The following is a 70,767-nucleotide window of genomic DNA, read 5'->3' as shown; positions in this document are numbered from 1 at the left end:
AGTGAAAGCTGGGGAGGAGGAAGAGAGACACAGAGAGTCCCCTTTAACATCCATCCCTGGTTATTTTATTGACTGATTTAAAAAGGCCTTGGACTTGCAAATCCCTTCCCAGTGCTTAGCAATCTAGTGCAGTGAGAGTACAGGCAGCATTACACGCGGGAGGGAAGGGGGGATGCTGTGTGCTAAACCATAGTGAAAGCAAAAGTTTTAAATGTCTTGACTAGCTGTTGTCCCCTTCTTCCCCATGTTTCTTCTTTACCTTTCATGTGTATTTCGGATTTTACTATAATCTGCCGTGTACTGTAATCATCCACTATTCTAGAGTTGCTGAGTTCTGCTCGAGAGCTGGCTACACTTCAGAGCTGGATGAAGTGCTCCGTATCTATCCCTCACAACGATCTTACAAGGCAGAGCAGCTTTGTTTATTTCTTTTATAAAGCACTTTAAAATTCTTGGAAGGTGACCATGCAAGTACAAAGTATTCCCTTGCAGGACAGCCTGATATTCATTCCTTAGAAACTCAAGGGTTGTTTACCCAATCATTCATACATTAATATCTAAAACACTGATGTTTTGTTAAAATGAATGAGTTTAATTTTAAACAAAGTACTAGGTCTCTAGGTTTATTTACTTTTTAAGAATAGTTTTTAAAGGCTGACTTCCAATTCTTTTGCATCTTTCTTTTAATCTTGCCCTCAGTGGGTGAATAGCAAGCAAAATGATATGGAATATTTCAAGTGCATTGATTTCTGGTTTTTGAAATGCATCTCTCCAAACCTCAAGGCTGGTGTAATGATCCATTTAAAATCAACATATGAAAGTCATTATCAGCCCAACAGCCCTGTTAACCAATCTCTCTATTTCAGGAAAATAGCTGGGTCCAGGCAGTCAGCACACTTGGACCCTGATCCAGCAAGGAGCTAAAGGTATGCAAGGCGCTCGTTACAGGACTGGAGCATGTTGTATTAATTTAAATGGAATATATGGGCCAAAGGTGTTAGCATAACCCAGTTTCTGTCCAACATTAAACAGTGTTAGATAACATTCAGATATGGTGTACAGAGACCTCACCACCATGGCACACACACCATTAAACACCTTTAACCTTTTACTAAAGATAAATAAAAGAAGGAAAAACACTGAAGGCATTTGAAATGTAAACTGCTAAGGCAGACTTTCATTTTAATAACATCCCTTGTTCCTTTTCCCTGGAGCTGGAGAGAGTTTTTAGAAGGAAAAGCCCCCTTGTTTGACAGTCTCAAGCATGGTGATAACTGTCCTTTTGGGGACAAGAGAAGAAGATAGTTGAGATGAGCTGCAGCCAGTGACGCTGGAACAGTTTTCATAGTGGGGGGGCTGAGAGTCCGCGAACAAAACTGTATATGATGGAAACCACTTCAAGCCAGGGGGTGCTGCTGCACCCTCAGGACCCCAAGTTCCCACACCTCCGGCTGGAGCTATTGTTGGTTCACTGATTTCTGGTTCCACACTCCTCTTGTTTACCAGGAATGATTTTAACACGGTCCTTGACTTCTCTGAGCAGACCTTTTTGTTTGGACTAATTTAGTCTTCCGTGCCTTTTCCTATCAACATTTGTCATTATAAGTTATTGTTACATCTTATAAACTTTTACTAACTTCTTACAGTTAAACTCACAACTAGGGTAAGTGTGTAGGCCCACTTACCACAACGTAATTCCTCTCTTTTATGAACTAGTTCATAATTACAAAGAAATTATTTTAGTTTAAGCATTTAGAAAAAGGCAAAGAAAAAGAGTCCTTGGTTATATTTTAATGTTTAGCAAATTTCTTATCCCAAGCTTGGGATTTGCAAATCTTACTTGATCAAATATTGCAAAGATTACAGGTAAGCTTTGTTAACATTTGAAAGGTTTAAGAACTTATAACTCATTTCATTTGTAGCAAAAACAAAACTTAGAACTGTTGCTGTTCGATGTTTGTAAGACGTTTAAGAACAAACCAGCTCTTCTCACTTCTTTGGCTGTACGCCCAGGGTGGGTAACAATGGAAAGAGCTCCTTCCCCGCACCCCTTTTGCTGCTTACACAGTACAGGCTGTACATTTACATAACCCAGGAAGATTTTATGCACTGGAGGTTAAGCTTGCTCACTTGGAGAAAAACTTTAGCCCTGAGGGCATTTTTAACCACGTGTGTTGCCTCTTTTAAAAAGAAGCAACAAAACAATGTTCTCTTGGAACCACTTTTGCATCCATGAGCAATGTTGGTAAAAATTCACAGGCATTTTTAATCTATGATAGATCTTACGCATACATTTTACCACCACCATTTGTGAGGACAACATGGCCATCTTGGCAACTTGCACTGTGCTGCTGTCTCATGTGCAGAGAACGGTAACAGAAATCATTGACATAAAAAACAAAAGTGGGGGGTGGGTGGGAGGGAACCCTTTGCTAAAGCACAAAAGCATCAAGGAAAAAAACATTGCAAAACCAAAACAATCACCAAAACACTCACAACAAGTTTGGTGCTGCAAGAACCCTTGGTTCCGGTGGTTTGAGATTTAATTCACAGTTAATGCAATAGTAGCCTGGAATAAAGCTGGCATTTTATTAAGAAGAGAATTACCCAAGATGTTATTTCAGGAAGTCTGCTTTAGCCACTTAACCTTCAACAATTTTAAACAACTCATTATTACTTTTACTTTTTCTTAAAAATTGCCAATCACAGAAACTACAAACCTCAAAACACAAGGGAAAAAAAATGAACCAAAGCATTTTACAAGATTTTTTTTAAAAATCACTATAAAACAATCGTTAACCCTCTTTTTTTCAAGCAAAAATGGTAACAGTTTGTTTTGCATGTTCATCTCAAACAAACTCAACACATTTAAGAATTTTAAAACAAACTTTTGTTTTAAACTAACTTTGGAAACAATTGCTTGTTTGCCAAGGTGCCAGGGTCTGAGTATGTATTTAACACTTTGGGCCCCACATTGGGAACACAAACATTTTATATTAATTTACATGGAGTACTTGGGCCAAAGGTGTTAACATAGAACAGTCACTGTCCAACATTAAACAGTGTTAAATAACTTTGGGGTTTGGTCCATAGAGACCTCATATTGCTTAGCACGGTCCGTGGCAAACACACTTTTACAAAGTATTTTAACCTCTTATTAAAGGTAAAGAAAAGACGGGAAAACAGTTAAAGCATTTAACAGGTAAAGTATTAAGTGAGGCTTTCATTTTAACAACAACCCTTGTTCCCTTTCCCTTGAGCTGGAGAGAGTTTTTAGAAGGCAAAGCCCCCGTGTCTCACAGTCTCTTAGATGATAACAAAGACAGCAATAACTATCCTATGGGGAAAAGAAAAGTTAGCTAAGAAAAGCTGGAGCTGTTATTGCTGCTGCTGCTGTGGTTAAAGTCCAGTCCCGTTTCATCCGAGGTGGTGTTTGGGATTCAGCTGGAGCTGGTAGAGGTGGTGTCATCTGGGTGCCTCTCTCTGACCTGGGCTGCTCAGGACATCTCTCACGATTAGGATGAAGAAGGTCTGTGGTCCTATGAGACAGTTGGGGTGGCAGCCATGATTGTGAAGCTCACTCCAGTTGTTAATTTTTCTTCCCAAGTCTTCATTTAAGGACCCCAAAAGGGGAGTGGTGGGCAGAATAGCCCATCCCCTCATTATTTTGTCCACCAATTAGGCCTAGTTTCCGACACACCAATTTTGGTTCACTGATTTCTAGTTCCACATTTAACACAGTCCTTGAGCTCTATCAGGAGGCCTTTTTGTTTGGACTAACTCAGTCTCTGTCTCCCTCTCATACCTTTTCCCATTAACATTTGTTGCTAAAAGTTATTGTTACATCTTATAAACTTTCACTCACTGCTTACAGTTAAACTCACAATGAAGGTAAAGCTGTAGGCTCAATTATCACAACAGACCCTGGGTGCTGTTGGACCACTGCAGGGGTGTAAATTTCAGAGTTAAGGACCTTTGACTGAAAACACCTCCAATGCCATCCAGTTTAACCTCACAATCCAATGGCATTGCACAAGGAAAGGATTTATGAAACTGGCTTCATTGAAGCCAAGGGGAGAGTTTTTACTGAGGGAACTATACAGCTTACATGGCAGGAAGTTGATGTGGTGTTTGTTATTCTGGTAGGGTTTGTGTTGATACCTGCTTCCCCATATTTATCCCCTCTGTGAGTCCGTTTGAAAGTCATTGAAACTGTGGATCAGGACAACCAAGCGTTTTTCAGCATGTTCTATATTGGCTGTGATGATATCACTTAAGAACATCATAAACTTGCAGTCCAGTAAACTAATTGGTGGCAATATTCACTAATACCAGGCAACAGGCCCAGTTCAAAGGGAGAGACTCCAGATTTACACCAGTGTGAACAAGAGTAGGCTTTGACCCAATATATTTGCTGGTTAAGAACCATATTAGCTTAGTTCTTTTCTGGGGTATGTCTACACTGCAATCAGGGTGTGTGATGGAAGCACATACAGATGTACTAGATCTAGTTTTAATCCAGCTAGCTTGGGTCCTGGATTAGGGAGGTGGCAGTAACACAGGTTTCAGCATGAACTGCATATGCCTACGTGGGACCGTGGGTAGTTATTTGGGCAACTAGCCCACACTGAAGTCTGTGCGGCCACAGCTTCACTGCTCTATAGCTAGATTGAGGCTATCTCAGGTACATTTACACATTCTGCTATCACACCTCTGAACATTCCACAATCTCCCCTTTCCCAACACACCCAGCACCTTTGCACTTACATTCTCTTTTCACCTGCATTGCCTTTTTTAAACATCATTCTGGCAATGATGCTTTTCTTCTTCTGTCCCTTCCCTCTTCTTCTCTGGTACCTCCCCTCTCTGCCAGGGGAGATTCCTGCTGCTGGGCTAGAACTTCTTTGGTATCTATCTGGGCTATATGGTGTGCTCCACTCATCCCAGGATCTTTACATTATCTTACCTGATACAGCACACTTGGGGGTGTGGTCACAATTCACTTTAGATCTTCTCTTCTGTCCCAGATGCTGGTCCTGTGGATGGAGTCTGCCACCCATCTCCCTTGGAGAGAAACTAATTTCTCTGTCCATATCCTTTGTTATTAGTTTCTTCCATTGGTCAATGGATTCGCTCAGCTAGCGTTTCCCCTTTATTTTTCCAGGTTTGCACATCCACAGCCTGGTCTTCTCTCATGGCCTTGCACTTCTTTTCTCTTCCTAACTGGCTCTGCTTCAGAAACCTTTCCCACTCTGGGCCAGATTCTCACCTGGAGTCAATTGGCACGCCTCCATTGAGTTCTTTGGGAGGGTCTGGCCCCCTGTGTTTTACTACATACACACACAGACACCACACTGCTGTACCAGAAGCACTGACAAGCCCTTATCACTTGCACTAAAGGAGTAAGTGATAGCTGTCAGAAAGCAGCATGCCCTTAGCCTCGCTATATCCAATGGCTAGGAGACATGATCACACGCACCCATCCAGTGCATTACACTGGCACAATGATGGAATGTACATATGCAATCAGGCATCTCTTCCTGACATCAGCATGACCAGCACTGTCCAATATGGCTCTCAAACACCCAGAGAGTTTTTCTCTCTCTTGACTCCCTTTTTGGGGTGAGTGAAAGATGTGGGACCAACAGCCTTGGGGTGTTCATTCACAGCACTGACAGAGTGTGGACATCGACTGTGCAAGCTTCTCCCACACTGCCCCATCAGTGTACTTCAACCCTGCGCTGGAGACACCTTGTTTAGAGGCTGAAGGGGAGTTCAACTTCCATACAGGCCTGGCCCTCTCTGCTGAAACTGTCAACCCAGCAGAGGCAGTACTACCCCATTGGGAGCCCTAAGCAGGAATTTTCCTCCTCCCCCCCCCAACACATAATGAAAAGCGAATAGGGGGCCCCCCTTGAGCTGCTCGGGGCCCTAAGCAATTGCTTAGTCTGCTTATGCCTAGTGCTGGCTCTGCAACCCGGGTGCCAGTTAGCTGGTGGCTTCCATGAAACCCCGAATTCATTTCATGGAGGCCACCAAACCACCAGGAGCTGGTAGTTTCAGCCACTGCTAACCTGGGCTTACTTTGGTTGTTCGCTCTCCAGCTGTTCTGGTGGAGTTTGATATGGGGCTGGGAGTTAAGCTGTAGCATGGAGAGTTAGTGTATGAAATGAAGCACAGAGGTTGCTTAGGATAAGGGCTGTTGGAGGAGAGGCGTGCGAGTGTGTGTAGGACGGCTGTTTATACCTGCTCAATGCCTTGTTGCAAGGATAAGCACACAGTACAAAGCACCTTTCAAGAGGATGATAACAGAAGGAGGGGGAGCCTAACTGAGTGCAGGGTTCTTGTATCTTATCTTTGCTGTTATCATTGGCAAACCTGCAAACCCTGGCCTGCTGAGAAGTCCCAGGCAGGTTATTACCTGAACAGTGTTTGCACAATGGCTGTGCCACACCCACATCACATCTTCAGCTGGGTCAATCAGCCCAGCTCCATTGAAGTCCATGGAGCTACAGTGATTTATGCCGGTTGAGAATCTGGTGCAAAAATGTTTAAGGATCCTTACAGTGATGAGCTCTTACAGCCACCAGCAACTCCACTGACTTCAGGGGGACATGTCACGTGGGGAAGTGCTCACTAACGTGTGCAAGGGTTAAACAACCGGGCAGGAAACATTTACACACTCATATTCTTCTGTGGGGGAGGCGGGAGGGGAGTCCCTGGCCGGCCTGCCTGCCTGAGCACAACCCACGGCCCCTGTCTCGCTGGGAAGGGAATGTTCTCTATAGATACCAGTCAGGAATTCAGCAGCCTGGAAACGTGCACAACAGTCCCTGATATGGTAACATCCAGGGCGTCCTGTGTCCCAGTCTCCACGTGTGCAGGACAGGAGGGTGGGCAAGAGAGCGGTGTGAAAAGCTGCCACACGCTTCAGCTATTGCCTTAGCTGCGAAGTGGATGAAGAAATGCTGAGAGCTGCGGTAATTTGCAGTCAGGATGCTTTGCTTAGGGGGGTTCCCCCGATACACTAATTACCTGGGCAGTAACAAAAATCAAGGCATGTACTCAGTTTGCACCTCAGAGTGCCTCCCCGGCCTCCCCCAGCTCTAACACCAGCTTGCCGGCCCATTTTAAGAGTGTGGGTCCCCCTCCTCCTCACTAATGTAGCCATTTGTATAGTGCTGCACTTTGGAGAGGGTGGGGTGGGGTGTTCTTTCCTGCCCTCCCCCCCTTCCTGCCAGTGATCAGTGTATGTTTGAATCAGGAGCCTGAATTGCCTTTACTATCTTAGCCCACATAACTACTCTGTTATTACAGGTCAGAACCAGCCACCCAGGCCTTACTACAATGCAGCCTCAGTGCTGGTCCTGGATGACCTGCTCCCAACTGTGCTTTCCATCAGGGTGGCTGCACATGCTGTGTGAGGAAGGATTTCCTTTTATTTGATCTAAATTTACCAGCCATTCATTTCACAAAGTGCCTCCTTATTCTCTTATTACGGGACCTGGGGCAGAGAGAGGGGCGGGGCAGTTTTCAAAAATAGCCTTCCCATAAAGGTGCAACCCTGAAAACCCGAGTGGGGGGTGGAGGTTGGCAAGAGCTCAGGGGAGGCCAGTTAATTCAGTCACACAAACAAGCTCCAGAGGGCACCTTCTATTACTCAGCTTGTCCCTCTTCAGTACTTTGCTACCTCTAATGCAGTCAGTTGGAGAGTTCCAAGATGTGTGAGCAGACAGCGCTCCCTGCTGCTCCCTCTAGAGAGTAAGATCTGGAAAGAAACACACTATTACAGTACGAGGCAGGGCTGGCTGCCTTGCAGTCCATCAAAACTTGGCCAGAAATGCAGATCTAGCCCACGATTCCCAGACAATTCTTTGCGATACAGCCAGGAATGCACCTTTCTCTTGGTTAATAACAAATGGCTGCTAATTGCAGTTCTTATAGCAACCGCTGTTCGCGAAGGGGTAGTGGGTAGTAACATGACTGCCTCAATGGCCCCTGAGGCCCCCTCACCAGGCCTGTGAGGTTATTGTTAACTTAGGACAATAGGAGTCTGCTATAGTCTCTTCTCCCTCCTCTGTCACTGTGCTGTTAACACCATCACCCTGCACCAAACACTGTACTTATTAACACTATCTTTAGGCCAAGTCCCTGTGAGAGGGAGCAGCAGCACAGTGGGGCAGACAGTCAGAAGCAAGAGGGGACAAGTAAGTGCTAGACGGAGGAAAAGCCTGAATAAGGGGGCACTTTACAACTTCACCCCAAAAATATCCCTTCACCCTACAGCCTTTCCCCCTGCCCATTCTCAGCAAAGGTGCCACCCTTGCAAGAATGGGAACAAGAAGCAGGAGAGAGCAACATAGGGATGCTCCACGAAGTGGTGTGTTTGACTTGGAGAGCATCAGAGCTCTAGACACGAAAGTGATAGTTAAGAAAATGAGCCCAGAGAAAAGGGGATTGGGTGTGGAATGGAGACACTGCCCTGGTCATGATGATTAGATGGTTATTACACACGTCAAAATTGCACAAATCCTTACCACAAATACTGAGAAGGGAGCTAAATAACCACAGGACAGAAGCATTTCGCAGACACATTCAATTCTAGAAAGTCCCAGTTCTAGTCACTGGGCCAAATCTTTAATTCTGTACTCACGCACTATTCCCTTTGACTTCAGAAGGTGTCTGCTTAAGTGAGGACAGAGTGAAAACTAAGGAAGTTTCAGGACTGATGGAAAGAAGGAAAGATGGCAAGAAAATAATAGAACCAAGGGGAACTATGACCTGTGCTGCCAAACCCAAGGCTATCACAGAAGAAGAAAGGCCTGAGAGAATAATTAGCAAAATCCTAACAGTAATGTGACTTCCAGTGGAAGGACGGTCTTGTGGCTTAGGCACTGGACTGCGGCTCAGCAGACCTGGATTCATTTCCTGGCTCTGCCGCAGATTTCCTCTGTAACCCTGGGCAAGTCATTAATCTCTCTGCACCTCAGCCTCTCCATCTATATAATGAGGATCACAATATTTCTCTCTTCCCATGTCTGTTTAGAATGTAAGCTCTTCGAGGCAGGCGCTCACTCTTACTATGTAGTCGGCCCAGATCTTGGTGTTACTGTAATACAAATAACAAGGAAAAACAGTGACAATTATATGGGTATAATGAGCTCTGACACTGAACAAGAAAGCAGAGACCAGCCATTAAGGGCTCAGTCCTGCAGGCCTGCCATGTGCAGAACTCCTCCATTGACTTCACTGGGAATTCCGCACCCAAAGGACATGCAGGATTGGACTCGTAAGAAAGCAGAATTTCAGGAGCATGTAATGTTTTGTGAGATCTTCAAGGATCACCCTCGCCCTGCCTGTATCTTTAGCCCTCAGCTGTGGAGCCATACTAGCATGGAATGCAACAAACTTTCTGGTGCCATCAAGATGAGAGAAAATACATCTTTTGTCCTGCCAACTATCTACAACTCGTTTCAGCTTTAAGTAGCTAAAAGTAGATTTTACTGAACTGGTTACAGACAGCAAAATCCATTCCCAATTCAATAAAATCCACCTTAACAGATAAGCATTACTGGGCTATCAACTTCAATGGAGTTACACCACATTACATCAGCTGGGGGTCTCTTTGTAGGGCTACATGTCATGGGCCACATCCGAAAGATATTCGTCTGATCCTGAAATGAAAGTGATTCCTTCAGTCCGACTGTAATGATTACACATTCCTTATCTGGAATAGATATAATGGCCACCATAAGCAAGCAATACTTTAGCTTTTTTTTCTCTTTGCTATTCAACCTGCCAGGAATTTGAGGTGGATGGTCTACAAGACTATGCCAAGAAGGATCAAGCTGAATCTCAAGGATGATTCAAAGACAGGAGATTTTTTGATAGAGTATTTTCTTCCTCCACTCCTCCCAACTCTCTCCTGCTAGGGCTTGTGGATATGGTTTTTGCCTCTCTCTGTCTCCTGCATTAACTTTTCTTAAAGCCTTCAAAGGGTTTTCACACTATTACTCTGCTTTTGATTTCATTGCATTGTGTCAGATAATTACCTGCCATCTGCTTCTCTAGCTCTTCAGGGCAGGGACTGCCTTTTGTCCTTGGTTTGTACAGCACCTAGGACAGCGGGGTCCTGGTCCATGCCAGGGGATTCCTAGGCACAACAGCAGTGCAAATAAAAACAACAGGGATTTGAAATCCACCTTCCTTCCTCCAGCCACACCCAACCCTCAGCCCCTCCCTAGGGGGAGATTCTTAAGACTACTGCTCCCCCTGGGAACCAGCAGTGGCAGCTGGAGCAACTGGGAGAAGTGAGGGCAGGGGGGGAGCAGGCCAGCTACCAACCCTACTTCCAAGACCAAGACAATGCGACACTAGGCTCATAGCAGCCTCCCCTGCTCACCCAGAGGCCCACGGGCAGGAGCTCCCACAGCACCTCTCCAGGGCACAGTCACTTAATTCCCAGGTCCCCAGGGAAGGCAGAATGGGCCTCTCCTTTCTCAGACAACACAGCACCAGACCTGTAGGGGGTTAGAAGTAACCAAATTGCATCAGAGGCCACCCTATTTTAATCTCACATTGATTTAGCACCTTTCCCCATGAAGGATGCAAATCTCTGCAAACATAGCAATCACGTCACTCAGCACTGAAATGCAGCCTCCTCTGGGATAGAACAAGGCAGCTGTTTAACACCACACGGTAACACTACATACAGCAGTGGGCAAATAATAAAAGGAAACTGCAGCATCCAGTTGAGCCTGCAGGGGGAATTGCCTAGCTGTAGAACGTAATTACCCGACTCACAGTCCGGCCGAGCACTGGGATCAATGCCTCTGATGAAAAGTACCGTGGGCTCTCCAATGGCTCCAATGCTCAAAGCAGCAGCATACAAAAGCTGGCATCTTCAACAGCACAGCGCCTCCTAGCCCCATGCCAGAGACTTGCTCCAGCACTGACCATGGGAACGCAAACATGTCGAGCAAATTCCAGAGGTATTTTCTCCTCATTGCTTACATCAGACTTCTCCCCCTTGCCCTTTCCCCAGCTGCCACCTCCAGGCCTGCTGCTGCTGCAAGCACATGGGCCGTCTCTCTCTATTGTCCCCAATGAGGAGATACACTGCAGAGATCAGACCTACCGTGGCCTCTGTTCCCCAGGGACCTTGTGCTATCTCATGATTACTGCACACTGCTGGTGGCAGGAGTGCTGCATCCGGACTGGTTGTAAGAAAAGCCCATACAAGTGAAAGCGATGAACCCCACCTGTTGTCAGAGCTTCCTGTCTGCTGACCTCAGCTGTCCCCTGTGTTTTGCTGGTGAGCTAGGACCCCCCATTAATCAATGCACTATGCCGCCTTCTGCCAGCTAGGCCAGTGCCTGTTATAACTAGAAAGGGAAGGGTAACAACCTTCCTGTGTACAATACTATAAAATCCCTCCTGGCCAGAGGCATCAAAATCCTTTTACCTGTAAAGGGTTAAGAAGCTCAGGTAACCTGGTTGACACCTGACCCAAATAAGGGGACAAGATACTTTCAAATCTTGGGGGGGGGGGGGAGGCTTTTGTTTGTGCTCTTTGTTTTGGGTATGTTCGCTCTTAGGACTAAGAGGGACCGGACATCAATCCATGTTCTCCAAATCTTTCTGCACAAGTCTCTCATATTTCAAATTTGTAAGTACAGCCAGGCAAGGTGTATTAGTTTTATCTTTGTTTTCTCAACTTGTAAATGTTCCTTTTGCTAGAGGGTTTACCTCTGTTTGCTGTAATTTTGAACCTAAGACTAGAGGGGGTTCCTCTGGGCTCTTTGAATCTGATTACCCTGTAAAGCTATTTTCCAACCTAATTTTACAGAGATGATTTTTACCTTTTCTTTTAATAAAATTCTTCTTTTAAGAACCTAATTGATTTTTCATTGTTTTAAGAACCAAGGGTTTGGATCTGTGTTCACTAGGACTAATTGGTGAGGGGATATCCTCAAGCCTTCCCAGGGAAAGGGGTGTAGGGGCTTGGGGGAGGATTATTCTTAAGTCTACCCAGGAAAGGGGAGTTAGGGACTTGGGAGATATTTGGAGAAAGGCAAAGTTCCAAGTGGCTCTCCCTAAATATTTGGAACATGCTTGGTGGTGGCAGCGTATTGTTAACCTAAGCTGGTAAAAATAAGTGTAGGGGGTCTTTCATGCGGGTCCCCACATCTGTACCCTAAAGTTCAGAGTGGGGAGGGAACCTTGACAGTGCCAAAGGCTGTAAGGCAGACATAGACTCCACCAGGTGCAGAGCACAAAGCTGCACTATCTCTGGGGCAGGAGGTGTTTTGGGTCAAGGCAGGGATAAAGCAGGGGTACCTGGGGTGTAGCCAATGAAGACCTGCACCCTGGCAGTCCTACACTCCTGCAAAGCCCCACAGGAGCCATTGCAGCAGGGGTGCAACTTAGGGCTGCCCTCGAACCTGTCCTACCCTCCAGCAGGCTGAACCAGCCCCTGATCAGGTGCATCCCTGGTGTCTGGGCAGGGATGAATTTGCCACCTGGAGTGGAGCACATCTAGTGATTTTACAGAGGAAGACTTACCACTGCTGGGAAGGGGCAACACCAGGGTCTGCTGCCAGGGTCAGATGTGTGTGGGGCAAGGAGTCGGCAGAAATTCTCAGCCACGCCCCCTGCTGTCCAGCCAATCCCAGGAAGCCAACTGAGAACAGGCAGAAGAGCTTGCTGGGGTAGTGTTCTTTCTTCTCTGTTATCCTGAGCTCAGCAGCCCCACCTCATGAAGGACACAATGGAACTGAGGGGGAGGGGACCAATTTTGGCCTATGTTCTATCAGACAGTGAGTGAACAGGTAGGTGAGGCACAGTTCTTCTGGGCAATGCAGAGAGCCAAGTGGCAGTGAGCACACGTGCAGTCACCAATCCAGAGCTCTGATTGCCCTACATACCAGACTCAGACTCACCTAAACCACAGTCCTGGGAGAAGAGAGGCGTGACCTAGAGGTCTGAGAACTGGGAGCTAGAAGCCCCAAGCTTGCTTTACATACCCATTCTCTTGGTGGCTTTAGGCAAGTCACTCACCCTCCTTCTGACTCAGTTTCTCCACCTGTAATAATGGGCTGATACACTGGAATCCCTATCCTTCCACCCAGATGTGCACATTAAATAAGGAGATGCATGGCGTGGCTATCAACTGGCGCTCTCCTCTGGATGTCACTGCACAGCCGGGGACACATGGGGAAGAGGGAAAAGAGCCTGCTCTCTCCCCACCCACAAAGGGCCTGGGACAACTGTGTCCCAGTGCTGGGCGGAATGCAGAGGGCAGTCCCTCTCTGCACCCTGGAGGGACACATCACCCCAAAGGGGCATGGCCAGGGTCGGAGTCCTCTGCTGATGCAGGCCATGGAGCTTGGGAGAAGCACAATCACTGGATACTGCAGGCTGTTCCTGCTCTGGCAGCAACGACACAGCTTAGCCTTTCATGACTTTCACCCCTCCACCCTGCCATCACTTACACCGTGCTGGGAAAGGAGTCAGAAAAACCTTAGGTGGCCACATGTTCAGAGCCAATTACATCACTAATAACAAAGGTGGCTAAAAGTCAACGTGTAAAAGGGCCTTAGAAACTCAGGGCCAACTCCTCAACTGGTGTAAATCAGCCTAGCTCCTCTGATGTCCACAGAGCTGAGCCAATATCCACCAGCTGAGGATCTGTATTCAGAACCGTGTGCTGCCCCTTCAGTGACAGGGCAGGTCCTATCAAATCCCTGCTCAGCTGGGCCAATTGCTGAATGTCTGTCGCGAAGGCCATGCTATCCAGGGGCTGTTCTGCAGATGTCATGGGGAGGTTTAGGGGATCTGGAGGCAGGGGACATCTCTTATCCTTAGCTGGGTATTTCCAAGGGTATGCTTGCAATTACCTGGAGTGGGGGCTTTGCAGTGAATCCCAGAATGATGGGAATAAAGGAGGAAAATTACCACCCCCACCATTGCCAGAGACACTTTGGTTTGTCTGCTTTTTTTGAGTGCATTGATTGCAGGTGAGTGCTTAATCCAGTGTGGAAGACAGACAGACAGAGACACAGACAGGTCTCCTCACTGCCTGGGATGATTCTCCCTTCAGGGCCTCCTTTCTGTGCCACTGCCTGGTATCATTTCTGCTTATTGGAAGGGTGATGATGCCACCTGCTGTTCAGTTCTAGACAGGACAACCCAAAACATCTCAAATTAGTGTGGTGTTCTCCTGCATTTCCATTCAACTTCAAAATGACACAATAGCGAGTAACCTGTTCCTGGCACCCCTGTCTTCCTAGCCTACTTCTGCCCTTTAGAGCACAGTGCAGGAATCCTCTCCCTTTTCAGGGCTTTCTTGGGGTCTCACTGTACCTTCCTGCCTTTGGAAACTCATCTGTCTTCTCAAACACAGGTGACCTTTCTCTCTACCCCCCGTTTCCTTCCATCCCAACAGCATGACTCATAAACTGTCTCTGCAGAACCCTTCATGTGATGCCTATATGCACGCTGTAGTTAAGGACTCTGTTAGATACCTTTTTATATGAGAATGTGAAAGCAGCACCCCTTTTCCCGTTCAAACTGAGGCCCCAATTAAGGAAAGCACTTAAGCAGGTGCTTAAGTTTTCTTGAGTAGGGATGAATTCCTGAATTGGGATTTAAGGGTTTGCTAAAAGGAGAAAACATACATTGTGTAATAGAACAAAGAGGCTGCTGAATAAAATAAAAACAGTAATTTGCCACACCACCTGTGTTTGACCTCAGTGCATTGTTAAAGGATCTACTGGCACCATGGTTAATTCAGATTCAGACTGGCCAGAAGTGAACTAAATCAATAGCCACTGCCAATTACACAACTATATTGGTAATTTGCTAGAAGATCATTCCTCCTTAATACGCAGTCTAAAATGATCTGGTAGGATCACCGAGTAGATGACTTTCCCGACGCTGGTCTGCCAATGGACCCGTGTACAGACTTAAGGTGAAATTCTGGCCTCAGGGAAGTCAATGGCAAAACTTCCACTGATTTCATTGGAACTAGGATTTCACACATTGTGTTTACTGAACTCTCTACTCCTCAGTCCACTAAACACTAGGGAACTTCATCCCCTTACACACTGATCATATCAAATCCTTCCTAGAACATTAGTTTGTTCCTCACATTGCTGCAAGAGCTCACACCAACACATTTGCTTCAGAGATGGGCTATGTTCAAATATCAAGTCATTAAAATTTTCACCAGTGACTTCTGTATTAACTCCATAATCCCTGAACTGCAGCACGAACTGAGATGTCAATAGGGTGGGGACAGAATGAGCCAGATTCTAAACAAAGGAAGATCAAAATATGGGAGTGAAATCCACCCAAAAGTGTAAAAGCAATAGGCCCCCCTTTCCGACACAGGGGAGGTGGGATTGCAGCCTCATCTACACTAGGGATATGTCCATACCGCAATGGGAGGTCTGACTGCAGCCGGTGTGGACATACCTGAGCTAGTGTGGGCAGGGTGAAAGTAACTCTGAAGACTTACCGGTACGGAGCTGGCTCTGGCTCCCGGACGGGGCGGGGCCTCGGGAGTGAGCATCCCCCAGCCAGCCCTTCCACGCTGCCTGGCATGCACCGCTTGGTGCTCCAGCGGTGATTTAAAGGGCCTGCGGCCCCAACTGCTGCCTTTTAAATCACTGGCCCCGGGGCAGCAGCTCCCTTTGGCCCCGCACCGGCGTCCGGGGGGGGGAGGGGCAATGACGTTAAAGCGCTGCTGTGGCAGCGCTTTAAGCAGGGTCCTTTGCCGTGGCAGCGCTTTAACGTTGCTGCCCCTTCCCCGCCCCGTTGGTGGCCCTGCCCGTACGGCCCCCGACGGGGCAAGCAAAAGGGGCAGGGACGTTAAAGCGCTGCCGTGGGCTGCGTACGGGCTGGTACCGGCTTCTGTCGGTACCGGCTCACTTTCGCCCAAGCGGGGTTACCAATAGCAGTGATGCTCCAGCAGCAGGGCGGCTGTACCAGCCTACCCCAGCACCTGGGGTACTCGCCGGGCAGCCAGCCTGCGCTGCAGCGTCCCTGCTATGTGTACCCTGCCTAGCGCATCACCGCTAGCTGGGTGGTGCAGTCACCCCTCTGCTTACAGGGTAGCCAATAGCCTTATCCTATGAGCTGGAAGGTTGGCTAACACGTGTTACCAGCCTAGTGTGTCCAGGGCAGGTGCCTTTAGCACGTGTTAAGCTGATGGAGTTCAAAGATAAGGTTGGCCGTTCAGCCCTCCCCGATCCGGGCCGGTTGCTGCCTGCCTGGGGATCAATAAGCACTAGGCGGCTCTGGGTGGGAGGGAGGCTTTAAAAAAATAAACCAAGCCGGGCTCGCCCTGCCAGCCCCCCACCCGCCTCGCCCTGTCTCCCCGCCGCTGCACAGGCAGCCTGGGCGGACAGCTGCCTATGCAGAGTGTGTGTGTGCACGGGCTGTGCGCTGGGGTCCTCGGCAAGGGGAGGCCCCTGTGCGCACCGGCCGGGAGAGCAGCGGCGGCTGCGGCGCGCAAGTCTCCGGGCCCGCGGGGAACCAGCGGCGCGCGGCAGCACCGAGGGAGGTGAGCCTGGGTCGGCCACGCCCGGCACCCTGCGGGGCTGGAGCGGGCAGGGTCCTGCCGTAGGAAGGCGAGAAGAGGGAGGTCCCCCTTCCGAGCTGCCATGGGGGGCGCAGTGCCCCCTACACATGCCAGCTGAGAGACTGGCAACCCCCTCTGGGCAGCCCCCTGCCCTGCTGCTCAGCGGTGCCTGCGGCAGCAGCCCTGCCATGCCCCTGAAGCCGGAGAGCAGGCAGGCAGCATGCCTCTGCTCCGTCAGTCTTTCCCTGGGTGCCAGTGCGCTCCTTCCCTGCAGGCCTGACCCCAGGCTGTCCCCACTCATGGGAAACACGACAGGCAGCCTGCTCCGGAGCCCAGCTGCTCCTGGCCAGACAAACCAGAGCCAGCCCGTTAAGCGGGTGGCTGTTAGCTCATCAACACAAGGGAAGTCTCCCCCAGGCTTGCTTTCTCTGCACTGAGCTTCCAGCCTGTGTTAGACTCTTCCTAGGGAACTGTGCTAAATGGGATTTTCCCTAGAAAGCTGCTGAAGCTTTTGGAAAAGTTACGGTTGGTAGGTGGAACCTACCAGGCTATAGCAAGCACTGACCAAACAACAGAGGGGTAGGGGTAGGAGTAGGAGTAGGGGTAGGGGTAGGAGGCTGCTGTGGGTTAGGGGAACTTGATTTCTTGCAGGATTCGGCACTACCATGTTGCGCGACAGTCACTTGACAAAATTATCGTAGTTAGTGATGGACATTGGGGGGGTTATGTCATTCAGTAATGCAACATTTTTTGAAAAATTACCTCAGACCTCAACATTTATGGAGGATGGGGCCATGTCTACACTGGGCACAATGGCCGGCAAACAGTGCAGCAGCAGAGATGAAAAGCCCTAGCGTAGACAAGGAAAGCTGTGATTTGCATGGACAAGTTCAGTTTCTGCAAATCATGGGTTTCGTTCTCTACGCTAGGGGTTTGCACTGGTGCAGCTACTCTGATTACTGGCCACTGATGGCTGAAATCAGGGCTGGCTAATCCCTGCATAGACAAGGAGTAGGGCTCAGAGGCCGCTAATGGATGCTGGAGTAGGGTGACCAGATAGCAACTGTGAAAAAACTGGACGGGTGGGGGGGGGAGTAATAGGCGCCTATATAAGAAAAAGTCCCAAAAAAATGGACTGTCCCTTTAAAAATGGGACATCTGGTCACCCGATGCTGGAGGGGAGACCTATGAAAGGAATGCCGAGCTCTAAGTTTGTTGTAAAGGGGACTTGCATCTCCTGTTTGCGTCTCTTTGGTTTCAGACCTTGGAGGTGCTGGGAGGCATGGACTGTGAACACACAGCAGTTCCACAAGTCACCATTCATGGCAGGAGTGCAGCTGTGCCTTAACCTGGCAAAGGAAAAGGGTAGGATCGGACAGATCAGGGATTGCCCATGAGTGGAGGGCTTTGGAGACCAGAGCCCAGTCATCAGCAAGCAGGGTGAGGACAGCATGATGATGGACAGTCCTGCAGAATGTGGCCAGGGCAGGGCAGAGTTTGGCAGAGTCTTTGCTGGTTTTGTGCCCACAGAGCTGGCAGCAGTGGCAGAAATCAGCAAGCTTGCGCCTGTACTGAGAGACCGCAAGCCCATGGCAGCTGCTGGTGCCACTACTCTGATCTGTGGGGACTGTGGCAAGAGCTTTGCCAGGAAGTCAGACTTCAAAGTGCACCAGCGGATCCATACGGGCGAGAGGCCCTACAAGTGCTCCTACTGCAGCAAGGGCTTCTACCAGGCCTCCATGGTGCGGCGGCACGAGCGCACACACACTGGCGAGAAGCCCTACCGCTGCTCTGTGTGCGATAAGTCCTTCGCCCGCTCTACCTCATTGCTGATCCACCAGAACACGCATACCGGCGACCGGCCATATGAGTGTCCCTTCTGCGAGAAGACCTTCTCTGACCCTTCCACCCTGCTCCAGCATCGCAAGATGCACATGGGCCTCAAGCCCTTCCATTGCAGCATCTGCAACAAGTCCTTCAGCCAGTCATCCAGCTTCACCTTCCACCAGGCTACTCACACCAACGACCGCCCCTTTGTCTGCTCCGAGTGCGGCAAGGCCTTCATCCGCTCCACTGCCCTGCTCAAGCACCGGCAGACCCACGTCCAGAAGGCCTTTCGCTGTGGGGAGTGCGGCAAGGTTTTCCCCAAGCTCTCAGGCCTCCGCTCCCACCAGCGGATGCATGCCCAAGGTCACCGGATAGAGATGGAGTTGAGGGAGGAGGAGCGGAGCCGCTGGGACGTTCCCACGCTGAGGTTCCAAGGCCATGACCCTCTGCCCCAGGACTGTCCCCTCCCTAACTTGGCTGTGCAGCCAGAATCCAGTTGACCCTAGGACTGTATGTTCAACCCTGCCCAGTTTCACATAGCTGCAGTTGGGTATTGGAGATATTGCCAATGAAAATGTTATGTATGCAGGTCCAAATTCCTCTCCATCCCATACAGACCTGCTGGTATTCCACTTTCTAGTACCTGTCCTTCACAACAGACCAGAATTCTCCTCCAAGTGGGGTACCGCAGGGGTTTGTTTTGGGACCGGCGCTGTTCAATATCTTCATCAACGACTTAGATATTGGCATAGAAAGTACGCTTATTAAGTTTGCGGATGATACCAAACTGGGAGGGATTGCAACTGCTTTGGAGGACAGGGTCATAATTCAAAATTGGAGAAATGGGCTGAGGTAAACAGGATGAAGTTTAACAAAGACAAATGCAAAGTGCTCCACTTAGGAAGGAAAAATCAGTTTCACACATACAGAATGGGAAGAGACTGTTTAGGAAGGAGTACGGCAGAAAGGGATCTAGGGGTTATAGTGGACCACAAGCTAAATATGAGTCAACAGTGTGATGCTGTTGCAAAAAAAGCAAACATGATTCTGGGATGTATTAACAGGTGTGTTGTGAGCAAGACATGAGAAGTCATTCTTCCGCTCTATTCTGCTCTGGTTAGGCCTCAGCTGGAGTATTGTGTCCAGTTCTGGGCACCGCATTTTAAAAAAGATGTGGAGAAATTGGAAAGGGTCCAGAGAAGAGCAACAAGAATGATTAAAGGTCTTGAGAACATGACCTATGAAGGAAGGCTGAAAGAATTGGGTTTGTTTAGTTTGGAAAAGAGAAGACTGAGAGGGGACATGATAGCAGTTTTCAGGTATTTAAAAGGGTGTCATAAGGAGGAGGGAGAAAACTTGTTCACCTTAGCCTCTAAGGATAGAACCAGAAGCAATGGGTTTAAACTGCAGCAAGGGAGGTCTAGGTTGGACATTAGGAAAAAGTTCCTAACTGTCAGGGTGGTTAAACACTGGAATAAATTGCCTAGGGAGGTTGTGGAATCTCCATCTCTGGAGATATTTAAGAGTAGGTTAGATAAATGTCTATCAGGGATGGTCTAGACAGTATTTGGTCCTGCCATGCGGGCAGGGGACTGGACTCGATGACCTCTCGAGGTCCCTTCCAGTCCTAGAATCTATGAATCACATAGACTGGCCACCTCGCTTCCTATCATACCTCTCACCTGTCCCACCTTTCAGAGCTGAATCCCTCTCTATCCTGCTGCAGTTACCTCACTTTCTCAGCCTATGACCTCATCCAGTCTAATAAGCTGGTGAGTCATGCTGGGCCAGAACTTCAGTGGAAGACCTCCAGGGAAAGCACAGATAAGGGAGAAAGAGGATTTTGGTGATTTCATCTGGCATTTTTCCCTCTAAGTCAGTACTGAACTAACTAACCTTGGTATTAGGGGCACTGAGCCTCCAACCTAGTGTGGTCGTTAAAGGCTGCAAGGCACTTTTCGCAACAGTAGAAATGTTATCAACAATATCCTGGCCAAATTCCAGGTTAATTACCGTTCTCATTGAAAACTCCCCCTTAGTTTCACTAGATCTAGTATTCTTCACTTCACCTCCTAAACTGCTGTGCTGTACCCCAGAAGTGGCTGCATTTCACTGCTGGGCAAAGGTATTCCTATGTGTCATTTGTAAAGCATTTGGAATCGGGCTGCGGAGTTCCATTTAGAGTGATGAGGGATAGATTTCCCCCCATTCCACCTCACCCTCCTCGTTCCCTCTCAGGCTCCCTCCTACTCCCCCCAACCATGAGTCCCTACACCCACCCCTCTCTAAATCTGAGTGAAGAACTCTAACTTGGTGCATGTTGTCGCAGCACCGAAACCTGAGTGGCACTGTGACTCCATGGTGCCAGATCACAATGCCGCTCACTCAGATTTGACCCAGACACAGTGGTTTTCAACCTTTTTTTCTGGGGACCCAGTTGAAAATTGTTGATACCCATGAACCAACAAAGCTGGGGATGATGGGTTTGGGGTGTGGGAAGGGCTCAGAGCTGGGGCAGAGGATTGGGGTGCAGGGTGGGGCTGGGAATGAGGGGTTCAGGGTGTGGGAGCTCTGGGCTGGGAATGGGATGCAGGAGGGGGTCTGGGCTCTGGACTGGGGGTACAAGCTCTGGGGTGGAGCCGGGAATGAGGAGCTTGGGGTGCAGGAAGAGGTTCCAGGTTTGGGGGGGGGGGGCTCAGGGCTGGGGCAGGGGATTGGGGCATGGACTTACCTCCTGCGGCTCCCGGTCAGCGGTGCAGCCGGGGTGCAGAGGCAGGCTTCCCACCTGTCCTGGCACTACGGACTGTGCAGCGCTCCGAAAGTGGCCAGCAGCAGGTCCGGCTCCTAGGCGGAGGCGCGCAAGTGGCTTCATGTGACTCTCACCTGCAGGCACAGCCCCACCCGCCCTCCAGTGTGGAGCCAGTGCTTGGGGCGGGGGCAGCGCATGGAGCCCTGTGGCCCCCCTGCCTAGAAGTTGGACCCACTGCTGGCTGCTTCTGGGGCACAGCGCGCTGTCGAAACAGGTAGGCACTAGCCTGCCTTAGCTGGGCAGCACCACCAATGGGCCTTTTAACAGCCCGCTTGGCGGTGCTGACCAGAGTGACTCAGTGCAGGGTCGTGACGCGAAGTTTGAAAAATGCTGCCCTATCATGATGGAAGGATGGCTGGGCCAACTGTGAATGAGTGGCATTATGGCCTGGTACATGGGGTCACAGCACCACTCACCACAGCACTATTATGGCCTGGCCAAAAAGTGGTTGGGCGATGGCCCAGGTGGTTCCCCAGCACAGTAGCCAATGTTTGGAATCTTTCTGGGAGAACGGCCCAACAATAAAAAGTAAGATTATTACTGTCTCTCTCATCCATTCCCCTTTTGAGGTGGCAAAATTTGCAGATGATACAAAATTACTAAAGATAGTTAAGAACCAGGCAGACTGTGAAGAGCTACAAAAGGATATCTCAAAATTGGGTGACTGGGCAACAAAATGTCAGATGAAATTTAATGTTGATAAATGCAAAGTAATGCACTTTGGAAAGCGTAATCCCAACTATACATATAAAATGATGGGGTCTAAATTAGCTGTTGCCACTCAAGAAAGATCTTGGAGTCATTGTGGATAGTTCTCTGAAATCATCCACTCAACGTGCAGCAGCAGTCAAAAAAAACCAAACAGAATGCTGGGAATAATTAAGAAAGGGATAGAAAATAGGACAGATAATATCATATTGCCTCTATATAAATCCATGGTATGCCCACATCTTGAATACTGTGTGCGGATGTGGTCGCCCCATCTCAAAAAAGATATATTGGAATTGGAAAAGGTTCAGAAAAGGGAAACAAAAATGATTAGGGGTATGGAACGGCTTCCATATGAGGAGAGATGAATAAGACTGGGACTTTTCAGCTTGGAAAAGAGACGACTAAGGGGAGATATGATTGAGGTCTATAAAATCATGACTGGTGTAGAGAAAGTAGATAAGGAAGTGTTGTTTACTACTTCTCATAACACAAGAACTAGGGGTCACCAAATGAAATTAATAGGCAGCAGGTTTAAAACAAATAAAAGGAAGTTTCACACAACGCACAGTCAACCTGTGGAACTCCTTGCCAGAGGATGTTGTGAAGGCCAAGACCATAACAGGGTTCAAAAAAGAACTAGATAAATTCATGGAGGATAGGTCCATCAATAGATGTTAGCCAGGATGGGCAGGAATGGTGTCCCTAGCCTCTGTTTGCCAGAAGCTGGGAATGAGTGACAGGGGATGGATCACTTGATGATAACCTGTTTTGTTCATTCCCTCTGGGGCACCTGGCAGTGGCCACTGTCGGAAAACAGGATACTGCACTAGATGGACCTTTGGTCTGACCTAGTAGGACCATTCTTATGTTCCATCCCAGACAGATCAGTTGTTACCTCACTGGAAGCCTGATTCTAAAGTGTTACATTCATTCAGGCAGGGAACAGAAACATGCCATGAGCCCTATTTCAGAAAAAGCTGTCAAGATTTTTTTCCCCTCCATCAACATTTTGACCAAAAAAATTCAGAACATTTCAACCAACCTTTAAAATGATTGATCAGGAATTGCCTGCCCAGCTCTGCCATCTGTCTCTCAGTATGGACTCTGCTCTCTGTCCATCTCTCACAGATCATTGAGAGGAGGAAGGTAAATAGAGGAGAGGGGATGTGCAGAAAGGGCTGGTCAGGTATAAAAGAAAGGAGTGATGTTTTATTGAACCAAGAGTGGTGATAGTGTCGGAACTCCAACTTCCCCTTCCCCCTACTGGGATGGAAGGAGCTACATACAATGCAGCTTCAATGCCTAGAGAGGGAAGTTGGATGTGAGGAGGTGAAAAGAGACTTGAATCAGAGGGTGGGTTGGGAAGCTTGAGCCCCGATTTTTGATCGCTGCCTATGCTACAGAACTTGAAAACATTTGCTACAGGGGAGTCCTCCGATAACTAGGTCATTTGTTTCCCCACAAAGCAATTTTCCTGTAACTTCTCCATAAGCGGAGGGTCACTGTCACCAGAATTCCAGTTTGCACACTGGAATGCATGGGAACAAACCAGGACTTTCATTCTACTTACAACACAAGGGGTGGCTTGCAATATGCCAATTTCTTGTGAGCAACTGTCGCTATATTACTGAAATCTGCTTCTCCCTGGTGTAATGGGATAAGCAAGGGGGCAACACTTGCCTGTGGGGAGGTGGAGCAGTTCCAGACTTTTCACTTTAACATAGTACCAGTCCTTTTCTTTTCAGCTTAGCTCTAAAGAAATCAAGCACCAACTTCTAGCCCTGCTCTTATCAGCCCCTTGGGCTCTGGGCTCCCCTTATGCCTGCTGAGGACCAGCTCCCCACTCTCCCGAGTGTTTGAAGCATTGGATGTAGACAATGGCAGGAGCATTTCAATCCAGCGGAGACCTTCCTCTTGTTACTACTCAGAGCCCATTCAACCTGCAGCCCTGCCAATCTCATTCGGACCACACAGCACCCTCTCACCCAATGCTAGGAGTCTTCTGGGCAGTGATAACCAGTCTCTGGTGCCACCTGGACCCCTCCAGTTTGTTGTAAAGGGTCCTTCTAGATCAGCATAATGATGAATTCCTGCCATTTCTCTGGAAACCGTTTGTCCAAGTGCTCCCAATTCAAGTTTCATTCTTCTTTGAAACCAGAAGAAATCTCCCATCCTGAAAAATGTTCAGCCTGGGAGTCCAGGATGATGCCCATATTATCATGTGCTCTTTGTATTTTGCACCTGGTTTTTCCTTTTCTTCTTCTGGGGGGAAAGAGGGGCAGAGAGAAAAGAGTTGAACACAGACTGTAATTTACTGAAGCCCAATGGAAGAGAGGGGTGTCTCCTCATCAAATCCTCCTCCTCTCTTTCAGCAAGAAGAGGTGGCTCAGATAAAGCAGCTTGATTGATATGGGGGAGAGAGAAATATTACCTGGTAATTGTTTTTCTGCATCTCATCAGTACCCCCCGGTTGGAACTGAGCAAGTGATAGGGAGGAACAGTAATATATTAGTTCAAAGATGATCTATTGAGGCTGCAGAATTTAGAGGGTGTGAAATATCCAAACAGAGATGTGGTAGATCAAAGGCTAGGCAGCAGCAAAACGGGATCCATTATAGACCCCCTTGTGAGATTTCTCAGACTCCAAACTGCTAGAGGGGTGCTGGGAGTGACAAGGAAGGGAAATCAGCCTACACATATCATCCTCTTCTAGTCCTGCTGGCAGGGTCTCTGGCCTGGCAGTGATTGCCTCCCACTATAGTCTTACTGGCAGGAAGGTGAGGGCATGGAATAGGCTGTGGGCTGACAAGTAGCCACAGCTGACCTATATGACTCTGCATGATCACTACCATTGCTTGGGCCTGATCATGTTATCAGCAACTTTGGAAGAGTCCATATTTATTTTAATAAACAATTACACGGGAACGGAAAACTTCTTGAGGATGCTGCTATCGAGAACCTAAGCACTGCGGAGCAGGCAAGTAGCTCAGACACTGCCACCTCATTGTGATGAAATGAAATCTCTGTTACTAATCCTGTCTCTTCTCTAGCCAGAATAAAACATTCAATTTGTGATTAAAAAACCCTTCTGTGTCTGTCTAACCTTCAACTGTCCTGCTGGCTGAACTGAGCAACGTGAAGGTGTGGTGCTAGACCTGGGGTGGGGTGCAGCTACTGAGACCCTTCTGCTTCCCTGGGTGCTGAAATTCAAACCCCAGCGCAGAGGGGACTTGAATTCCAGATTTTGATTGGCAGGGCAATGGAACCTTGTGGGTCCTGATGCCTGTGGTTCTCAATGAACATGCAGTTACAGGGACATGTATATACGGTAGTGTGCTTTCTGACAGACATGGCCTAGAGGTAGGTGTATAGTGTGCGATATGTGCATAAGGGCATGCTGGAGGTATATGCACAAGTGTATATAGTGAAGTTTAATGGCCTGTAATATACAGGAGGTCTGACTAGAGCAGGGGTGGGCAAACTTTTTGGCCCTAGAGCCACATCCGGGTGGGGAAATTGCATGCAGGGCCATGAATGTAGGGCTGGGGTGTGGGTAGGGTGACCAGATGGGTCCCACCGGCAGAACAAGGGGGGAAAAAAAGCGGAGTCCCGCCAGTGGAACAAAACAAAAACAGGAGTGCAAAATATTGGGACAATTGCATCCCGACCAAACATTGGTCGGGACATGGGACGAACACCTAAAAATCGGGACAGTCCCGATTTTATCAGGATGTCTGGTCACCCTAGGTGCGGGAGGGAGAGCAGAGTGTGGGAGGGGGTGCGGTGTGCAGGAAGGGGCTCAGGCAGGGGGTTGGAGTGCAGGAGGGTGCAGAGTGTGGGAGGGGTCTTAGGGCAGGGGGTTGGGATTCAGGAGGGGTGCAGCAGGGGGTTCAGGGCAGGGGGTTGGGTGTGGGGTGAAGGAGGGGTTCGGGGGGCAGGCTCTGGCCCAGCACCGCTTACCTGGAGCGGCTCTGGGGTGGCAGCAGGGCTAAGGTAGGCTCCCTACCTGCCCTGGCCCTGCGCCGCTCCTGGAAGCAGCCGGCACCACGTTCCCTGCAGCCCCCGGGGGGGTGGGGCAGAGGGCTCCATGTGCTGCCCTCACCTGTGGGTACCTCCCCCGAAGCTCCCATTGGCCGCGGTTCCCCCTTCCTGGCCAAGGAGAGCTGCGGGGAGGCAGTGCCTGCAGGTGAGGGCAGCATGCGGAGCCCTCTGCCCCCTCGCCCTCCCAGGGGCCACAGGGACATGTTGCCAGCCGCTTCCGGGAGCAGTGCGGGATCCGCGGCGCCACTGGGGTGGCAATCCCATGGGCCGGATCCAAAGCCCTGATGAGCCGAATCTGGCCCACGGGCTGTCGTTTGCCCACCCCTGGACTAGAGGATGTAATGGTCCCTTCTGGCCTTAAATGTCTGTGAATTTATGAATTCATTTATTGAGTGTAGGTAGGTGCTATGTACAATAGGAAGGGGCTAGTGCAGATGTGTGCGCATGTATATAGAGAGCAGGGTTTGACTGAATTCTTGCCCTATTTTTTTGACTATCAATGGGACAAAATTAAAAATATGCAGAACTTCAGCATTGCTATTGCAGACACACAAAAGCAAGTGGTTAAAATAAAAACACCTCTCCTAACTATGTCAGGTTGTCCCTCTCTGACCAACACCCAGGTCTCATACCCCCTCAAAGTCATGTCTCCTGATCCCCCTTCCTATCCAAACCCAGGCTCCCCCAAATTCCCCATACAAGGTGCAAGGACTATTTCCCTGTACTCCCATATCCAGATCCAAAAATGGACTTCATAACATATTCCTCCATAACTAGACCTCCATCTCTGAATAATCCTCTCTCTCATATCCTCTGTAGCCCTCTCTGGCAGCATAAACCCCTCTCCATCTGATTCCCCTTCCCCAAGGTACATTTCCCTAAAAGATTATTTTAGCATGAGTCGTGCAACAATTGTGTGATTTATGAATCAGAAATAGCATTTTGTTGTGGAACTGTCAAAGCAGGCATTGCAAATGCTGAAGCTAATCTCAGAGAATAATAAAATATTACACAAGTCTTTCAAGTACTGTGGCTGAATTTTAAAAGAAAACTAGTTAATTTCATGCCAACACAATTAGTTTTGCAAGCTAAGGTAATGATAAAGACTATCACATCTCATGCTCCAGGACAGAAATTAATTGCCTGTGGGGGTCAGGAAGGAACTTTTCCCTATACCTGGTTAAAAAAAAGTTTTTTTTTTAAGGAGAAATGGATTTTTGAGGAAAAGGAACATTTTCATGAAAATTCTTTGTAATTTTTTAACAGACTGAACCGAAACAAAAATTTTCTTTTGGTTTTGAATTGAAATCGCTAAAAACCAAACCTGAAATGCTGATTTTGAGTTCAAACTAAATTTTTATTTTGATTTATTGAAAACTTAAAAACAGTAAAAAAAAATTGCGTCACAACTGAAAAACTGTTGGTTTTGTTAGAAAAGTGTCATTGAAACACTGTTCTTTGATGAGCCTGAGTTCACCCCCTTTCTCTGTCCCAGGTGGAGAACTGCACAGTTGGCTAGCTGCATTGTAACAGGCAGGGTGACCAGATAGCAAGTGTGAAATATCGGGACAGGGGACGGGCGGTAATAGGCACCTATATAAGACAAAGCCCCGAATATCAGAACTGTCCCTATAAAATTGGGACATCTGGTCACACTATAAGAGGGGTTTCTCATCCCTCTGGAGCTTCAGTTAATTGTCCCTGCTGGATGCAGAATGCAGACTAGCCTCCATGGACCAAGTTGTGATTGAGCATGGCAAACCCTGTCTTTCTGCAGTTCTAAATCTGGCAGTCCTTTTCTATATTTTAATATAGGATAGGTGGCAGGCTGTCCAGTTTGGAGACTGAAGCCTCTGTTAATCAAGAGAACAGATACAGCACAGGCTACTGCAGTGTACATTTCCCTTACAATATCCAAGCCACTGTCTCAAACTCTCCCCTGAAGGGACTGCCTCTAGGAGTCACAGGAGAGTTCTGTCTCCCTGGCCCATTCAGTTTGCCCAAAAGCATGCAAATTAGCATTGATTGTGATGGTGGGCTTCAGAGTGGACACCTGTTCTGGCCATTAGAAACTGGCCTGAAACCATTAACTCCTTTCTCAAAGGCCATCAGATGAGAAATACTTTCCAATCAACAGCAAAATGGGCCATTGAACCTGTGGTTTGGGGACAAAAGCAAGCAGATCAAATTCAGTCCCATGAGCAGCTATCCAGTACTCCTGACAGCCCTCTTTACAGAGTTCAAATACACCAGAAATAAAAATTTCAAGGTAAGCATTTTTAGGTGAGGGAGTGGAGGGGAACTTCGACTGTTCTACAGGTCAGCTTCAAGAGAGCAAGATGTATCTGCTTCTGCTAACCCCAAGGGAAGAAGTTGCAGTTGAAGAATCTCTCCTCCCTAGTATGAATGGGGATGGGGTGGTCTGTTTAAAAAAAAAGAGGACAGGTGTTTTGGAAGCACAAGATTCCAGAGCATTTAAACAAAGAAATAAAGGTTAAAACTATTTAATTCCTAGTGAGAGGAGGAAAATCACTGCTGCAGAAGTCGGAGAACTGAGCAGTGTGCGTGATCTGAGTCAGTAAGAGGCAGGAGAAGGAGAACAGAAGATGACTGCAGGAAGCTTCAGACACTGAAAGACAGACACACACCAGGATTTTGGGGCTGGAGTGATTGGTTTACACTGTGACTAAGCAACAATCAACTGGGGAACATACAAATATCTGAAAGGTGTAAATATTAGGGAGGAATTGAAATTAATTAGCATAATAAACTAGGGTGTAATGAAGAGCAATAGGATGGAGTCAATATAGGAACACATAGGATGAATATCAGGAAAAACTTTCAGACAGGGAGCTCTATCAGCCTATGGGTTAATTTCCTAGTGGAAGTGGAAGCCACCTTTCAATTCACCGTGGACAAAACCAGCATAGTAACTATACTGTAGGGCAAGGGAGGCGATTTACCTGGCTCAGAGTCCATTTCCATTACTAGAATGTGAGGAGTGAACTGGAAGAATGGCTCAGTCAGGCAGTCAGACAGGGCAGCCCTGCTGTATTTCCCAGGCTGCTCTCTGTGATGCAGGCAGGAAGGTTGTATGTATTCACAGGCCCCACCTCCTGAGGCTCTGCAGCTGCTAGACTGGACACAAAAGGGTGAGACAGACACTGGCACATTTGCCACTGCTGCTCTGCACCAAACTCCCTGCCTTTCCTCGTTCCTAACCTGGAGCAGATGATCCCACGAGGGCAGCTGCCTGGGACACACCTGTACTCAAATACCAGGGTGAGTCATTGCAGCTAGATCTGGGCTTAATGGGAAAGGGGGAGAGGCAGGCCAGAAATCAATAGGGAAAGAGAAATGGGAGGGGGAGCTTTATGAAGAATATCTCAGAGGGCACAGACTGGAGGTAGCTGGGCTCTCAAGGCCTGACGTCTGGTACTTGCTGCAGTCAGACCTAGTTTCCTCCAGACAGTCCATGCATTGAGTTTGAGACCAAATCTGTTTTTTCAAGCTGCTGAGGATCAGGAGCGAGAGGTCACCCTCACCCTGTGGGCAGCTTTAGATTTCTACAGAAGTGTCTATGCTTGTGTCTCCCTCTGACATACACCTGGGGAGATTCAGTGACTTGGACAGACTGTGCTACCCCTCAGGCCAGTTTTTCCCCAGGTACCAACAGGAACTTGTTCAAAACAAGAGATCCCTGTGTTCCACAAATGCCTGCAAGTCCTGGAGATTGAAGCAGCTCAAGGTAAGATTGCTGGAGTTGCAGCCAATCTCCTGTAAATTATCCAAGGAAGCTCTGGGAATACTGCAAAATTAGATTCAGGAGAAAGAAGTGAGGGGGAGCAATTTTTTGTCTGCAATTGCTGTCTGTGACCAGGACTCCCTAGTGTCAGCATCCCTGGGTTGTTTATATGCTTGAGAACGAATTTTCTGCATTGGCCACTGTCAGTGGAGAGTAGCATTCCTTTGCTATTCCTCTACGGTTAGGTGTACTTTTGCCACCCTTAGAACTGACTGTTTGATTGGGTTGGCCAAACCATGTCTGTATTGCCATCCAGCAGCATCAGAGGTATAATGTCTTGCACTTTGACACACTTCACATTAACTCTGTGCGGGCCATTATACACAGCGCTCTGAAGGCTGAATCAAACAACTGCTAAGTGCAGAGCCCTAAACCTGCCCACAAATCAAATGCACACTCCAGTAAAAAAAACTGTGGGCCCCATCACAGCATAGATCTTTGAGTGGCTGAGCTGTTCAGCGCCCCTTTTTGCTCCACCACGGGCGGCAGGTGTACAGTCTTCATCCAGGGAGTTATTCCATTACGGATCTTGTCTCCAGCTATAGGCACTGTACATTCAAGAACTTTAAAGTGGTGAACAAACCCTCAGGATGGCATCAGGCAGGTGACTTAATTAGCCTATTTTGTGGTCATTCTTTAACGTGCATCTTGCAATAAAGCAAGAGAAGAGAAAGTGTTATTGTTCAAGGGGAGAACTGAGAGCTCCTGATGTTCTGAAAGTCAGTTCTCTGATTTCTTGCCTTCTTCCTATTTTTATTTCTATAGCAAAACTTTGAATTGACAGGCTTCCCTTGTCAGTATCATGTCCTCAAAGTATCCGAGATTCTCCATAGAAGAGAGAGAGAGACTGGTTTGATTCCCAGAACTTTCCTGAGTCAGAACTTCTGTCAGAGAAATTAACTTTTGTTCCTTACCCTGCATTCTAGATGTCTTAGCTCCCTGGTAATCAAGAGAAATAGCAGTTTGATATCCAGCACCATAGTGTATCAGGGCCTCCATAATTAAGAGCATCTGTTTGCTTCCTGGTGCTCCTATGCTTAGAAAGCAGAAAAATAGATAAGTTGTTTTAAAAACACAGAAGAGAGGCAATGGTTTTAATAGAAAAGATAGAAATTAAAACAACAGTACCATGAGTTAGAACAAAGTAACAAACCGGTGAGCTTTAAGAATAAACTAAAATTAGTAACGAGGGAAAGGATTAAAAAAATATTACCAGCTAACAAGATACGTATCCCAGATCACCTCTAAAATGCTGTTTGTTTGTTTCTCTCTCTGTTATCGTAGCCAGTCTTGTCTTTTCCCTGTTCTTTGAGGAAGGAATAAGCCACCCCTCTTTGTACAGCGCCTGGCACAGTAAGCCCCTAGCTCAACTGGGACCTTTGGGTGTCAATGTAATAATGATCCCTAGCTGCTTTCTGTTCCTCACAAATGTCCCCAGCCCCTGTTCATTCATCTCTTGTTCTAAAATACAGGTAACTTACCCTGAGGTCAGCTTCAGGCTGACGGATCCTGAAAGCAGATATTCAGAAGCAGAAGTGGAAAATGGCAAGCATAGAATGCTCTGAGAGACTGGACCAGGAATACCCTAGCAGCGGTTTGGCTCAGGGATCCTATGGGGACAGAAAGAGGACCACAAACACATGGTGTGAAAATGATGAAGGCGATGAGGAGGAGGAAGCTGAGGAAAGTGACAGTGATCATTTTGGGAACGGCATGCAGAAGGACCAAGATCCGGTGTCCAGCAGCTCCATGCCGAGGGACAGCATGGCAGAGGACCTTCTGTGTGAGGAAGACGAGGTCTTTTATGAGACCTTCACCCTTATCAATGCCAACGGCGTGGCCAAGAAGTTGAACATGATGGTCAGTCTTCGCACCAAGAGTGATGAGGGCGATGAGGAAAGCAGCAAGGAGACAGTGTGTCAGAAGTGGCATAGCCAGCCAGTGAGGAAGCCTGCTGTTCTTCGGCGCAGCCCACAGGGCATAAATCACTTTGGCAGGGTGCTGCCAAGTTCAACCGAGTACGTGGACACTGTGGTTACCCTGGACAGTGATTTAGACGACCCAGCCAGGGACAGCCTGCCGTGCAATGGCATGGAAAGCATCAAGAGCTACATGACCAGGAAAGTAGAGGGTGGGGTGTTCCCAGGAAATCCAAGTATGGACTTCAGCAAGCCAGGGGGGAGCAAAGAGCTTCCCCTGAAAAGCAAGAGAGGGGTGAAGTGGCTGAACCCGAAAGCTGCCAACAAGCCAGCCGAGATAGCGGGCAGTGTTGGGGCCGTGAAATCACCCACGGTGAGGAGGGTCAGGATTGGGACGCAGCAGGTGGGCAGCAGCGAGGTGGAGGAGCGGCCTTACAAATGCATGCAGTGTGGACGGGCCTTTAAGAAATCAAGCAACCTCCTGAGCCACATTGACACGCACAGTGGGGCCAAGCCGTACGCCTGCGAGTTGTGCGGCAAGGCCTACTCACACCAGGGCACCCTGCAGCAGCACAAGCGGTTGCACACAGGCGAGCGCCCCTACAAGTGCCCGTTCTGCATCAAGGCCTACACCTGGTCCTCAGACTACCGCAAACACATCCGCACGCACACCGGCGAGAAGCCCTACAAGTGCCTGGACTGCGAGAAGGCCTTTGTGCGCTCCTCGGACCTGCGCAAGCATCAGCGCAACATGCACAGCAATGACAAGCCTTTCCCCTGCCAGGAGTGCGGCAAGACCTTCAACAAGCCACTCTCGCTACTGCGCCACCAACGCACCCACCTGGGTGAGAAGCCTTTCCACTGTCCTGACTGCGGCAAAGAGTTTGCCGTGGCCAGCCGCATGGTGGAGCACCAGCGCATCCACACAGGCGAGCGTCCGTTTTCCTGTGCCATCTGCGGCAAGTCTTTCACCAAGTCCTCCAACCTCTTCGAGCACCAGACGCTGCACACTGGTGAGCGCCCCTTCAAGTGCTCTGAATGTGGCATGGCCTTCGCCCAGTCCTCACGCCTCATCCGCCACCAGCGCATCCACACCGGCGAGCGGCCCTTCGCCTGCGCCGAGTGTGGGCAGGCCTTCGCCCGCTCCTCCACCCTCAAGAGGCACCAGCAGATCCATAGTGGGGAAAAGGCCTACCTGTGCTCAGACTGCGGCAAGGCCTTCCGCCATGCCTCGCAGCTTACCCAGCACATGCGGGTGCATACGGGGGAACGGCCCTACCAGTGCGCCCAGTGTGGCAAGGCCTTCACTCAGTCCACCCACCTCATCCGCCACCAGGCCAAGCATGGTGCCAGCAATGGGGAGCCGTTCTCCTCTTCCGATGAGTAAGTCCCTCCCTAGTGGGGCAGCTGGACACCAGGCACTCAACACACCTGTCTTCTGAGGGGCCAAATACAACAGACCTGGGCTTCATCAGGTTGAGCAAATATGAGAGAGGGTTTGTATGCAATACGGAGCAGGCACCACTCTCTGACCAAGTTGCTTGTTGACTAGAGGAGGAGATCTGCAAGTACTTGTCTTCATAAATGCACACCAAAGGACCCAACCAGAGCTCACCTGTGACAGGGGGTACAGATGAGGAGAGAGATTATGTAGAATACACCCACCTTGTCATCTGTCCAGGCACCAAGTTCAGCTGTTTACCAAGATCTTCCTGCTGGACAAAAGGTCAAGAGCACATCACAAACTGACTGACACTCCATAGCTGTTGCTCCTTCATGGGCCCTCATGCCAATTCCTGCTGCCCTTCAAGTGTAGTTCTACTCTGAAAAGGGACTAGGTAAGAAAATGGCAGATCTGCTCCCAGTACATGTGTTCAGAGTTGCATCTGACACAACACTGCTTTTTACTCCTGTTTGCCCTGCAGAGCCAGGTCAGCTAATGGAGTGTGAGCTGAAGTCTATTCCTGCTTGTGTGTCCTTAACAGAATGGTTAATGAGGAGCTGGTCTACATGTAGAAATCATACTGGTTTCACTAAATAGATTTAAAAATACACTTTTGGTAAAAGTGAGGCAAGTCTGCATGTAGACAAGACATACGTTCCATGCAGTTCCTGTGAAACACCTTGGAAGGAAACAGGATGGAATAGGGGTCACTTAGGGCATGGTTTATGTGTAGAGTCTCTATTACTGGTGATGATGCAGAAGGAAAAAGCCCTTCTTGAGTCTCAGAGTCCAGGTTGTGTGTGCAGGTCTGTCAGCTACAAAATACATCTTATTACTTGTAAGTTGCGCACAAATCACCCACAAAATGTAAATATGGAACCCACCAATGTCATTTTAAGAGATCCCCTTGTCAGAACAGAACTGCATTTTGAGGTATTATAATCTCCATAATGAGGATGCCCCAATGGCCAGCCTATCGACAAAAAGCTTTCCTGAAGTACCTCTCATATGATACCATGAAAAACAAAACGAACATGATACCATGAAAACTCCAAACAAATATATGTACTGTGGGATACTTACAAATGAAGGCACTGACATCATTCCCTTCTTACTGGCCTGTTAGGAAAAGGATGAATGTACTTTTTAAATGGGGTTGTGCTGGCCATGGCTGGCTGAATTATTGACACTGTACACAGTGACTGTCCAATAGGTGCAGAGACACTGGGTGGCAAATGCACAACTGATCAGTTTCTGGCTCATCTTGGGTCTGATCCTGCACCGCTGTAACCAATGGGTATTTTTGCCAGTGGGAGCAGGAGCAACCCCCACAAGGTCCAGGGACACTACCCTTCCCAGCAACTGGGTGCTTCATGGAGCTGAACTTTTCCTTAGGCTGTTGTCTCTAGACCTCACGAGTGGCCTCTCCCTCGTTTTCTGCATCTATCTCCAGATAGTGCTGCATGTGTCATTGTAGGCCACCTCTCTTGCCCACCCCACACATTTCAGATATTTGCACCAACCCTTTCACATTACAGCTGCCCCTCTGTGTAGATGCAACACTTGTTGGACTGTGCCTCACAGCAGAAAGGATGAGCAACCTGTGTGAGAACTGCAGCTGTTCCACTCAGTGTTAGGAAAGGTGCAGCAGCACCAAGGAAAGCAGCAAATGTTCCATGTCTCCCCAGAGTTAAGAGCTTCAAGATCAGTCCAGTAGTTATGCTTCCTAGCTGGCAGCATGCTGCACTATCCAGACAGCCCCCAAGACATCCCTTTGGAGAAGAATGTTTTTCATTAATTTCCTTTCTCTGCTGTGCCTGACTACCTTTCAGATCTAGGAGAGCTAGATACAGCTCTGTCTGGAGCCTGTGCCACTGCTATCTTCCAGAGAGAAAGGGGCTCTCCAATGTAATAAGAGGTGCTCCATCATCCAAATGCTACCTCCTTCACAACATTAGCAGCCAGGGACAAAGCTGTAGTGGACACGTATGGCTCTGCCCTCCATATTCTTCCATTTCATCCTAATCCTTTTGGTCCTCTCCTGCACGCAAGACTCCAGCTACTCTGGGATGGGTTGCAAGATCAGTCTGGGCAGCTAGGAAAGGAGTGCACTGAACTATCTCCATTCACTCTCACTGGTGAGGTAGGCTGCTCTTCCCCATCAGGCCAACTCGCTAAGGTTCCATAGGTAGCCAGATAGCAAAGTTGTGCGATCTTTTCAGCAACAAAGCAAGCCCGGACTGATAAGGCATTTAAAATTCTGCTTGACAAGCGCAGCTCCTGATGAAAAGGTACCAAATGATTACAACAAAGTCATGAGCCAACAGGAATAAACCATCAAGAAACACACACACACACACACACATACAGGGGATTAAAATAAAAAGAGTGCAAAATGAACCCTCAAACAACTTAGCCATCGAGTGCAGAATCTTCAGTAGGGAAAGAGTTAAAAGTGCAACACTTTGCTTCTGAAAGGAAGGGGAAAATTCCCCTTACTGAGAGGAAGTGGATAGGACAGGCCTCACCAGTTAGGAGGACAGACGGGGTCTCTGGCCTTCTCTCTCCAGTGGGCCAGACCTATGTTACCAGTTACTGCTGCCATGGAGGAGATCTCCTGACCTCTGTACTTGACAGGATGCTTCACATGACACTTTGTTCATGGCTCTCTAACTCTGCCCTTTGTGTTGAAGCTGGTGGGTGCCACGTAGAACCAACTACTTGAACACGCTGTGACATTTGAGGAATGTAAATATCTGTAAATAATAGTAATAATAATTAATAATAAATGTGCTTGCACTGTAATGGGGTTATATTTGCCAAGAACTGGCCTGGGAGGGGTAGTCTAGTTTTATTTTTTACACTTGCAAAGGTTTCCGTCTCTGATGATTACAAATTGGATGCTGTAATATACCATGTGGACAGAGAAGGAAATAACATGGGGGACATTGTTTGGTGTTCCCTTGAACTCCCCAATGTCTGAGATATTAAAGCTATTATGTCTCAAGCAAATACACTGGAAATAAATATTCTATTGCCACTCATGTATCTTAAAGGTGGCTTAAAGGAACCAGGCTCTGGCTCTCTCACATATCTTGTGGTATGCTTAGATACTCCTGGGGGAATTCTGTGCCAAAAAATTCTGCATACAATATTTTAAAATTCTGTATATTTTATTTGTCAAAATAACACAATATAATCAAGCCAGTTTCAAGTATTTTGGTAATTTATTTCAAAATACTCATCAGCAACTATGTCTGTAACAATACAGACAAAAAAGATTCAGGAAATGTTTTTTGACAAACAGATTCTTTACAAGGCATATTAATACAGAACTCTGAGTAATAATTAATTTAAACTACAATACAGAACCGTATTTCCCGCACCCCTCAGAAGCAATGCAAAGGCTTGGGGGAGTCAGGGGTAATGGAGGAGCTGAGGGAGAGGGAAGTAATTGCTGGGAAGGAGCCTGCGTGTGAACTTGGAGGGTTGTTGGGTGTGGGTGGGAGATGTATGGAACAAGGGAGTTTTTGGACGGGGAGGGATTGTTAGGGAGCTGCCACCTCGCTGACCCCTAGCATCTCTCATTCAGTCAGGCACATCCCCATTTGTCCCTGCATCCCCACTCCCATTTAGCCCCCACCCCAGTCTGTCACCCCCAGCTATGTGCCCCATGCTGTCCATCCCCCTATATCCTGAGCCTCCAGACCTGGCCCCACGGTCAGGGAGCTATGAGGAATGCAGCTCCTTTCTCTTCCCTATCCGCAGATGGGGCTGCTCCTGCCCGGGAGTGGCTGCTCTCTGTTCTGGTGCCACAGCGGCCCTTAGGGGGTGAAAGGATTAACCGCAGCACCTTTCTGGCAGAATGTTTTTTCGGGGGGGGGGGGGGGGGGGAGGGGAATCTGCACAGCACATAAATTCTGCATGTGCAGTGGCACAGAATTTCCCCAGGAGTAATTAGTAGATAAGGTGTAAATATAGATGCATGGTATAATTCAGTATCTAACGCTGCACTTGGACCTGAGCCAAAGCCTGTTTGTGTCCACAACAGCAAGAACATATGAGTATTCAGAAGTGCACAAGAGCATGAAAGCATGTTACTAATCACAGACATGTTTTTGAGCACATCGATTTGTAGGTATGAACATAAGCCTGCAGACACAGCGTAGTGCTGTGTCTTGCTCTGCACAACTGTAGGCATTTCAATTGGACAGATTTTGAAATGAGTTTGCAACCAAGCTGTCTCAATACTCGTTCCACACATGGTTCATGACTACTACATGGCCCTTAATATTTTGCATATACCATACTGTCATTCTGCTCACAGGCAGGGATGCAACATAACTGCTAGGTTGTAACTGGATTCTAACATGGTGACTCAGTTGTGCAGATGGGACCAACTAATCCTCTTTCTGTATCTAGGTTATCCAGTCCTCCCACCTTCCAGGTCTCTGTGAAGGAAACATCTCATAAAGTACATGTGAAAAACACCCATAATCCTATGGATTTGGCCTCATCAGATGAGGCAGTATGACATAAGTCCCCAGATTTTCCCACAGTGCACCAGTACTATCATGGTTTGTAGCACGGTAAGCACTAATATAGTTGACACATTTGCCATGGAGAATATTGCTGCATGGGATACACTGAACCATACTAGCTGTAATTGTCTCAATGTGTATGTCAAAGCCTGAATACAATTGTACTTTAGAAAGGACCTTCTCTTTTCAGGCTGGTGGAGCAATGATTTTTGCACATAAAGTCTGTAGACAGACTCCAGAAAGTAGGTAAGTTCATTTTGTTTTTAAAAATTAAGAAAGAGATGTAAATATGAAATCAAGTATAGCTAATGATTGTAAAAAAACTTTGAAAATGAATATCATTATGTAAATGCTAATTATCGTCAAGTGATATTATACAGGAAACCTGTGCAATTTCATTTTAAAAGTTTGGGGTTGATGGTTAAGAAAAACACATGCTGTGTTCTCACCCTGATTTCCCCTTCCAATAAAATAAGATACATCATATATAATTCACAATACCTATAAAACAAAAATCTCCAGAACAAATTACACAGCTATCTAATTATATTTGTTCATAGTAACATTCTGAAGTAACCTCTCCCCCGAAGCGCATCAGTATTAATCAACAGGAGAGACAGAGAACCCATGTGAAGCACAAGCTTAAAGATCTCTGTAATGCTACCAATACCAATCACTTTTTAAGGAGTATAAAAGGTAGGTAATACTTCAGAGGCAAATAAAATTAGCTCAAGTTCTCTCAAACAGGATGGGCTGAATTGCAAAAACTATCTCCACAAAATGGGCTGACCCTTTTGATAAAGCTTTGCACCGTTTTTCCCTTAGTCAACAAAGCACTTGTATGGGAGACACTTCCACCAAAAATGGTCCAAGTATTAAAAGGCTCTTAAGATTAAGAACCTTTTCTTGCTTCCCTTGAGGTCAAAGGGAATTCTGCTGTCAACTTGAACAGGAATAGACCCCCATTATAGGACAAATTAGCATTCCCGCTTTGGGATTTAAAGTACTGTGGTGGCACATAAGGTAGCAGTTGCAATCAGAATAAGAGTCAAATAGCTCATATATATATCTCTAGTAAATAAGCATGATTAAAGTTACTCCCTGAATCACAAACAGATTTATTTGAGCTCTCTCTCACACGAAAACCAGTACAAATATATGTAGCGAGAGGAGGCCACAGTAAATACACGATGGTGGCCACGTCATCTCAGAGATCTATACTATCAATATCACAGTACATTTCCCACTGGATGATCATTCCACTGGGTGACCCTTACCGTATCAAGGTCGATATGCCCGAATAGCATATTCTCACCATTCCTGACATGGAAGAAACAATTAAATAAGAGAAAAGCTAGTATTTTCCTGTTTGGTTCCAAAACTTTATTGTAATAAAATTTTATTCACTCACTAGACTGCAGTTGAGTCTGAGCCTTGAAGGGATTCCAATCCCTCCTTTTTTCCATTCTGAAAGAGGGAAAACTCTGTCAGAGGGACTCCCGATGACAACATAAACCCTCTTAAAAAGTAGGGGTGAGATCACTGTTTGATGAAGCCTTACTTCAAATATGGAGAGCCCAGCAAAGAATCAAATATCTTATTATAGGAGCAGATTACAAACTCCTCACTCGTTAGTTTTTAATGGTTGACCTCTTTTGCCAGGCAATCTTCCCTGCTTCTAGCATAGGTCAAAGATCCCTGCTTCGGCCCACTCTACACAGAGAAAAGAGCAAATATTGCAAAGACAGGAGGCAGTATGTAAAGAGAGAAGAAGCTATACAGTAGCTTTCCAGGCCAGATGCCAGATACATCTACAACCTCAACCGTTCCATGCGACTGGTACGCTTAAACAGATGGCAACAATTTAAGACCATTCTCACACTGCATTTGAACAGAATGAGAACATTTGTGTAACAAATTTGTTAATAAGAAAGATTGCTGTACGAAACAAGGATTCCTCCTAAGCCCTAACATTGTAGTCTATTGGCAGGGCTTAGATAGTGAGTACAACTACACAGCTTGGTTGTCTATGAGGTATGTGCAGTAAGCTCATTGGCTTTTAGGGCCTCGTGTTTATAAAGTGAGTACCTGTTTTGAGCGTATAATTACCATGGTGTGTAAATTGTGCATCTATATATGCAAACAGTCTGCTATGCTTTTAACTGGCTGCTTATGTATGCAAATTAGGTGTGCAATTTTGTGAAAACTCTTATAAAATCAAGGGTTTTCTGATTCTCTGTTGTCTTGCACTTTGGATTGTTACATCCACTTTGCATTCATGTAAATAGCTACACTTGGTGCAGGGCAACAGTGAATTGAGCCCTTAGAGTCTATAGACAGCAAGTGCACTGATTTAACTAACTCATGATCTAAATCGCTTTAGTTAAGTCAGTGCAGTCCCCATGGGTAGATGCTCTCACACAGATTGTGGGGGAGGGGGGAGGGGCAAATACTGATTTGGCCTAATTCAGTTCATAACTGAGTTTACAAGTACCTATCCAAAGGCTGATTTCACTAAATGGAATTAATTAGTGCAGTTTCTGTGTGCAGTCCTTAATTAGAGAGATCATCCCATTCTAGAAAAACTATATTAATTGATATCACACTTTAACACGACTATTTTAAAGGGTCAGTAGTTTGCCCTGTCCCTTTTGATAACTGATTAAAATATACATGTCTAGTAAACGCTGGGTGGCCCCCAGAATAAGTAATGGAATACTGAGAGTTTCCCAAAATATACCTGTTTGGTGGTTTGTGTGAAATCAGTTGTTGTTAGTCCATTTCCTCAAACAGGTGTTCACATCACCAAAGCCATGCCAACTGGCATTGTACCTCGTTGGCATTTCACCCTTCGAGCCGGTCCTTCCAGATCAGAATTATGTCACCTAGCCAAATATGCTATATCGTTGACTGTACTGTGCCTGTGTTGAAGATAAAAGGCTCCTTCCCGTCTCACGATTATCATTTCAGCACCTTTCACAAGCACAAAGTTCACTTTACAAAACTGAAAATAAGGAAAAACAAAAAAGCATTTTTTCAAAAGTTTTCTCTCTCAGCTAATCTTCCATTCTTATTCTGAGTTTGCAACGAGTGCACTGCTGAAACTTACAGTATAGACCATGCCAATTTCTAGACTAGTGGTTCTCAATCTGTTTCAGGAGATTCATGGAGATGCTTCTGTCACGATGGCAAAATGTTCATTGCTCTCCAAAAGGTAATGCCTCTAAATTGGAGCCAGCTGAGAATTCTTGGGGGGGTATCCAGAGCCTTTTTTCACTACCTAAACTGAAAAAAGCAACAATCTCCTTTCTGCCTGGCTGCTTGCCAGCTTTAAGTCTTGGTCAGATACTTCTTTGGTGAATAATCAATGGTAAACAGATCTGCAAACATTTAGGCCCTGATTCAGCAAGGTACTTAAGCATATGCCTGACTTAAAGCACAATTAGTCCCGTTACATCAATGGGACCATAGAAGGGACCAGACCCTCAGGGGGACAAAACCAAGCAAAGTAATCTGAAGATATTAAAGTAATAGGAGCTGCAGGGAAGGAGGGGTTATTCAGAACAAATGCATGTAATTCCCCTCATCAGAGAAGAAACTAATGGTAGATTAAAAAAAAGAAGGGGTGCAACACAACTAAACAGCTGCACTCGTATTCTTGGCTTGTTTCCTTAATATTGTCTTAATAGGTTTTCATGCCATCAATCAGTAGGACTGGATGGTGTGGAATCAAGGCTAGAGGGGGAAATGAGTCAATACGAAGCCTGCTATCTTAACAACAGTTCGCAACTGTAGAAGACCCTCTGTTCTAAACAGTCATTTAATACAGGGAAAATAAAAATTTTGTTAAAGTTAATGTTTAAAATCAAATTTACACAAGAGGGAAGATACTGTACATCTGGGGTCAGGCTTGGGTTATGGGGGATTGCGAGTATCAGTTACATGGTTCACGAGGTACATACACATCACATAACCAGCATAGATCCAGATTGGAGTGTGGGAGTTTTTATAGCTACATCTCCTTTAACCGTCCATTGCCAGATAGTGCCTGCTAAACCAACTGGCCACAATTTCTGTGTGTAACGAGCACGGAGTGTGGACTTCAGTGGTGGTTAAAGTTAGAGGCTGCTGAATGAGAGAGAGAGAGACAAAATGGGTTTTAAATTGGGAGGGTGGGGGTGTTGAACTGCTTCCACACCAGGGCGTTGCACTGATTTAGCTCAACCATTTTTTCTACCAAGTTAGTTAAATCTGAAAAAGCTCAAGTTAGACAAACCCTAAGAGCTAGCCCAAAAATGTCTTGAACCACAGCTGGACTACAATATCAATCAGGGTCAGGAGACGTGTAAAATGCCTGTACAGCCCTACTTACATTGTCCCTATCTGAAAAATGTGCCACTGTGACGTCTCACTAGAAATCATTTATATCGGTCTCTAAATAGCTATAGAATAATTTTGGATTTCAGATTTTCCATCTATTTAGACTATGAACCAAATGACACAATTTTAGTGCTATTAAAATGGCTGTAGGCTACAGTTCTTGTTTACAAGGGATAGGATATCCCTGTATGTGGTGCGGCAGTTGGTAGAATGGGTATTGTGCCGATGAGAGCGTAACAGTGTTGAAAGTGTTCCAAACAACATGGTGTCAAGTATCAGAGGGGGAGCCGTGTTAGTCTGGATCTGTAAAAAGCAACAGAGAGTTCTGTGGCACCTTTAAGACTAACAGATGTATTGGAGCATAAGCTTTCGTGGGTGAATGCCACGAAAATCATGCATCCGACGAAGTGGGCATTCACCCACGAAAGCTTATGCTCCAATACATCTGTTAGTCTTAAAGGTGCCACAGAACTCTCTGTTGCTTCAAACAACGTGATTTTTTTAATGGGAGAATTAAAATGTTAGCGAAATGAAACTTTACTAAGCATAACAAATGGGTTAACAAAAAGAAAACTGTCTGGTGGTCTGACTCCAAAGCGAGATGCTTTGGCATGTGGAAGTGTCAATTAAACAAGAATATGATGACTTTTGTGAACAGTATGTTCAACCCCATCCAAAGAAAATGCCAGTGACTGCAACTCAAGGAATCAGAGGTACGGGAACTCTCCAGCTTGAGCTGCGAAATCTTACCTAGAGGAATTTACAACATGTGGTTAAGGTCATCTGATCCATAGTGTGTCTGATGTTTATTGAGCTGAGTAGAGAAGGTTCTGAAATCACTTCCAAACCCTGAATCTGTCATGTGGCACACTAGGCCACCACCAAAGTCATCCCAAGCTGTTTACGTGGCCAGATACAATAATAAATAGCTAAAATGAGAGGGTAAATATAACAACAGTAAAAGCTGTTTTATCCGGCACTTCACCAACCAGAAAGCTCTATAACCTGGCATTTCTGATCTTCATTGAAATTCCGGTTTATAGGCTGGTTGGCGCGGGGCCGGCAGGGGGTTGGGACGCAGGAGGAGGTCCGGGCTCTGGGAGGGAGTTTGGGTGTGATACAGGGCTTGGGGCATGGGAGTGGGAATGGGGCAGAGGCTCTGGGAGGGAATTTGGGTGCGGGAGGCGGCTCCGGGCAGTGGGTAGGGGATGTGGGGGTGCAGGATCCGAGGGCTGCTCACCTTGTGCGGCTCCCCGCAAGCGGCGACCTGTCCCGGCTGCTCCTAGGTGGAGGTGTGGCAGGCAGCTCTGTGCACTATCCCCGCCCCGAGAGCTAGCTCTGCAGCTCCCATTGACTGGGAACCGCGGCCAACGGGAGCTACGAGGGCAGCACCTGCAGACAGACGCAGTGTGCAGAGCCACCTGCCACGCCTCTGCCTAGAAGCAGCCAGGACAGGTTGCCACTTGTGGGGAGCTGCCTGAGATTAGGTCGCCACTTGTGGGGAGCTGCCTGAGATTAGCTCCCCCTGGATCTGGCACCCCACACCTCCTCCTGCCCCCCAACCCGCTGCCCCGAGCCCCCTCCCACACCCAAACTCCCTCCCAGAGCCCTCACCCGTGCCCCGCATGCCCTCCCACAAACCCCAGTCTCGCACCCCCTCCGCACCCAAACTCCCACCCTCTTAGTTAACCAGCATTTTTCACTTACCGGGACCCCCCATTCCCCAACATGCCAGATAAAACAGCTTTTACTGTAGTTGGCAGCATCACTTCCTTGAAAAGAAAGCTGGTGGCCTCCACAGAAATTATTTTTGTTTTGTCCAAATTTGCCAGAGTCCCTCTAGCTCTGGGTCTGAAATGTTCAGTATAGCAGTGTCTAAAAGCCATGGAAGGACACAGCAGTTTCCTTTATTAATACTGTGCTATATGGACGACTTGTCCAACACACATAAACATACTTCCAATTCTGGGACATTACTGGAAGCAATACGAGAAGGGATAAATTCAGCATCTGAGCCCTGAGCTGGGGAAGAAATCTTGGCTGTACGTGCACTTGGGGTTGTTAGATCAGACTTATGAAGAGTGAAGTATGGCAATTTACTCTGACCTCTGCTTTATTTTCTCAAGCTAACTTCTCTTTTTCTCCTCCAGCCTTACAGTCATGGTTTTTACTAGTGAGTGATTTTGAGAAGATCAGAATCTATATTCCACAGTGCCCAGCCGTGTTCCTAGGAGCTGTGGTACTGGCCAATTTTCTAATGCCAGTAACTACTTTGTGGGATGAAATTAAAATGAACTTGAGAAACTAATGGTTGACATCCCATCCACAATCAAGATAAATCACTGTAGATTAAAGCAGTTAAGATTGATCTGAGCTCAGGACCTCATACCAGGCACTGCAACAATCTAGCAAGACCAAGGCTTGTAAAACAGTTGGGATTGCTGTTTTGCGGATGCAAGGTATTGTATAGGCATAGCCCATGCCATGAACTTGGCAGCAAGTTTGACCTAAATTCTGTGGCAAGGGGCTTGGAGTCCACAGCACTCCAGTGAAGCAGAATGGAAATTCAGACCGGTTTAAAAATTGGTATTTTACTAAATTGAATATGAAAATGAGTAATAAAATCAGTACAGTATCCCTTATGCTACAGTAACTCCTCACTTAAAGTCGTCCCAGTTAATGCTGTTTCGTTGCTGATCAATTAGAGAACACGCTCGTTTAAAATTGTGCAATGCTCCCTTATAACGTTTGGCAGCTGCCTGCTTTGTCCACTGCTTGCAGAAAGAGCAGCCTGTTGGAGCTAGCTGGTGGGGGCTTGGAACCAGGGTGGACCAGCAGCCCCCCTATCAGCTCCCCGCTCCCCTAAGATCCCTGTGTGGCAGCCACCCAGCAGGCTAGCAATTGCCGGGCAGTTCAGCTGCCCTTCCCCCCACTGCCATGTGCTGTTCCTGCCTTGGAGCTGCTCCGGGGAGCATCCTGCTTGGTGTGCAGGGGCGGGGTGAGGGGGGGAGGGAGAGAAGGGCTAAAGTCAGGGTGCCCCTCTCCCCCCCGCTTACCCTATCTCCATAAAGCAGGGTGGGGGACACGACAGGGCTCAGGACAGAGGGAGCTTGCTGGCAGCAGCTGCTTTCTCATCTTGCTGATCTATTTAAAAAGGCAATGTACTTAGAGTGGACTCACATACTTAAAGGGGCAATGCGCACCTCTCTCTCTTTCTCACACAGGGTGTGTGTCTCTGTATCTGTCTACCATGCTGTCTCTCATCCCTCCATTTGTGCTGCCTTGTAGAGTGTGACGCTAATTAACAACAATCTGTTAACCCTTGAGGGCTCAGCCAACTGCTAGTTCATCATTTAGCAGTAAGGCATTCCCTGGGAAATATCCCACCCTCTTCCACCCTCGGACTCCACCACCTCAACCAAGCTTTCCAATCATCATTGCTGTGTACAGTATTAAATTGTTTGTTTAAAACTTATACTGTGTGTGTGTGTGTGTGTGTGTGTATATATGTCTTTTGTCTGATGAAAAAAATTTCACTGGAACCTAACCCTTCCCCCCCTTTACATTAATTCTTATGGGGAAATTGGATTCACTTAACATAGTTTCGCTTAAAGTCACATTTTTCAGGAACATAGGTACAATGTTAAGTGAGGGGCTACTGTACTTGAATTGATACTAAATGTAAGTAATGTTATGATTCCCCAAAATTTTACATTGTCAATATGCTGCAGAACTTCATATTGAAAATGCGTAACTGCACTGTACAATTTGTTGAGGGAAGCCAGTGATTTGGGGATAGCAGGATCTTTTGGCATGGGAGGCAGTTTGGAACTGTGGGATGAGTACATAAACTGGATGTTCCTGCTAAAATGATCAGCCATTAAATATTTAATGTTAACATTTTAATGTCCATCATTGGGTTTCAAAGTCAACTAACCCCTAAGATGAATGGCACAGTTCAGATCTCCTTAGAGTTATGGTTCAGGTATTTGCACACTCCGGAAGATTTCACTGAGAACTAGGTTTTATTGGGACTTAATTTTAAAAATGACAGCTAAGATTCTAGTGAACACTTTATGCAGCACATAAGGCCCTAGGTACAGGCATTGTGAGTTCATGGCATTCCAATGATTTGTTATGATGAATTTCCTCATGTACACAGGGCCACGGAAACAAGGAAATTTAAATTAAAATGTAATAAGCAGCAAGACGTGATTTTCACTTTGTTGTTTTGCCACTCTTCTGATTTTAAATTCTCAAACATTTGTTACTGTAATGCAGTAGCTGGGAATGGTCTCTCCTCCACTTATGACACAAGTGGCACAGATCCATACAAACAATCCACTCTTCCACACACTTCACAGCCACTCATACAAGTCTCTTTCCACTCACCAATATACATACATAACCACTGACAAAAGAGTATGTACTAGATGCAGCTGTTTAATTAATTATCGAATTTATTAGGGTCCTGGATTTTTATAGCCAACATTATACTTCTCTCCCAAATAAACATATTTCAATAAAAACATGACAGAATAAACAGAGAGAAGGTATGGATGGGCCAGCTCTGATTAAATGGACTGTGCAGTCCTCGCAAAGGCTGCAATGACAGATCTCCAAATCCAGTGCTGAAGAGCAGTCACAATCGGTTCGGAGTCCAGGACTGCAGTAGGGCTCCATTTAACCCATCAGACCTAGAGAAAAACTCAACTTAATGCACCCCAAAAAAAGTCCAACTAGTTATGACAATGCTCAGTACCTTGTAGGAGCTTCACTTCCATATATGTCCTTTGACTTCTCTGACCTCATTATTTAATGGAAATGGTGCTTTTTTTGTAACTCCAGAGGACAGGTGCCAGGCCAGTCAGCACTGACTACTTGCAGGGATCACGGAGTTCCTTACGAAGCAATGACTTCATAATAGACTTATACTGGCCCTCCTTCAGGAAGGGAGTGGTGGACCAGTTTTCGTGCATGTGGAGGGTGGGTGGGGGGGGTGGAGCAGTTTCTCTAGCATAACTGAACAGTTCTAATTCTAGTAACCGGCAAAAAATGGTGACCACAATCATAGAGCCCTAAACACTAAGATTTGTCCACTTTATGTGTGCGCTCATGCCTCCTTAGAGTGCCTGACTCTGTGAAGGAATGACCACAGTAAGCGCAAGAGTAGGGTTTTTCTCCAGTATGGATCCGCTGATGGCGCTGTAGTGATGCCAGTCGTGTGAAGGTGCCTCCACACTCCTCACAATAAAAAGGGCGCTCTCCAGAGTGAGTCTGTTGGTGCCTTTTCAACCTCAGTAGTTGGACAAAGGCCATACCACATTCTTGACATTTATATGGTTTGTCCTGTCGATGGATCACCTTGTGTTTCGACAGCAGATTAGGTTTACGGAAACCTTTGCCACACATTGGACAGATGCAAGGTTTAGACTCTTCTTCCCCAGGCTTTTGATTTTCTGAACACTGCTGGTCAGTGTCCCCATTGCCATGCTTGTTTTGGTGCAATGTTGACCATGGGTTCCTAACCATGCCATTTCCCAAAACTACCTTGGAGCGCTCAATCTTGTGCACATTGCGTAGGTGCCTCCAGACATCAGCCGTGCGGATGAACCCCTTGTCACACTCTGGACACTTGTGTGGTCTGTCACTTGAATGAATGAGCTTGTGCATTCGCAAGTTCGCAGCACGGAAGAACTCTTTGCCACAGATGGGACATTGGTATGAATGCTCTGTCAGATGGATCTGTTTGTGTTCTTGTAATTCACCCAGATCCTGGAAAGAGGCACCACACTTCTTGCACCTATAAGACAAAGCTTCTCCAGTGATGGACTCGAGGTCCTCATCAAAAGCATCAACAAGAATGATCTTTTCATCATCCTCACTTAATCCTCCCTGAGGTTCCTCAGAGGAGTAGAACTCCAGATCCTCATCTTCACATTGCAGGTCAAAGTTGGTGTTGGAGGTGACAAAAACCCCAGCTGTAGTCTCGCCTCGCTTCTGGTAGTAGGTCTCATAGGTTTCCTCATCTTCACACTGCAATTCTACAGGGAGTTCTTGCCTACCTGAAGGTCCAGCAGGGCTACAACCAGGACTGCATGGTTGAGAGTTGTCTAAGTCTACCTCCAGCTGGAGGCTAGATTTGTGACCCACCCGCTCAGAGGAATGACTGGAGCCATCTGAATGCTCCTCACCTGTGTCACAAGTGTCATTATCGGACTCCCAGTCCACCTCGTCCATCCTGTGGTGTCATATATGGAGATTATATATGGCTTACTTTGGATGTAAAAACACCATGTTCTTATAGTCCTTCATGATTGGCTCATCTCGTTCTCAACTCCAATCACAGCCCCCCCTAGAAAAAACAGGAGATGATTTCATTAGCCTACTTGCCAACATTCACATTAAGTAAAGCGAAACAACCACAATAGAAATCTTTTTCTGGTGAACAGAATAATACTGAGGCTTTGTGCATTAGTTTCACTCTAGGAGACACTGGGTAGTTTACTATGATCACCAAATAGAACATTTCTATATCTCCATAAAGTTAAATCATCTATTTTAATTGGATCTTTACTGCAAATTTGAATAATTAAGGTAACAACTACTGGTTTCTCTAGCCTTAAAAAAATACCATTAAGAATTCCTATAATTTCTGTTTTAGAATTTGATAATGTGGATGCATCCACTTCATATATTTGGTGATCTGAGATTTAGTTTTCAGTTTTCCCTTGTTTTGTAATATGATTTAGAAATGTGGCGGGGTGATGACTCACCAGCGTGGTGCCTCCTGCTGGTTGTCCAGGGAATTAGCTCTTTTCCAGCTCGGAGCGCCCTCTGCAGGCCGGTGTCTTGCTTGCTGCTGGCCCCGTGTCCCTCCTGGACCCCGGTGCCCTTTGCCCTGGGATTCTGCCCCAGCAGTAACCCCCAATATGAGTCTCCCCTCCCTGGGAAACCACCCATCCCTCTGAATCCACCTTGCCTCAGTGGCTACTGCCAGTCATCATCTAACCCCCACTCACTGGGGCAGACTGCAGTCTGTAAACCACTCATCATTAGCAAGGGGGTTAGGACCAGCTGCCTCTGCCTATTTCTGGGCTGCCCCTCTGCAGCCCTAGTACCCTTTTGTAGGCCTTTAACTAGGCCTGCAGCCTGGGGGGTTGCTAGGCTGGAGGTCCCCAGCTCCCTCTGCCCTTCCCCAGCACTGCTTTACCCTGACAAGGCCTGCAGCCTGGGGTTTTGCTAGGCTGGAGCTCCCCAGCTCCCTCTGCCCTTCTCCAGCACTGCTCCACCCTAGGTACCCTCCTCAGTTCCCAGGCAGCCAGGTCCTTCTCCCTCAAGAAGCTAGAGAGAGTGAGTGTTTCAGTCTCTGGCACTCTCGTATAGGGCCAGCTGTGGTCTGAGTAGGGCGTGGCCCCACCTGTGGCTGCTTCCCCCAATCAGCCTAGCATTTCTCAACTGCAGCCCTCTCCAGGGCTGCTTTAACCCCTTCAGGGCCACAGTGGGTTGACCACCCCGCTACAAGAAACTACAGCAACTCCCCACTTAATATCCTCTCGCGTAACATTGTTTCGAGCTTACGTCCCTGCTCAGTTATAGAACATGCTCTGTTTAAAGTTGTGCAATGCTTCGCTATAACGTCATTTGGCTGCCTGCTTTGTCCACAGCTAGAAGCTCCCCTATCACCTCCCCTATGTCCCCCCACCCATAGCACCTCCCACGCGGCGGCAGACCCCGCGGATCAGCGCCTTCCCCCTCCTCCCCCTGCGTCCTGCCCGTGGCAATCAGCTGGCTTGCGGCGTTCAGGAGGGAGGGAGGAGGAGCGAGGACTCAGTGCACAGGCTCCTCCTCCCTCCCGAACACCGCAAGCGATGATTGCCATGGGCAGGAGGCAGGGGAGGGAGGGAGGAGCCAGCATGCCGAGTCCTCATTCCTCCCCCCTCCCTGTGGCAATCAGCTGGCTTGGGGTGTTCAGGAGGCAGGGGAGGGAGGGGGAGCCTGTGTACCGTGTGCTCGCTCCTCCCCCCTCCCTCCTGAATGCTGCAAGCCATTTGATTGCCACGGGCAGGAGGCAGGGTGGGGGGGGGGGGGGGACACGGCGTGCTCAGTAAGGGGGGAGAAGAAGAGGCGGGTTAAGGGTGGGGGGCTTGGGGGAAGGAGTGGCATGGGCGGGCTGAGGGTTGAGTCCCCCACCCCTGGCACTTGCAGAGTAGGGGAAGCTGACGCTACTGCTGCGCAATGTGCTTCTCCGAGCCTACAGCACCTTTCACCTCCTTGCCTGTCTCATTGTCTCCAGTGCCAGTGGGCTGTGCCTGTGTGGGGTAAGGTGGGGGCACTTCCCAACTATTGTACTGTACGGCAAAAGAAAATTTCTCTGAAACCTAACCCCCCCATTTACATTCATTCTTATAGGGAAATTGGATTCACTTAACATTGTTTCACTTAAAGTCGCATTTTTCAGGAACATAACTACAACGTTAAGTGAGGAGTATTCCCACACTTCTTTGAACTCTTCTACATCTATTCTACTCTTCTCCACAATATATATATATATATATATTATCATAAGATATGACTTGTTAGATCTGATATTCATTTTCCCTGGTAAACATTGATCCTGATAAACTTTTCCACACAAATAAACCATATGATCTTTTCATATTAAATGCTCAGTAATGACCAACAGCCTGCCAGAATACATAACAGAAGCAGCAAGAACATTTTATGATCTATTTTTGCTGCTGTTGTTCTTGGGCCACTCTAAAACATTACTGTACTTTTATTTCTTTCTGCTTTTCTAGAATAGATTATCGCCTCTCACTCCTAGCTAGAAGAAGTCATTCTGGGGTCTAGTACAATTTATAAAATATTTTAAATTGCATCTCTTCAATTGTTAAATCCCTGCCAGCCATGTTGCTTCTTTCACGTTATTTGACCTATTTCTTTTCCAGCCATCTAAAGTTTCCACATCAGACAGCCCTAGCCATTCCTGAGCAAACAGCAAACATCTTTCTTCCTTTAAATATGGGCGGGACTGACATAATCAAACTTATTCAAGTGAAGATCTTACACTTAACTCCCAGGACAGACTCCCTTCACTACACAGGGCTTTGTCAGAAGATTCATATTAAGTTTTCTCTTTGCATTGCTAGAGATATATAATTTTGTATAAATGACTGCCAGGCACATCATTTCCCCGTGCCCTGACCCTGCTCCCCGGTAGGAGCGCTGGGTGAGCAGGTGAAGCAGGGCAAGCCCCCGCGCCTTGCCCCCACTCCCTGGCAGAAGCACTGGAGGGGGGGGGGGGGGAGTGTAGGTGGAAGGGGTGGGAAGCGGCCCCTACTTGCTCTGGCTCAGTGCCCCACAAAACTGAAATCCGCCTCTGAATACCAAATCAACAGCCTCCTCCCCCAACTCACTGACTTTCCCCATACATACTCTTCTACTCATTCTCTTATGTATAGTATGTGATTTGCCCCTTGCTTGTCCTATCACCTTCCTTTTCTGGCCCATCTTTTCCTCCCTGCTCCAGGTGATTCCCCAGCCCCACCCTTCCACATCCTTATTTGTATGTATTTGAAGTTCAATGCCCCTTCATTTAAATCCCTGCACTTTCCTGTGTGCCCAACTTCCACCCATTCTAATTCATTCTTTTTATTGCCTACCCATTTTTTCATTCTCCCATATATGTTATCACCCCATCTTCTTCCACACATTCCCATACCTCACAGGGCTAAACCTGTGTAAGTAAATTGTTTCAGGATGTAGGAACCATGTGCCATCCTAACTCAGTAATGTAAGTCACTTACTCTCCTTGGAAGAATCTGGTGCCACACCCCAATGGAGAACTATTCTAAATATTGCTTGCACTAGACACCTCATGCTGAATGCATTACTAGTATAATATGTTAAACAGTAAACTAATCTCATAAGAACAGACAAGGGCAATTTATCGAGTGAACCATCCCCTCTTGTCCAGTCCCAGCTTCTCGCAGTCAGCAGTTTAGGGACACCTAGAACATAGGGCTGTGTCCCTGATCATCTTGCTAATAGCCATTGATGAACCTATCTTCCATGAACTTGTCTAATTCTTTTATTAATAAAGTTATACTTTTGGCCTTCACAACATCCCCTGGCAACGGATTCCAGAGGTTGACTGTGTGTTCTGTGAAGAAGTACTTCCCTTTGTTTGCTTTAAACCTGCTGCCTATTAACTTCATTGGGTGACCTCCTGGTTCTTGTGTTATTTACCCCTTCACATAACACTTCCTTATTCACTTTCTCCACACCATTCATGATTTTATAGACCTCCATCATATCCTCCCCTTACTTGTCTCTTTACTAAAATGAACAGTCCCTCCTTTTTAATTTCTCCTTATATCGAAGCTGTTCCATCCCCCTAATCATTCTTGTTGCCTTTTGCTGTACTTTTTCCAATTCTAATATATCTTTTTTGAGACGGGCTGACCAGAACTGTATGCAATATTCAAGGTGTGGGCATACCATGGATTTAAATAGTTGCATTATTATATTGTGTCTGTCTTATTATCTAACCCTTTCCTAATGGGACCTATATTCTGTTGGCTTTATTAACTGCTGCTGCACACTGATCTGATGTTTTCAAAAAACTATCCATAGTGAATCCAAGATCTCTTTCTTGAGTAGTAATAGCAAATTTAGACCCATAGTTTTGTATATATAGTTGAGATTATGTTTTTCAATGTTTATTGCTTTACATTTATCAACAATGAATTTCATCTGCCATTCTGTTGCCCAGTCACCCAGTTTTGTGAGATCCCTTTGTAACTCTTCACGGTCAGTTTTAGCCTTAACTATCTTGAGTGATTTTGCATCATCTGCAAACTTTGCCACCTCACTGTTTACCCCCTTTTCCAGATCATTTATTCATATTTTGAACAGCACTGGTCCCAGTGTTGAGCCTTGGAGGACCCTGCTATTTACCTCCTTCCACTGTGAAAACTGACCATTTATAACTACCCTTTGTTTCCTAATTACTGAGCCATGAGAGGACCTTCCTTCTTATCCCATAACAGCTACTTTGCTTAAGAGCCTTTAGTGGGGAACCTTGTCAAAGACTTGTTGAAAGTCCAAATACACTGTATCCCCTGGGTCACCCTTGCCCACATGTTTGTTGACCCTTTCAAAGAATTCTAACAGATTGGTGAGGCACAATTTCCCTTTACAAAAGCCGAGTTGACTCTTCCCCCCCAACACATCATGTTCCTTTATGTGTCTAATAATTGTTATTTACTATAGTTTCAACCAATCCATTTTGTACAAAAGTTAGGCTTACTGGCCTGCAATTGCCAGGCTCACTTGTGGAGCCTTTTTTAAAAATTGGCATTACATTAGCTATCCACTAGTCATCTGTTACACAGGCTGATTTAAGCAATATATTACATACCACATTTCTGCAGTAGTTCTGCTATTTCACATTTGAGCTTCTTCAGAACTCTTTGGTGAATACCATCTGGTCCTGATGACTTATTACTGTTTATCAATTTGTTCCAAAACCTCCTCTATTGACACCTTAAGCCAGGGCAGTTCCTCAGATTTGTCACCTAAAAAGAATAGCTTACGTGTGGAAATCTCCCTCACATTCTCTGCAGTGAAGACCAATGCAAAGGATTCATGCCCACAATGGCCTTATCTTCCTTGAGTGCTCCTGAAGCACCAAACTGATTGTTTGGCAGGCTTCCTGCTTCTGTTGCACCTAAAAAAAGGTACTGTTAATTTGTGTCTTTTCTTAGTTGCTCTTCAAATTTACTTGCCTGCCTCATTATACTTTTACACTTAACTTGCCAGAGTGAATGCTCCTTTCTAGTTTCCTCAGGAAGATTTGACTTCTAATTGCTAAAGAACGTCTGTTTGTGTCTAACCGCATCTCTTACTGCGGTTTATCCACAGTGGAATATTTTTCAGCTCTCTTACTGTTTATTTATTTCTTTAAGGTATACACATAGTTTGAACCGCTAAAATGGTGTTTTAAAAAAGTTTCCATGCGGCTTGCAAGAACTTCACTCTTGTGACTGTTCCTTTTAAATCCCCCCCCCCCCCCCTCCAACCTTAATCTCAGTAGTACAACCACCCCACTACCACACTGGTAGTAGTTCCAACATCGGACACTACAAGTATATGGAAACAGAATATGGGAGAGGAAAAAAAGGTCATACGGAGGAGAAAAGAGACCAGAGAGGATTGTGGCTGGAGATGCTGAAGGAAGGTGGAGAAAAGACAGCAGGGGAAGGAGGAGGAGAAATCAAGGGAGAAAGATGCCCTGCCAAGGCACAGAGAAGAAAGTTCCCACCGAGCCAGGCCCTCCCACCAGACACACCTGCCTCCAGCACAGCTCCCTTCAGTCCCGTTATCAGGCAGCGGCTCCAGGGACGGGGCGGGCTACATCGCCCGACCTAAGGGACAGACACTGCCAGGGAATGAGCCTTGCGAGGCCGGTCCCCCCGCTCCCTGCAGCACCGTGACCCGCTCACCAGCCGCCCGCACAGCCCAGCCTCGCCCGGGCCAACACGCTCCCGCTGGCGGCTGGTTCCCCGGAGCGCTGCCCCTCCCGGCGGCGCCCCCCGCCCGCCAGGCTGCTCCCGGCCCCCGGCTCCGATGGAGCGAACCCCGGCCCTTCACTGTCCCGCCCCGCGGCGCTTCTCGCACGGACCCGGCCGCCTCCCGGGCGTGTCCTGCCCCGGCCCCTCCCCCGCGGGGCGGAGCCCGCCCTGCGCTCACCCGGCCGGGGCAGCGGGCTACCGGGCCCCGGAACTCACCGTGCGGGGCGGCCCCGCGCCTCAGCCCGCGGCTGCCGCTCGGAGCTCCAACAGGGCCGGCCCAGGCGGGAGAACGGAGCGGGGTGAGCCCCTCATGCCGCGCCGGGGGTCCGGCACCCTCCGCCCCACTGCGCAAGCGCCGAACTGCAGGAGCAGCGCATGCGCATCGGCTGCATCGAAGCCCCTTGTGCTGTCGTTACTGCCCGAAGTCCAACAAACCCCGGGGGGCTCCCTGGGGAGGGGGGATGTGCCGGGGCTCCCTGTGCGGGGAGGGGCTAGGGGCTGTGTGTACGCGGGGGGGGGGGGGAGGTGCCGGGGCTCCCTGTGCGGGGAGGGGCTAGGAGCTGTGTGTACGCGGGGGGGGGGGGGAGGTGCCGGGGCTCCCTGTGAGGGGAGGGGCTAGGGGCTGTGTGTACGCGGGGGGGGGCTAGGGGCTGTGTGTACGCGGGGGGGGGGGGAGGTGCCGGGGCTCCCTGTGCGGGGAGGGGCTAGGGGCTGTGTGTACGCGGGGGGTGGAGGTGCCGGGGGAGGGGGGCGCCTCGGGAGAAGGCGGCGGCCTGAAGTGGGGTGTTAAGTGGTGCTGGTTTTTTGAACTCCGATTTTTTGTTTCGCCTTCCTCGTGCCCTCACCTCTGCCAGCCTCTGCTCTTTCCACATCGCTGTCTGCGTGACTGCAGCGGTAGCTGCCTCAACACGAGCTTCCTGCCATTTAGTGCTTCACAGACAAGCCCCCCGCCTGGGAAAACGTTGTTTTAGTCCTTGAGCAGCGTTCTGCTTCGTTTTGCCCCAAAGGGCACCTTGACTCCAAACTTTCTTTTCCTGCTCTACCACCAATCACAAGCAGCTGTCCCAAGTAGCAGCCTCGCCCGCTCCCCCACCCCCTAAAAATGTACAGGCAAGGATAGTATTTGCCCACGAACGTTACTTCAAATTTCGGTTGCATAGTCTCCCGCTTCTTAAGCCCTGGGAACAGGGCCGGCTCTGGCTTTTTTGCCACCCTAGGCAAAAAAGGCACCTACCGCGCAGCAGGGGAGGGCACTGAGCCCGGCCGCGGGCCCGCAATCCCCACCCGGGCCAAAGCGCCAGGGGGGAGGGCGGCGAGCCCGCCGCGGCTCCGCTCTCCCTGGCAGCCAGAGCGCTCGGAGCAGGGCGGCGAGCCCGGCGGCCAGAGCACCGGGAGCAGGGCAGCGAGCCCAGCCAGGGCTCTCCGCTCTCCTCGGTGGCCAGAGTGCCGAGGGGAGGGCGGCGAGCCCGGCCGGGGCTTTCAGCTCTCCCCGGCAGCTGGAGCACCGCGGGGAGGGCGGCGAGTCCAGTCGCGGCCCCACTCTCGGGCCGGAGCGCCCCGCCGCGCCGCCCCCCTCCAGGCGCCGCCCCAAGCACATGCTTGGTGGGCTGGTGCCTGGAGCCAGCCCTGCCTGGGAAGCAGAGGAAAGGTCACTAGCCCCTGCATCCCTATTTAAGATGGGGACTTCAACACATATTTAAGTCCCAGTGACACTAATGGGACTCTCACCCATGCTTAAAGTCAAGCATATGCTAAGCTGCTTTCTTGAATCAAGGCCTCAATGAACTGATTAAACTATATTCTAGGACCTTTCTTAATGCATATTCATAAAGTGGGTATAAATAAACTATAATTGCAAGGATGACTATAACCATTTACTAGTACATTTCACTAGAAAGGTCACCATAATACAGAGCTAGAATTTTAACTATTTTGTCCAAATGGAAATTAATATTGGGAAGTTGTTACATGTTTTCCTCAAGAATCATGTGTGTCCTTCCATCAGCATGATAAATGAACACAGATGTTGATTTCTCTTTTCATAGCAGAAACAAGTGGCCTTTCCACCATTGGTTTGGATGACTATCAGTAGGGAAACCTCACTCAAACTCATAGTAATCCATCTTCATCCATATTTAATGGCACTTCAACCAAAGATGTGGCATTTCTGGATGAAAATAAAACCTTCAAAGAGACCAGTTTTCATGCCTGCATTTAGTCTCCCCCTTTCAACGTTTAGGGCCATTAACTGTTGCAGGGTAATATCTTCTAGTGACCCTAAACATTTGTATTTTCATTCTGTCAAAATCCAGACAGGATGCTGAAAACTACCCATGGCAACCAAAGCCATTCAAAGATAGGAGACATTATTTCGTGCAACCCTTCTTCAAATCTAAGGGAGCCCAGTAGACAAATACAAATGCCTCACACTACAGAAATATATACATACACTGGTTGTATATAAAAAATAGTCTTTCATTAAAAAAATACCATCCCTGCATACTGCAGCTAGATCCATACTTCAGCCTTAGGGGAAAGAACAAGTATTGTGAAGGAGGGTAGCTCCATGAGCTGAAGCAAGACAACAGTAGAAAATATTTTCATCACAGGCACTGTCTCCATCCACAACTATTCATGGCAATTAGAATAACAAACCCACTAGTGATGAGCTGAAATAAACTCTAAAACAATGCATTTTTAGAGTATGAATGTATAATATAAGCTTATAAGGAATTTTACTGCTAAAGTTTTCACCTTAAATCACATTTTTCAACTAGGTGGGCAACAGACTAGACAAGGGAGAGCATGGGAAGAAGACAGGAAAACTGGGGACATTTTTACTTCACCACCGTGATCTATTCCACCACTCACTGCAAAGAGTTCCTACAAACCATGGGTGAAATAGCAGGCAATGCCTTGGAAGCCACCTGCCTTATCACCCTGCTACCACAATCCCTCCCCATAATAGCAGCTGGATGAGCAAGCATCTCAGAGGTGATTAAGAAAAAGCAGAAAGCCTACAAGGAGTAGAAGATGGGAGGGATTAGCAAGGAAAGCTACCTTATTGAGGTCAGAACATGTAGGGATAAAGTGAGAAAGGCCAAAAGCCATGTAGAGTTGGACCTTGCAAAGGGAATTAAAACCAATAGTAAAAAGTTCTACAGCCATATAAATAAGAAAACAAAGAAAGAAGTGGGACCGCTAAACACTGAGGATGGAGTGGAGGTTAAGGATAATCTAGGCATGGCCTAATATCTAAACAAATACTTTGCCTCAGTCTTTAATGAGGCTAATGAGGAGCTTAGGGATAATGGATGAAAAATGGGAATGAGGATATGGAGGTAGATATTACCCCATCCAAGGTAGATGCCAAACTTGAACAGCTTAATGGGACTAAATCGGGGGCCCCAGATAATCTTCATCCAAGTATATTAAAGGAACTGGCACATGCAATTGCAAGTCCATTAGCAAGAATTTTTATTGAATCAGTAAACTCAGGGGTTGTACCATACAACTGGAGAATTGGTAACATAGTTCCTATTTTTAAGAACGGGAAAAAAAGTGATCCGAGTAACTATAGGCCTGTCAGTTTGACATCTGTAGTATGCAAGGTCTTGGAAAAATTTTTGAAGGAGAAAGTAGTTAAGGACATTGAGGTCAATGGTAATTGGGACAAAATACAACATGGTTTTACAAAAGGTAGATCGTGCCAAACCAACCCGATCTCCTTCTTTGAGAAGGTAACAGATTTTTTAGACAAAGGAAATGCAGTGGATCTAATTTACCTCGATTTCAGTAAGACATTTGATACGGTTCCACATGGGGAATTATTAGCTAAATTGGAAAAGATGGGGATCAATATGAAAATTGAAAGGTGGATAAGGAATTGGATAAAGGGGCGACTACAAAGGGTCATACTGAAAGGTGAACTGTCAGACTGGAGGGAGGTTACTAGTGGAGTTCCTCAGGGATCCGTTTTGGGACCAATCTTATTTAATCTTTTTATTACTGACCTTGGCACAAAAAGTGGGAATGTGCTAATAAGGTTTGCGGATGACACAAAGCTGGGAGGTATTGCCAATACAGAGAAGGACCGGGATATTATACAGCAAGATCTGGATGACCTTGTAAACTGGAGTAATAGTAATAGGATGAAATTTAATAGTGAAAAGTGCAAGGTCATGCATTTAGGGATTAATAAGAATTTTGGTTATAAATTGGGGACACATCAGTTGGAAGTAACAGGGGAAGAGAGGGACCTCAGAGTATTGGTTGATCACAGGATGACTATGAGCCGCCAATGTGATATGGCCGTTAAAAAAGCTAATGCGGTCTTGGGATGCACCAGGCAAGATATTTCCAGTAGAGATAAGGAGGTGTTAGTACCGTTATGCAAGGCACTGGTGAGACCTCATCTGGAATATCGTGTGCAGTTCTGGTCTCCCATGTTTAAGAAGGATGAATTCAAACTGGAACAGGTACAGAGAAGGGCTACTAGGATGAGCCGAGGAATGGAAAACCTGTCTTATGAAAGGAGACTCAAAGAGCTTGGCTTGTTTAGCCTAACCAAAAGAAGGCTGAGGGGAGATATGATTGCTCTTTATAAATATATCAGAGGGATAAATATCAGGGAAGGAGAGAAATTATTTAGACTTAATATCAATGTGGACACAAGAACAAATGAATATAAACTGGACATTAGGAAGTTTAGACTTGAAATTAGATGAAGGTTTCTAACCATTAGAGGAGTGAAGTTCTGGAACAGCCTTCCAAGGGGAGTAGTGGGGGCAAAAGACATATCTGGCTTCAAGATTAATCTTGATAAATTTATGGAGGGGATGGTATGATGGGATAGCCTAATTTTGGCAATTAATTGATCTTTGATTATTAGCAGGTAAATATGCCCAATGGTCTGTGATGGGATGTTAGATGGGGTGGGATCTGAGTTACTACAGAGAATTCTTTCCTGGGTGCTGGCTGGTGAGTCTTGCCCACATGCTTAGGGTTTAACTGATCACCATATTTGGGGTTGGGAAGGAATTTTCCTCCAGGGCAGATTGGCAGAGGCCCTGGAGGTTTTTTGCCTTCCTCTGCAGCGTGGGGCATGGGTGACTTGCTGGAGGATTCTCTGCACCTTGAGGTCTTTAAACCATGATTTGAGGACTTCAATAACTCAGGTATAGGTTAGGGGTTTGTTACAGGAGTGGGTGGGTGGGTGAGATTCTGTGGCCTGCGTTGTGCAGGAGGTCAGACTAGATGATCATAATGGTCTCTTCTGACCTTAAAGTCTATGAGTCTATAATATAGCCAGCTACAAGAACAGTTGGCATATCCAATGTTTCAAGCAGAGGAAGCACAGGTGTGGCTTAAAGGGACTTCAATTACATGCTCTCATTAACATCCCTACCTACTTTTAAGATATATAATAGGCCCTACATAATGGTCCCAACTGCTTAGCTGAGTGATTAATGGGACACTATCAACTTGAAATAATGATTACAGTTAACAATTTTGTACTTACTGTAGTTACAAGTAACTCCCAAGATTAATATGACTTAAAAATGATTGTTTACACTTTTTTAGTTTACACAAAGTGTTGTCAAATGCCCAAAGTATAGAGTCAGGTTCACTGTTTTTGTGAACAATCTCAGAGCTTTGAAAAAAATGGGTGGTTAGCAGTAACAGCAGAAGCAGAGCTGAAATGAAAAAAGAGAACAGTCAGCAAACAAGTGTAGTAAAAGGATAGAGGAGGAGAGGTGTTCCTCTTAGGCCAACCCAAAAGACCCTTCTGGAAGAACTCCCCTTCTTCCCCCTCCCAAAAAAAACATAGCAAACCAGAAACCACATTTAAAACTTGTCAAAAATGTAAAAGGCATGCTTTTTTACGGGTTCAGTAGCTGAAATTTTGGTGAGGGGGGCTAATTAGCCAGTTTAGAAAAGAAAATTAAGTTGACACCATCCCTTTAAAAATGCCCTAGAATTTCTAATAAAGACAGATACTGCTTAGCATCTAATGAAGTATCTTCTAGAGTGAGAAACCTTAAATCTAAATATTAACAGCGTAAAAACCAGGAGCATTCTCCTTATTTTTAATTAGCATTTTCTGATTTTAAATGTTCTGACATTTCTTACTGTAATGCAGTGGCTAGGAAGGGGAAAGGCTCTCCACCTAGCCACAAGTGGCACAGATCCACACAGGAAACCCACAATACTCATATGCACTATCACAGTGGGCCATACAAGCCTCTCTCCATTCATCAATATACATATATAGGACATGGGTTATGTAAGCACATCAAGGATCAATAATTCCACAGGCAAGTGTGTGCACAAAGGATGCAACTGTTAATTAATTATCTAGTTTATTAAAGTCCTGGATTTTTACAACCAACATGATCCCTCTCTTCAAAATAAAGATACTTCATTAGAAAACATGACAGAATGAGCAGAGAGAAGGTATGGGTGGGCCAGCTCTGATTAAATGGTCTGTGCAGTCCTAGCATAGGCAAAAAATGACATCTCCAAATCAAGTGCTGGAGAGCAGTCACAATCAGTTCAGAGTCTGGGACTGCAGAAGGGCTCCATTTAACCCATCAGTCCTAGAGAAAAACTCAACTTGATGCACCCGCAGAAAAGTCCAGCTAGTTATGACAATGCCCAGTACTTTCCAGGAACTCCACTTCCACATACACCGCTACCTCGATATAACGCGACCCGATATAACACGAATTCGGATATAACGCGGTAAAGCAGTGCTCCAGGGGGGCGGGGCTGCACACTCCGGTGAATCAAAGCAAGTTCAATATAATGCAGTTTCACCTATAACGCGGTAAGATTTTTTGGCTCCTGAGGACCGCGTTATATCGAGGTAGAGATGTATATCCTTTGACTTAGCTCAATTTTCATTAAATAATGAGGTCAGCGTTCTCCTCTTGTAACTCCAGGGAACAGGTGCAAGGCTGGTTAACACAGACTACTTGTGGAGATCATGGAGTTCCTCATGAGGCAATATTTTCTTATTAGAGTTATGCTGGCCATCGTTGGAGAAGGGGGCTGTGGACTGACCTGTGTGTGTAGGTTGGGGTAGTTTCTCTAGCAGTCTTGAGCAGATCTCATTCAGGTAACAGGAAACAACGGTGACCACAACCATGGAGCCCTAAATACTATGATTTGTCCACTTTGTGTGTGCGCTCATGCTTCCTTAGAGTGGCAGACACTGTGAAGCGACGACCACAGTAAGCACAAGAATAGGGTTTTTCTCCAGTATGGATCCGCTGATGGCACTGTAGTGTTACCAGCTGTGTAAAAGTCCTTCCACATTCCTCACAGTAGAAAGGGCGCTCTCCAGAGTGAATCTGCTGGTGCCTTTTCAACTTGAGCCGCTCAGCAAAGGACTTCCCACATTCTTGACATTTATGTGGTTTATCCTGTCGATGGATCACCTTGTGTCTGGACAGCAGATTAGGTTTACAGAAACCTTTGCCACACACTGGACAGATGTAAGGTTTAAACTCTTCTCCCGCGGGCTTTTTATTTTCTGAACACTGCTGGTCAGAGTCCCCATGGCCATGCTTGTTTTGGTGTAATGTTGACCCCCGGTTGCTAACCATACCATTTCCCAAAACTCCCTTGGAACGCTCAATCTTGTGCACATTGCGTAGGTGCCTCCAAACATCAGCTGTACGGATGAACCCCTTGTCACACTCCAGACACTTGTGTGGCCTGTCACTAGAATGAATGAGCTTGTGCATTCGCAAGTTCGCAGCATGGAAGAACTCTTTGCCGCAGATGGGGCATCGGTATGAATTCTCTGTCAGGTGGATCTGGTTGTGTTCTTGTAATTCACCCAGATCCTGGAAAGAGGCACCACACTTCTTGCACCTATAAGACAAAGCTTCTCCAGTGATGGGCTCCAGGTCCTCCCCATCAAAAGCATCAACAAGAATGATCTTTTCATCATCCTCACTTAACCCTCCCTGAGGTTCCTCAGAGGAGTAGAACTCCAGATCCTCATTTTCACATTGCAGGTCAAAATTGGTGTTGGAGGTGACAAAGACCCCAGCTGTAGTCTCGCCTCGCTTCTGGTAGTAGGTCTCATAGGTTTCCTCATCTTCACACTGCAATTCTACAGGGAGTTCTTGCCTACCTGAAGGTCCAGCAGGGCTACAACCAGGACTGCATGGTTGAGAGTAGTCTAAGTCTACCTTCAGCTGGAGGCTAGATTTACGACCCACCTGCTCAGAGGAATGACTGGAATCATCTGAATGCTCCTCACCTGTGTCACAAGTGTCATTATTCGACTCCCAGACCACCTCCATCATATGGTGTCATACACAGGGCTTATATATGGCTTATTGTGGATGTAAGTATACCATGGTCATAGTCCTTCATGATTGGCTCATCTCGTTCTCAACTCCAATCACAACCCTCCCTAGAATAAACAGGAGATGATTTCATTAGCCAATTTGCCAACATTCACATTAAGTAAAGCGAAACAACCACAAGAGATCTTTTTCTGGTGAACAGAATAATACCGAGACTTTGTGAATTAATTTCACTGTAGGGGACACTGGGTAGTTTATTATGATCATCAAATGGAACATTTCTATATCTCCATAAAGTTAAATCCTCTATTTTAATTGTATCTTTTTAGCAAATTTGAATAATTAAGGTAACAACCTCTGGCTTCTCTAGCCTTAAAAAAAATAATTAAGAATTCATATAATTTTTGTTTTAGAACTTGATAACATCGATCCATTCACTTCAAATATTTGGTGATCTGAGATTTGGTTTTGAGTTTTCCCTTGTTTTGTAATATGATTTAGAAACTATTCCCACACTTCTTTGAACTCTTCTATATCTATTTTACTCTTCTCCACAATATACGTTATCATAAGATGCAGCTTGATAGATCTCAGATCTATTCCTCCTGGCAAACTTTGTTCCTGACAATCTTTACCCCACAAATAAACTAAATGAAATCCACCTGACCTTTTCATAATAAATGCTCCATAGTAACAAGCAGCCTGCCAGGATACATAACAGAAGCTGCAAGAACATTTTTATTTTTTTTGTTGTTGTTCTTGGGCAACTCCAAAACATGTCTATACTCTATTTTCTTTCAGCTTTTCTAGAACACATTATCATCTCTCACTCCTAGCCAGTGCAAGTCATACTAGGTTCTAGTATAATTTATTAAATATTTTAAAATTGAATTAATTCAATATTTAAATCCCTACCAGCCATTTTGATTCTTTTACATTATTTGGCCTATTTCTTTTCCAGCCATCTAAAGTTTCCACATCAGACAGCACTAGCCAATCCTGAGCAAACAATAAACATCTTTCTTCCTTTAAGCATGGGCTGGATTGAGATATTCAAATTCATTCAAGTGAAGGTCTTAGACTTAACTCCCAGGACGCTTCCTTCACCACAGTTGGCTTTTTCAGATGTTTCATATTAAATGATCTCTTTGCATTGCTAAAGATATTTAATTTTGTATGAGTGAACACCAGACACTTTCTTTCTGACACTGACCACATAATCATGCAGCAAGCACCAGCAACATCAGGCAGACCAAATAGCCAACCATGTAGCAGTAACCAGTCATGTGTGGGGTGAGGGCTGAAAGAAACTGCAGAAGCTCATACTGTTCACTCTCAAATCACCAGGAACAAGAAAGCATTGTGATTTCTTTAGCCACCTCCAGCCTGTCATCATAACCTGCATTATTGTGAAGCTCTCCAGGATCTTCCACACTCTTGGGAAACCTCCAACTGACGACACAGAGAGAAAACATTTTGGAAAAATAAGTAGGGAGAAGAAAGGATTCTGAACTATAACCAGAGTCAGGTACAATTACAGTAGATGGCCAAACTGCAAATAGCAAGAAAGATTTTTCACAGAAAGCTAGCACAGTGAGAAGGGGACAGTTATAAGGAACAAATCCAGTTCTTAGGTTGAGGAGTTTCTACAATTCTGATGTTTTTGATAAAAAATTTGGGGTTATTTTATCAATATTTTTCTTTCAATACAATATTATTTTATGCTCCAGTCTCAGACCACTTTGATCACCCTTCCCACGACAGCAGTAAAAGTTACTAACACTGGCACCATTTGTCAAGAATCAAGTAGTGTGACACAGAATTTAGATTAATTCCTGCTATCTTTTTAATGGTGACGGGCTGATAACAGTATCTTGAGAAATACTCCCTACTGCACTGGTTAATTGGTATTTTATTTCCTGAGGGCTAAAACAAGTCCTAAATCTCAGAGAGTGAGCCAAGATAAATTTATCTTGGTAACTGGATTATTCACAGTTGCCAATCTATAAAAGAAAGTTTGCAACTAAACCTATGTGCATCATAAACACAACTGAGAAACCTTTAGCACTGGCCCAAATGGAATAGTTTAAAACTCTCTGAAGAAACTCCCTTTACAAATAATTTTCACTGGCAGTTGGTACGGCCTGTCTGAACTGGTCAAAATCAATCTCCCTGATCCATATAAACTTCTTGTGAGGAATGCACTCACTTTATGCCACATCGAAGTGTGGTTTTGAAGAACATTTTCCAGACCTCCCCCAGCACATTCCAGCACCTATCCCACTCCTTCTGCAGTCTCTTATTTTCCTGACATTCTCCCCCCCATTAACACTTTTAGTCACCCAGATTTAAGACTGAGCTCCACTCAAATTGCCAGTCTAGCCCAGCAAGTGCATCTGCACTATTATCCCAGCTGCCCTTTGCCTGTGAAACTAGCTCTTTCCACATTCTTCTTTTCCTTCACTCTCTTCTCCTTTTCTCCTCCCTTTATTCCCCAACTCTCTCTCCAGTTCCTCTTGATCAGCTTTGTTCAGGTTCCATTCAAAATCATTAAGGTTTCTCTGGCTGCAAGTGATTGTGATCTTACATATAAATATCAAGTCCAGGCCAGTCTCATTAATTTCACTTGGTGTTTTTCATATCTCAAGATAACTTAGTAATGTATTTAAGTTGAATGCCTTAACTTATACAAGTCTTAAGGAAGACTGGTTTTATTCACTAAACAAACTGACCTTTGTTACTATCTTTCTAACGAAATATTAAATCTCTTCAACTCTTCATTAGTCATGGCCTGGGAAACAAGGGGGTAACTTAAGTGGGGCCAGAATTTCACCCAAGGTCGTTATCCAGAACAATCACAAAATAATAAACCAAAACACATGCAATCTTTCTCAGTATACAGAATATATATTTATTCCAGCAGAGAAAAAAAATAAAGAAAAAAGTTATGCCCTAATAATTCTACCTATACAGTACTGCAACAAATCCCTCTAACTACAATACGAGAGCAATATGAGCTCAGATATGCACTCCAGATGCACGTGGCCATATTCATCTAAATATATGAGCCCCCCAATACAGAAAGACTGATGCGTAGACTATCAAGAACTACAACACCTAATGTTTTTCCCAATTTCCACCTCCTAAAGTGAAAGACATTTTGGACTGGATAGTTGCCTTTTTATTCCCTAGCATCTGGATTCAGCAGTGTCATGTACTTTTACACTGAATAATTCTTTCGGTGCCTACACACAAACCAGGAGTTTAGATTAGCCCTAGTGAAAATTCAGGTGGGGGGGGGGGGCAGTCTTGGTTGACACTATACTTTCCAACAGATAACTACAAAATCAACAGCCTCTCAACTCACTGACCTTTCCCATAATACCCATCATCTACTCGTTCTCTTGCATACAGTATGTGATTTGCCCCTGGGTTGCCCTATCACCTTCCTTTTCTGTTCTATCTTTGTCCCCCTATTTTAGGTGATTCCCCAGCTCCACCCTTACACATCATTATTTGTATGCATTTGGTGTTAAATTGACCCTTCACTTGAATCCCACAGTGTGCCTACTAACCTCCAGCCATCACCCACCTATCAATCCACAAATACAAAATGGGATACGACTGCCTAGGAAGAATTACTGGGCGGGGGGGGGGAGGGGGAGGGGAGGAGGAGAGAAAGGATCTGGTGACTATAGTGGATCACAAATTAAATACGAGTTAACAAAGAAATACTGATGCAAAAAAGGCAAAAATAATTCTGGGATATATTAGCAAGAGTGTTGTAAGCAAGACATGAAAAATAATTCTTCTGCTCTGCTCAGCACTGATAAGGCCTCAACGGGAGCATTGTGTCCAGTTCTGAGTTCCACACTTCGGGAAAGATGTGGACAAACTGGAGAAAGTCCAGAAGACAGCAACAAAAATGATTAAAGGGCTAGAAAACATGACCTCTAAGAAAAGATTTAAAAAACTGGGTTTGTTTAATCTGGAGAAGAGAAGACTGAGGTGGGGGACATAACAGCCTTAAAGTACATAAATGGTTGTTATAAAAAGGAGGAGGATAAATTGTTCTCCTTATCCACTCAGGATAGGACAAGGAATGGGATGGGATTAAATTGCAGCAAGGGAGACTGAGTTTAGACATTAGGAAAAACGTCCTGTCAGTTAGTTAAGCACTGGCACAAATTACCTAGGGAGGTTGTGGAATCTCTGTCACTGGAGGTTTTTAAGAACAAGTTAGACAAACACATGTAAGTGATGGTCCAGATAATACTTAGTCCTGCCTCAGCGCAGGCACTGGTCTAGATGACTTTGCGGAATCCCTTCCAGTCCTACATTTCTTTATTTAATTCTTTGTATTGCCAACCCATTTTCTCATTCTAGCATATATGTTATCATCCCATCTTCTGCCATCATACCCACATACATCACAGGAAAAACCTGAAGCAGTAAATTGTTTCAGGATGTGCACTGCGCATTTTAGTAATGTGTATCACTTACTCCCCTTGAAATAATCTGATGCCATGTCCCAGCAGTGAATTGCTCAAAATACTAATACTAGACAGCTCATACTGGATGCACCACTAGCATATATTACAGAGTAAACTAATCCCAACCAAAATCTCATTAGTACAACCACCCCACTACCACACTAGCAGTTCTTCCAACAACGGACACTACAAGTATATGGAAACAGAATATGGGAGAGGAAAAAAAGGTCATACGGAGGAGAAAAGAGACCAGAGAGGATTGTGGCTGGAGATGCTGAAGGAAGGTGGAGAAAAGACAGCAGGGGAAGGAGGAGAAGAAATCAAGGGAGAAAGATGCCCTGCCAAGGCACAGAGAAGAAAGTTCCCACCGAGCCAGGCCCTCCCACCAGACACACCTGCCTCCAGCACAGCTCCCTTCAGTCCCGTTATCAGGCAGCGGCTCCAGGGACGGGGCGGGCTACATCGCCCGACCTAAGGGACAGACACCGCCAGGGAATGAGCCTTGCGAGGCCGGTCCCCCCGCTCCCTGCAGCACCGTGACCCGCTCACCAGCGGCCCGCACAGCCCAGCCTCGCCCGGGCCAACACGCTCCCGCTGGCGGCTGGTTCCCCGGAGCGCTGCCCCTCCCGGCGGCGCCCCCCGCCCGCCAGGCTGCTCCCGGCCCCCGGCTCCGATGGAGCGAACCCCGGCCCTTCACTGCCCCGCCCCGCGGCGCTTCTCGCACGGACCCGGCCGCCTCCCGGGCGTGTCCTGCCCCGGCCCCTCCCGCGCCGGGAGGGGCGGAATCTCCATCCGCACAAACTCACCCTTCGCCCTAGTGCGCATGCGCTGAACTGCAGGAGCACATGCGCATTGTCCGTACCGAAGCCGATTGCGCGGTTGCCGATGCCCGGAGTCCAAGCAGCGCTGGGGCTGTGCGCGAGGATAGCGCCCCCGGCCGGGCGGGCGGAGAGACAGTGGCCGCGGATGGGGCGGGGTTAATAGACGGGGATGGAGCCCGGAGGCAGGTGGAGGTAAGCACAGAGAGGCGGTGCTCCTGTCGCTGCTGGACAGAGAGATCTGGTGTCTGTTTTTTCCCCTTGTTATTTAGTTTTAGCCTTCCCAGTGCTCGCACAGCCGTAGGCATCACTTCCACCCGGGGTCCCCACCCTCTGTCAGCCTCTGCTCTTTCCCCATCACTGTCTGCGTGACGGCAGCAGCTGGCTGGCTCAGCTTCCTGCCATTTAGTGCTTCACAGACAAGCCCCCCGCCTGGGAAAACGTTCTTTGTTTTAGCTCATTGAGCAGCGTTCTGCTTCGTTTTGCACCAAAGGGCACCTTGACTCCAAACTTTCTTTTCCTGCTCTACCACCAATCACAAGCAGCTGTCCCAGGTAGCAGCCACGCACTCTCCCCCCCTACCCTCAGATTGAAAAAAATGTAGTCAGGGATAGCATTTGCCCAGTATGAATGTTACTTCAAATTTTGGTGGGGTAGTCTCCCCCTCCTTAACCCCTGGGGAGCAGAGGAAAGGTCACTGGCCCCTGCTTTGTCCCTCTTCCCTTTGGTGATGCCTGCCCTCCCTAGTTCGGATATGTGCTTAACCACATACTTAAATCCCACTGAAGTCAACAAGACTCTCACTCATGCATAGTCAAGCATGTACTAAAGTACTTTCTTGAATCAAGGCCTCAATACACTGATGAAACTATATTCTAGTGCCTTTCTTCATGCATGTTAATGAGAGGTTGGGGTATATAAACATTAATTGCTAGACGGTCCTTTGGTCTCACCCAGTATGACCATTCTTAAGTGTGAGGATTACTATAACAGACAGCTATGACAGGACAGGGTTCTGTCCATTTGTAAATTTCACCACAAAGGTTGCCACTCTACAGAGCTAGAAATTAATATTTGGAAGTAGTTACAGGTTTCCCTGAAGAATCATGTGTGTCCTTCCATTAGCATGATAAATACACAAAGGGTGATTTCTCTTCTCATAACAGAAACAGGTGGCCTTTCCATCACTGCTTTGAATGACCATTTGTAGGGAAACCTACCAAAAACTCACATTTGTTTATCCAGATTTAATAATTCCACTTCAACCAGAGCCATGGCATTTCTGCCCATTTCCACTTTATGAAAACTGGTCTCTTTGAAGGGCTTATATATTTTCATCCATGGCACATTAATGCAGATCAAGAGCAGCAGTCCTGAGCTTTCACATAGAGATGAATTTCTTTTTTCAACCTCTCCACCACCACTTCTCTCCCTCCCCTCAGCATGCTGCAGGATATTTATTGACAGAATGAGTGAGTGCTTGGACTGTTTTAGACAGTAATGCTATCAAGTCAAAACAACTCAGGTTGTAAGATTTTGGTTAGGAAAAAATCACATGCTAATGTCTGTATTCAACTCTAGTGCCTACTTTCTCATCAGAAGATAACTCTAGTAACTGGAAGAAATAGGTCAAACTGATTTTCCCCGTCCCCGTTTCCTCCAGTCTAGATACTGTGAACAAAGTTGATACAAACACTTTCCTTCAGTCAGCCTTGTGCTAAAGACTGGATCAGAAATCAATTCAAGGATTTAGATCTGACTGCATATAGCCTACCCCTTCCAGGGCCATTAACTGTTGCAGGGGAATATTTTCTGGTGACCGTAAACATTTGTATTTCCATTCTGTAAAAATGCAAACAGAATGCTGAGAACTCCCCCTGGCAACCAGACTTTCAAAAAGTTAGGAGGCATTATTTCATGTGACCCCTCTGCAAAGCTAAGGGAACCAAGTGGATATACACAAATGCCTCACTGTAGCAACACAGACAAATAACTTGTATATAAAGAATGGTCTTAAATTAAAAAAATACCATCCCTGGATACTGCAGCTAGGTCTAAGATTCATGCTTCAGCCTAGGCTGGGGCAGAGCAAGTATTGCAAAGGATGATAGGTATATCAGCTGGAGCAAGAGGACAGTAGAAAATAATTTTCCATGTCTGGCTCCATCTACATCCACAACCATTCATGCCAAGTAGAACAACGAACCCACTAGTCGTGAATCATAGAATCATAGAATCATAGAATATCAGAGTTGGAAGGGACCTCAAGAGGTCATCTAGTCCAACCCCCTGCTCAAAGCAGGACCAATTCCCAGCTAAATCATCCCAGCCAGGGCTTTGTCAAGCCGGGCCTTAAAAACCTCCAAGGAAGGAGACTCCACCACCTCCCTAGGTAACGCATTCCAGTGTTTCACCACCCTCCTAGTGAAATAGTTTTTCCTGATATCCAACCTGGACCTCCCCCACCGCAACTTGAGACCATTGCTCCTTGT

The 70,767-nt window shown here is 46.7% G+C and overlaps 4 protein-coding genes across 11 annotated transcripts; 2 read left to right on the top strand and 2 right to left on the bottom strand.

The window, feature by feature from the left end:
* The first annotated feature begins 16,487 nt into the window (after positions 1-16,487).
* On the top strand, positions 16,488-19,608 carry LOC128842532 (zinc finger protein 551-like). Its single transcript, XM_054038621.1, has 2 exons — positions 16,488-16,567; positions 17,847-19,608. Exon 2 carries the CDS (start codon positions 18,037-18,039, stop codon positions 18,910-18,912), a length of 876 nt encoding a protein of 291 aa, XP_053894596.1. The 5' UTR covers positions 16,488-16,567; positions 17,847-18,036; the 3' UTR covers positions 18,913-19,608.
* Positions 19,609-29,112: 9,504 nt separating this feature from the next.
* ZNF648 (zinc finger protein 648) lies at positions 29,113-38,072 on the top strand. Of its 2 annotated transcripts, XR_008446015.1 has the most exons (3): positions 29,113-29,255; positions 31,251-33,535; positions 37,873-38,072. XR_008446015.1 is itself a non-coding variant. In XM_054038619.1 (2 exons), the coding sequence occupies exon 2, from the start codon at positions 31,321-31,323 to the stop codon at positions 33,082-33,084; it is 1,764 nt and encodes a 587-aa protein (XP_053894594.1). In that variant the 5' UTR covers positions 29,113-29,255; positions 31,251-31,320; the 3' UTR covers positions 33,085-36,260. The 2 variants fall into 2 exon arrangements, 1 of the variants encoding a protein (XP_053894594.1); XM_054038619.1 differs by lacking the exon at positions 37,873-38,072 and having other exon boundaries at positions 31,251-36,260.
* An 8,439-nt stretch (positions 38,073-46,511) lies between these two features.
* Positions 46,512-54,989, bottom strand: LOC128842048 (zinc finger and SCAN domain-containing protein 22-like). 5 transcript variants are annotated; one of them, XM_054037706.1, is made up of 4 exons: positions 54,857-54,989; positions 54,418-54,493; positions 53,488-53,644; positions 46,512-48,417 (listed from the first exon to the last, which is right to left on the bottom strand). In XM_054037706.1, exon 4 carries the CDS (start codon positions 48,300-48,302, stop codon positions 47,148-47,150), a length of 1,155 nt encoding a protein of 384 aa, XP_053893681.1. In that variant the 5' UTR covers positions 48,303-48,417; positions 53,488-53,644; positions 54,418-54,493; positions 54,857-54,989; the 3' UTR covers positions 46,512-47,147. The 5 variants fall into 5 exon arrangements, with proteins under 5 accessions (XP_053893681.1, XP_053893687.1, XP_053893685.1 ...); XM_054037712.1 differs by lacking the exon at positions 53,488-53,644; XM_054037710.1 differs by lacking the exon at positions 54,418-54,493.
* Positions 54,990-60,985: 5,996 nt separating this feature from the next.
* Positions 60,986-68,112, bottom strand: LOC128841962 (zinc finger protein 253-like). Of its 3 annotated transcripts, XM_054037524.1 has the most exons (3): positions 67,853-68,112; positions 64,364-64,416; positions 60,986-63,071 (listed from the first exon to the last, which is right to left on the bottom strand). In XM_054037524.1, the coding sequence occupies exon 3, from the start codon at positions 62,959-62,961 to the stop codon at positions 61,804-61,806; it is 1,158 nt and encodes a 385-aa protein (XP_053893499.1). In that variant the 5' UTR covers positions 62,962-63,071; positions 64,364-64,416; positions 67,853-68,112; the 3' UTR covers positions 60,986-61,803. The 3 variants fall into 3 exon arrangements, with proteins under 3 accessions (XP_053893499.1, XP_053893497.1, XP_053893498.1); XM_054037522.1 differs by lacking the exon at positions 64,364-64,416; XM_054037523.1 differs by lacking the exons at positions 64,364-64,416; positions 67,853-68,112 and adding an exon at positions 64,178-64,354.
* Positions 68,113-70,767: the final 2,655 nt, after the last annotated feature.

Source organism: Malaclemys terrapin, chromosome 8 (assembly GCF_027887155.1).
Source record: "Malaclemys terrapin pileata isolate rMalTer1 chromosome 8, rMalTer1.hap1, whole genome shotgun sequence".
Classification (NCBI taxonomy): domain Eukaryota; kingdom Metazoa; phylum Chordata; order Testudines; family Emydidae; genus Malaclemys; species Malaclemys terrapin.
The sequence above is the reverse complement of the archived record's forward strand: the minus strand, read 5'-3'. Positions and strand labels throughout refer to the sequence as shown.

Coding starts and splice junctions, on each gene's coding strand:
- LOC128842532 (XM_054038621.1), top strand. CDS start 18,037: ATGATGATGGACAGTCCTGCAGAATGTGGCCAGGGCAGGGCAGAGTTT.
- ZNF648 (XM_054038619.1), top strand. CDS start 31,321: ATGGCAAGCATAGAATGCTCTGAGAGACTGGACCAGGAATACCCTAGC.
- LOC128842048 (XM_054037706.1), bottom strand. CDS start 48,302: ATGGACGAGGTGGACTGGGAGTCCGATAATGACACTTGTGACACAGGT.
- LOC128841962 (XM_054037524.1), bottom strand. CDS start 62,961: ATGATGGAGGTGGTCTGGGAGTCGAATAATGACACTTGTGACACAGGT.